Here is a 51,276-nt window from a genome sequence, read left to right on the forward strand (position 1 = left end):
CGCGGCCGCTCCGCGCCCCGCCGCTCCCGGCGGCGGCAGCCCCGGCGGGCGGCAGAGTCCCCCGCGCCCCCCGCCCGGCCCCGGCCCGGCCGCTGCCGCCGCTTACCTGGGCCCGGGCGGCCCGGCGGGGCCGGGGCAGCGCGGCCGGAGCGCGGCCAGCCCGGAGCCGCCCGCGCCGAGCGCCGCCGCCACCGCCCGCGCCCGCCCGCGACTGAGAGAGGCGGCGCCGCCGCGCAGGCGCGGGAAAAGGCCGCCCGGCCCCTCCCCCTCGCGCCCCGCCCTTCGCGCACCAGCTGGGCGAGGGGCTCCGCCCCGCCCCTTGGCCACGCCCCCGCCCATTGCCCCCGCCCCCGCCCATTGCCCCCGCCCTCACTTAGACCACGCCCACGCGGCCTTTCTCTTTCATTAGCATGTCACCGCCATGCTGATTGTTAGAATTAACAACTTCCTCATAGAAAAGTGATTCTGTGAGTTGCTTCGGCCAGGAACCAACCATCTTAGATAGTCACTCTGTCCTGGCCACGCCCCCTCCTTAGCATGTCACAACCGCAGTGTTGTTTCAGGTTATCAAAACCACAAGGTCTCAGCAGCTCCCTGCGCCCCTTGGGTGCCTCCCACGCTCCCCACGGCCTCTCTGCTCCCTCCAGGGTCCCAGAGGGAGTGATGCTAATGAGGGGTGGGGCTGACTGCGAGGGCGTGGCCAGCGCCGAGGGGGCGTGACCAAGTCGCGAGAGGAAGAGGGCTCAGGGGTTCGGGTGCCACAGCCAATACCCCGTTCTGCGGTGACGAGGGCTGGACAACATGCAGGAGGTGAAGGACAACCCTGATGTCGGACTGGGCGGGAGACTTAGACGCCCGAACTGTTAGCACTCGTTGAGCTGCATGAGCAATGAGATGCTAATGAGATGCTAAGAAGGTCCTCATTCTCCCCTTCTCTCTCTATGTTAGTTAAACTAGACAGAAAACTGGTGCTCTTGGGGGGGCGTGGCCAGGACCGCGGGGCGCGGTCAAAGTGAGGGGCGGGGCCAACGGACGGGGGCGTGGTCAATGGGCGTGGGCGGGGCCGATGTGCGTGGGCGTAGCCAAGGGGCGGGGCGGAGCCCCTCGCCCAGCTGGGCTCGAGGGGCGGGGCGCGAGGGGGCGGGGCCGGGCGGCCTTTTCCCGCGCCTGCGCGGCGGCGCCGCCTCCCTCAGTCGCGGGCGGGCGCGGGTGGTGGCGGCGGCGCTCGGCGCGGGGGGCTCCGGTCTGGCCGCGCTCCGGCCGCGCTGCCCCGGCCCCCGGGCCCAGGTAAGCGGCGGCAGCGGCCGGGCCGGGGCCGGGGGAGGGCGGGGGGCGCGGGGGACTCTGCCGCCCGCCGGGGCTGGCCGCCGCCGGGAGCGGCGGGGCGCGGAGCGGCCGCGCTCGGCCGGGCTCGGGGCTGCGGGGCGGCCGCTGCCGCCGCCGGGAAATAAAGGCCGAAGGGCCGGAGCGCAGCGGCCGCCCGCCCGCCCCGGGGCTGCCCCGCGCCGCGGGCTGGGCCCGGCCGGCCCGGAGGGACCCCGACCCAGGTCCCAAGCACAACCCGCCCCGACCCCCTTCCTGCCCCATCCCCCGCGCACACGGGGCTGGGGGGGCTGGGCCGGGGGGCTCTGAACGGGGGCGAAGGAGCCTGGGGGGCCGCAGCTCTGGGCTCCCCCGCGGGCTCTGGGGGCTGCTTTGGGGCTCAGGAAGGGAGGGGGACTCAGTCCCTGGGGTCCTGGTGCTTGGGGACAGGCTGAGGGGAAGGGCTGGGCCTGGGGTTGAGAAAGGGCAGCAAAATCCCGGGGTTTGGGGGCTCAGGCTCCTTTCTGGGCTCCCACCAGCTCCCTGGGCTGCTTTGGAGCTGCCTTTTGGGGCTCCAAAAGAGCCTTGGGGGGTGCCAGAGCTCAGAAAGGGAGGCTCAGCCTGTGTTTTGGGGCTCCACAACAGAGACTCAGTCCTGTGTTCTGGGGCTCTGAAACAGAGGGGGCAACTTCTGCTCTGGTTGAGCTAGAAAAGCCCTGAGGGGTTGGGGCTGCCTGGGGCCCAGCAAGGGCAGCTCCATCCTGCCCTTGGGAGCTCCAGGAGGCTCCAGGGCTGCCTCTCCTTCCCCAAGCAGCCCCTGAAGCTCTTCCTGAGGCCCCAGAGCTGCAGGATGGAGCCTGTTCCCCAGTGCTGCCTTGGGGCTCCCCAATACAGACTAAGTGCTGCGTTTTTGGGCCTCCAAAGCAGCTCTGGGGGCTGGTTGGAGGGCTCAGGAATGGAGGCCGAGTCCTGCGTTTCTGGGTTCACAATCAGCCTCCAGGAGCTGCTTGGAGGGCTCAAGAGCAGAGGCCAAGTCTGCATTTGGGGTGCCCCAAACCAGGCTCTGGGGCTACCCTGAGGCCTCTGCAGCAGAGACTAAGTGCTGCGTTTCTGGCTTCCCAGCCAGCTCCGGGGCTGCTTGCGGCTCAGAAACAGAGGCTAAGTGCTGCGTTTCTGCTGCTCGGAACCGGGTGCCTCGCGCTGGTTTCAGAGCTCAGAAACGAAGACTAAGTCGTGCGTTTTGGGGGCTCCAAAGCAGCTTCCCGGGTCTGGCTGGAGAGCTCGGAAAGGGAGACTAAGTCGTGCGTTTTGGAGCTCGGAAACGGAGACCAAGTCGTCTTTCCAGCCCCAAAACAGAGGCCTTGGGGCTGGGGGGGCTGCCCCCTTGGTGCGGGTGGGGGAGGGCAGGGGCAGGCGGGGGCTGGGCCGGGTGGGGGTGGTTGGGCGCGTGGACCCTCACCGGAGGTGGGGGTCCATTCGCGGGCGCCCCGGCGGCAGGGAAGCCCCCATGCACCAGGCCGAACCTTCGCGCACGACTTAGAATATGGGCGAGAGGCGCCTCGGGGGACCCCCTGGTCCAGTGTTTGTGCAACTCCCGGACTCATTAGTGATGAGGGAGGAGCTGCTAATGAGCCAATTATTCAATTAACTAATTAACTGTTCATGAGCTAATTACTCCATGTGGATGAACTATCCAGGGTGATGTCAGGAGGCAGGTTGTGACAGTGACTGAGTTACAACCTGGGCAGTTGGGCACATTGTGGGCACAACAGTGCAGTGGGGCAGAGACAAGTGCAGCAGACACCATTGAGGCAATCCAACATTTTATTCCAGGTCAGAGCAGTGAATCATTAGTCATCAGGGAGTCACACACATTCCATATCCATCAGTGTTCATAATGCACCATCAGGACAAGCTGTCAGCAGGGAGGTGACACAGGAAGGCAAGGAGCCTCCATCAGCCAATACTTCCAACCCCCCACCCCAAAGTTGTTGTTCTTTATGGGATAAAGAAGTTCAACAAGATAATGAGATTAAATCAGATCCATCAGAAAAACACAGGTGTAACCCATAAGCAAAATTAACAAGGTAATTACATAAGTTAGACCCATCAGCTAAACAAGGTGGTTTATCACAAACAAGTTAACAAGTTAATCAGTGCAATCAGCTGAACAAGTTTTGGTTATTTTACCTTACAGTTACACACAGGTTATGCTGCAGTTACACAGACGCTCGCAGTGCAGTCCTATGGACAGGGACGGTCCCTATGGATTCCATAGGCGCCAGGCTCGGTGCACACGAGCCCCGGGCACCCCCGCGCACCCCATCCCCTGCCCCGGGTCCCCCCGCTCGTTACTCACCGGCTCCAGCGCTCGGGAGGCTCCGCGGGGCCCGAGCGGGGACAGGGCCGGGCCGGGACCGCGCTCGGTGCCGCCGCCCGGAGCCGCGAGCGCTGCCCGGCCGGGCCCGACGCCCCCGGTCCGGTCCCAGCTCCGCCGCAGAACTCGCCGTCCCCGCGGGACCCCGGGGGCACCGGCTGCTCCCCGCTGCCGGGAAGGGGCCCCGCACCGGGGCGGTTCGGCCCGGAGCCTCCGCCCGGGCAGCGGCTCCGGTGCCCACGCGGCTCCCGCTGCCTCCGGCGCCGCTCGGCGGGTCCGTCTGTCCGTGCCGGTCCCGCGGGCTCCCGGTTCTCCGGCAGAACCGCAGCCCCGCGCACACCCGACACCGGCTCCTGCTCTCCCAGCCGCTGGGACTGCTCTGGTCCCGGCTCCCTTTGAGGCGCTGGTTCCGGTTCCGGTACCGCCCCTCGCCCGCCCACGTGCCGCCCCTCAGCGCCACTCCCGGTACCGCCCGGCCCATCCCGGGACCGGGACCGAGGGGACCCCCGTCCTGTCACCCCCGCGGTTGCTGCTGGCGCGGCCGGTGTCCCCGGGCCGAGCGGGGACAGCCCCGAGCCCAGGGCGAGTGTCACCCGCGAGAGACCCGTGCGGGTCACCTGGAGGGTTTGTGATCCCTTCCGAGGGGTTTAGCGCTCCCCGTGTCAGTACGAGGCTGTGGAAACAAAGCCTGGCTAAGCCTGGCTAAGGCTACCTCTAACTTGGCCTGTTTAAGTATCTCTAAGTCTAAGGCTGTCTAAGCCTGTCTAAATGTAAGTGTAAATGCCCATCTTTATATGTAAGACCAACTAATACTGTCTGTCTAAGGCCAAGACTGTGTAAGTGTGTCTAAGCCTAAGCCTGCCTAAGTCTCTCTAGGTCTGCCTAAATCTACGTCTAACTAAGGCTGTGTAAGCCAGTCTAAGGCTAAGCCCATGTAAGTCTGACGAAGGCTTATCCTGTCTAAGCCTGTCTAAATTTAAGTCTAACTAAGCCTATGCTTGTTTAAGGCTAAGCCTCTTTAAGCGTATCTAAGGCCAAGTCTGTCTAAATGTAAGTGTAAATGCCCCTGTCTAAATGTCAGTCTAACTGAGGCTGCCTAAGGCCAAGCCTGTCTAATTCCAGCCTGTCCAAGCCGGCCCTGTGGCCCCGTTCCCGAGGGAGCAGCCCTGTCCTGCGCCCACGTCCTCGGCCTGTCGCGACGCCCTCCCGAGCGGCCGCTCGTGGCCTGGGGCGCCGCAAAGGAGGGCGGCAGGACCCAGCGCCGCGGCCCAGCCCGGGAACAGCCCGAGGCGGCGGAAAAGCCGCCCCTGTGCCCTCCTCCCGGAGCCCTGGCTCTCCCGGGACCCGGAGCGTCCCAACGCGCGTCCCAGCCCCTGCTCCGCTCCCGTTATCCGTCCCCGCGCGCCGGCTCGCTCGGGAGCGGCACCCGGCCCTGCAGGGAGACGCGCTGGAGCCCGGCACGCGGCTCCCGCCCCGCTCTGGGTCCCAGGTACCTTCGCGCTGTGGACGGGGTCTCCAGCAGAGACTGGCTGGGATCCGCGTCCAGCCTCTCCCGCCGCTCCCGATAATCCCTGCGCTGCCAAGACGGGCTCTGCCGGGGTTTCCTCTCTCCCAATGCATTGCAGTGCTTCCCACGGTCGGAAAGCAAACACTGTCACAACCTGCCTCTCGGCATCACATTCCATGGTGCATCCACGGGAAATCAGCAGTTCCTCGTCCCTCCATCCGCAGCAAACAGAGCCCGAGAGCTGGACCCGCCGTGAGCCCAGGGCGCCTCAAAGGGGCCTCTGGCGGCAGGAACTGGGTCAGACTCCCCTCTGGGAGGGTCCTCGCGCCGCCCCCGGGGCCCAGAGCGGCCGGAGCGGCCGGGACGGAGCCCGCGGTCCCCCCGCGGCCCCGGGGACGGCGGCGCCCGCGCAGGCGCCAGGAAGGGCCCCGCCCCCCGGGACCCCGCCCCTCGCGGCACATCGCCCCGCCCCCTCGGTGTCCACGCCTCCTTTTCCCTCGACCACGCCCCCTTCCACCCACGACACTAATGTAGGGCTGGCCTCATTCCCGTATAATTAGCATAGCATTAACATATCATTAAAGTGCCATTACTCTGCAGCGGGAACATGAATGCGTCTGTGGTCCCCGGACAACAAAAGCAACAGCCCCAACCCCTACTGTTTGTTCCCGGCCCCTCTGTCCCTGGCCACGCCCCCGCAGTTGGCTCCACCCCCGCTCCCTCGAGCCCCGCCTCTTTACACGGACCAGTTTTGTCCCTCACGGCTTGGCCAGGTAGAAACCAGAGCTAAGAACGGCTCTTGTGGAGAGCCAGTTGCGGCCTCATTATCATAGAATTTGCATCTCATTAGCATCTCAGGAGTGTCTCGCATCTCCTGGGCTGCAACAGCAACACGCCTCTGACCTCTAAAAAGCTTTAGAACCTGCCCCCCCGCCCCCCCAAGCTGACCCTGGTGCTGTCTGAACAGCCAGTCGTGGCCTCATTACCATAAAATTTGCATCTCAATAGCATCTCATTAGCATGCCTAAGCAGGTACATTGATTCTGGGCCCTCTTCCCTGAGAACTCTCCTTTCCTTGGCATGGTGGGCAAAAGCTGAGGACAGCACCCACTCGTGACACATGTAGGGCCGGCGGGACTCCCGATGGGCTTTCGTGTGGCCTCCCGGGCCTCTGCGTTGGGGCGAGGAGTCCCTTGGGTTTTTGTGCGGCCTCCCCCTCCTCCCGGGACCTCCATGCGCACGAGTCCAGAGGGCTCTTAAAGGCCTTTATGTGGCCTCCCGGGTCCTCCATACGCAGAACATCGGGGGCGCCCTGCAACCCTCCACGTGTCTTCTGTGCACGCTGGGCCGTGGGGGCCCTACGGGCTTTGGTGAGGCCTCCCGGGGTGTCTGTTTGTCCTGGTCGGGGGGAACCTACGGGCTTTCGTGTCACCCCGATGCGCACGGACCCGGGCGGGTAGTATAGGCCTTCGTGCGGCCTCCCGGGGCCTCCCAGTGCAAAACACCAGGGGGAGCCCCACGGGCTTCTGTGCGGCCTTAAGGGATCTCCGTGGGGTTCGCCGGTCTTTCATGTGGCCTCCCGGTGCGTCTGTGCGCACGAGGCCGGGGAACTCCACGGGTTTCATGTGGCCTCGCGGTGCCTCCACACGCAGAACACCAGAGGGCACCCTGCAGCCATCCCTGCAGCCCGCGCGGGCCTCCACGCACGCTGCTCTGGGGGAGCACTGCAGGCCTCGGTGCGGCCTCCGTGCGATACGGGCTAGAGGGATCTCAATGGGCCTCTGTGCGGCCTCCTGGGGCCTCCGTGCACAGTGGCCCAGCAGGGCGCTAGAGGGTTTCGTGTGGCCTCCAAGGCCCTCTGAACGCAGAACACCAGGGGACACCCTACGCCTTCCGTGTGGCCTCCCCGGGCCTCAGTGCGCTAAACGCCATGGGGCGCTCTGTGGCCATCCGTGCAACCTGCGGGGGCCTCCGCACGTGCTGGGCAGGGGGACCCTATGGGCTTTCGTGCGGCCTCCAAGTGCCTCCGTGCACACTCGGTCAGGGGAGCCCTCCAGGCTTCCGTGCGCCCTCCTGAGGCCTCTGTGCGCACTGGTCCAGGGTCTGTACAGGCTTTTGTGCAGCCTCCAAGGGCCTCTGTGCACACTTGGCTGGGGGGTCCTACGGGCTTTCGTGCGGCCTCCTGGGGCCTCCATGGGCACCGGGCCAGGGGTCCCTTCGGGCTTTGGTGCCCCATCCTGCAGCCTCCACGCACACATTGTGTCTGTGACACGGGCTGTGTGTTTGGCAGGGTGTGAGCTGTTGAAGGTGTGCCGGGTACACGTGTAACAGGGCGCATGTGACAGGCTGCGTGGGTGCTCTGCAGGACAGGGGTTACAGTTCACGTGAGGTTGTATGGACATGGCCTGTGTCGCTGTGCAAGGGGCTGTGTGTGATGGGCGAGTGTGCGTCTGACAACCTAACCCTGTGCGTGACTGTGGGACACAGTACGTGACACTATGTGAGGCTGTGTCAGGTTGTATGTATGACTGACAACGTGTGAGGGGCTGCACACATACATCCATGAGCGACAGAGCCTGGGAGGGGTGTGTGACTGTGATAGTGATGGCAAAGTGTGTGAGCACCACCCGTGTGTGTGACAGTGCCACCAAGAGGTGTTGCCTGTTTGTCAAGCGTGTATCCATGGCTGTGCATTGGAGAGGCTGCGGTGGCAGCGTGCCAGCGCACGGGTGTGCGCTTGTGCATACCCCCAGCAGTGCGACTGTGCGTGCAGGCCCCCCCTTGGCTGCTCGCTGGTATAGGACAGGCTGTGCGCACACCTGTGCGCTTGTCACACGCACACCCTGCGCCGGGGGTTGCGGCTGCACCGTGGGAAGGGACAGGGAGGGCCCTTTGTGGAGGTGACAGTGCGGGGAGCCACCCTCGGCCCTTCCGCCGGGGACCCCGCTGCCCCCCGCAACAGGCGCAGGGTGCTTGGGGCACCCCCACGTGTCCCCCGGTCGCTCCTCCGAGCTGCGGAGCTTCCCTTTTGCTCAGCAACACCCGCACACGGCAGAGAGGAACAGCGGAACCACTAGTGCGACGGGGACAAACCGGGACAGGCCTCCCTCCCCCGAGAACCTGGGAACACCGGTCCCCTCGGATCCCAAGGCAGCCAAACCCAACAACCCGCCAACAGCCCCGCGGAGGCCGCACAGGCGGCCCCGGCGTCCCTCGCAGCCAAGGGCACCGGGGCAGGGACGAGGACGCCAGGCCGTGCTCTAAGGTGACAAGGTCTGTAGTTAAGGACGGAGGCGGGAGGCGAGCGGGACAGCGAGCGAGCGAGGCGCGAGCATGCGGCGGCCGCGGCGCCTCAGGCCAGGCCCTTGAAGGCGTCCAGGTTGAAGGCGGTGTCGAGGAGCCGCTGCAGCTCCGTCAAGTGCGTCTTCTTGTTGCCCGTGGCCGGGGCGGCGGCGGGTTCCCGCCCCGCGTACCTGCGGCGGAGACGGGAACGGGGTCATGGGGACAGAAACGGGATCACAGGGATGGGAACGGGGTCACAGGGACAGGAACAGGGTCACGGGGACAGAAATGGGATCACGGGGACAGAAATGGGATCACGGGACGGGAACAGGGTCACAGGGATGGGAATGCGGGGACGAGAACGCAGTCACGGGGACAGGAACGGAATCAGAGGGACGGGAACAGGGTCACAGGGACAGGAACAGGGTCACGGAAATGGGAACAGGATCATGGAGACGGGAATGGGATCACAGGGACAGGAACACGGTCATGCAGAGGGGAACGCGGTCATGGTGATGGGAACCGGTCATGGGGACGGGAACACGGTCACGGGGATGGGAACGTGGTCACCGGGACGGGAACGCGATTACGGGAACGGGATCACGGGGACGGGAATGGGATCACGGGGACGGGATCATGGAGATGGGAACAGGGTCAGTGAGACAGGAACGTGGTCACGGAGATGGGAACGCGATCACAGGGATGGGAATGGGATCACGGGGACGGGAACGGGATCACAGGGACGCAGAGGGGCGGAGGCGCCCGCCCCGCTCCCTTACCACACGGGCTTGGCGCGGTTGATGGTGGTGCGGAGCCGGGGCTTCACGTAGTCGTAGTAGCCCTGGTTCTTGTGCTCCTCCTGGCACCACACCAGCTCCGCGTTGGGGTACTTCTGCGCCTCCTTCTGCAGGAGGTCGAAGGGGAACGGAGACAACTGCCGGAGGGACAGGCGGAGAGGCGTCAGCCGCCGCAGCACACAGCACAGGCGGACGTGCGGGACGGCACAGCCCCGAGAGCGCCTGTGCGGCCACCCCACGACAAGGACGAGCGCGTGGAGCGAAGCCGCTCACCTGCTCCACGCGGGTGATGGCCACATCAGCCTCCATCTGCCGGGCCTTGCGCTCCCGTGTCAGGTCGTAGTACACCTTGCCGGTGCAGAACAGCACCCGCTTCACCTTGTCGGGGCTCTGCGCCGCAGGGCCGCTCTCGGGGATGACGCGGAGAAAGTTGGTGCCTGCCGGGAAACGAGACGTCACCGTCATGGCAGGGGACACCCAATCAACCAGCATCAGGACCGCGATGCGGTGCGAGTTGCTGTCACCCACAGGTGGCAACAACGAGACAGGCACAACGTGCCAGACCTGTGGAATCTTTTCCCACCCCAACCACTGCATGGAGAGACACAGTGGGACAGCACGGAAACACTGGGGCTGGCTGGCACCGCCTCGGCCCCGCGCGCTTCCGCGCGCTCCCCGTACCTGGCAGCATGTCGTCGAAGCTGGAGCGAGCTTCGGGGTGGCGCAGCAGCGACTTTGGAGTGAAGATGATGAGCTGCAGCGGGAGGAGAGGAGGCAACGAGGCCGTCAGCGGCACAAAGGGATTTTGCTCCTCACTCGGCTGCTCTGCTGCAACCCGTGTTGGTGCCCCTGCCAACCCCTCCTGCTCTGCCCGTCTGCGTTCCTCCCCGCAGGGAAGAGGCTGCTGGGTTATTTATCACTGCGTCCCGGCCCTGACATCCCTGACCTACCTAGGGCGCGCGGATTCGCCAGCCCGCGAGAAGGGGCAGCGGGATGTCACGGACACAGGCAACAAGGGGCCCTGGCTCCTCGCTGGTGCGGACCTGCGCCCAGCCCCGGGGCAGGGGATGATGTGCGAGGCCACAGGAGCAGCCGGCTGCTCCCTTTTCCCAAGGGCAGGGCTTTTTAAAGCCGCCACCGGGATCGAGCTCCTCAGTGCTGGGAGTGATCCCAGAGGGCAGCACCTTTTTGCTCCCGGGTCCATTTCCCTGCTCTGTGCCCGTTGGCTCACAGGACACAAGGACGGCCCTGCTCTAAATCCCATCCCTGGGCTCAGCCCAGATCCAGGGCATCCCGACACGGGCTAACGGGAGCAGAACGGCGGAGGCAGCGCGGCCGAGAACGGGGCCACTGGCACTGACCGGTTTGCGGAAGGGCAGGAGGATCTGGCGCCGCAGGACGTGGAAGAAGTTGGCTGGAGTGGAGCAGTTCACGACGATCCAGTTGCAGTCGTAGAGCTGGCGCACGTCGAAGTCGTCCAGTTTCTGCCTCGGCAAGCAGAGCGGAGGGGCGTTTTGGGAGGGCCACGCAGCTCCCCGGCCTCGTGGCCCTTCCTCCCCTCTCCAGCCAGTCCTGCTCCCCCTCGGAGCATCCCACGGCACTGGGAGAGGCTGCACAAGCGGCCACCACCATCCAGTACACAACACCCGCCCCAACCGCACCGTGCTACGATGGCAGCGTTATCGTCTCCCCGCTCCATCGCAAGGCCGGGATGGGCTCCCGGGCACAGTGAGCACCCAGGAGGGCCCAAGGAGGCCAGGCCGAGCTCAGCGCACGGGGGACACTTCCACTCACAGGGAAGACGTCGGGATCGTCGTTGCACATCTGCAGGAACCGCTCGGGGCGGGCGGACGAGTGCTCGGGACCCTGCGGGGCGAGAGCGCGAGCGCTGTGCGGGCCGGGCGCGACGCACCCAGACCCCACTCGCCCAGGCCGGCCTCGGCGCGAGCCTCGGCGTTTCGGCATCCTTACCATGCCCTCCATGCCGTGCGGGAGCAGCAGGACGATGCCGTTCTGCCGGACCCACTTGGCCTGGCCGGGACAGATGAACTGGTCGATGATGCACTGGGCGGTGTTGTGGAAGTCCCCAAACTGGGCCTCCCAGAGCACCAGGGCGTTGGGGCTGGCCATGGCGAAGCCCAGCTCGAACCCTGCGGGACGGCGGAGGACGAGGAGGAGGAGGAGGAAGGTTACGTCCCCGGAGCACGGCCGCAGTCGCTGCCGAGCGCAGACCTCCGCACTCACCGAGGACACCGTATTCCGAGAGGGAGCTGTTGCACACCGTGTAGGGAGCCTGGTTGGGCCACAGGTGGTTCATGGGGATGCAGGTCCTCTTGTCCACATTCTGGTCGTGCAGGACGTGGTGGCGGTGGCTGGAAGAGGGAAAAGCGTCTCAGCGGCTACTCTCATTCATGCTTCATCCCAGACCCTTTCCTGTTCCCGCCTCATGGCACCGGACTCCTCTTGCCAGCGGAAAACTGCAGCCCAGGGTGCCAAATAACCCAGGGCGGAGGCGGATGGGGCTTTACCTGAACGTGCCCCTCTCGACATCCTGGCCGCTCAGGCGGATGTGGATGCCCTCTTTGAGCAGGGAGCCGAACGCCATGTACTCCGCCAGCGCCCAGTCCACAGTCCTGTTCTTCACCATCTCCCCGCGGGTTTTCAGAATCCGACTCAAACCTGCCGGGCAGAAGACAGTTCCTCAAGCCCACGTGTCCGTCCCATGCGCTCGGCCTGCCCGTGGGCCTCGGGCCAGAGGATCCACCTCTGCTCAAGGGTGGAAGCAGGGACCAGGAACCAGCACTGCAGGGAGGATCAGCTCCAAAATAAGAGCTGTTCCTCCCTGCCTTCCCTTGGGGAGAACTGTAACAGGTCCCTGCTTGCCCAGCTGCCCTCTAGCCTTCTCTTGCATCTTCTCCTCTAAGCAACAGGCTCTTTGGGACAAGCCCACAGTCCGGATTAGCTTCAACGACCTCCTACCTCCGTGGATGGTGAAATCCTCCACCGGCACCGAGCTGGCCACTTGACCTATATGCGTCAAGTCTTCCTCGTTCAGGCCAGTGGAGGGGCAGGTCATGCTCCGGGGCTGGCCGTCCAGCGTGAAGAAACCTGCATGGGACAACAGCAGCGACTCGCAACGTCCCAAAGGCCACACTGGGCTCGACGCGAAGAGCTCCGGAACGCGCTCCGCTCCACCACGGCACTGGGAGTCCCGGCGGGCTCTGGAGAAGCCAGGCTGTCCCCTAGGTACCTCCGGAGAGGGGCTGGCAACTCACCGGGCCAGGGGGAGTCCAGCCAGTGCTTGATGTGCAGGATCTTTTCATCCTTGGATCTGGCGTGGGCCTCCTCGCAGATCTTGTCGTACTTGGCGATCTCCTCCTGTGGGGCAGGGCGAGGAGGTGGAAGGGCCGTTGCAGAGACCCCCTGGCTGCAGGAGCTCCCCTTTCCCCCAGGGACATCCCTGCTGCTGCTGTAGGAACCGCCTTCGGCTTCGCAGACCCAGCACACAGGGAGAGCGGCGCTAGGGGGGCCCCGCGGAGCCGCTGCGGCTCTTGACGCGCAGGAAGCAGCGGCCGGGACGTCCCAAGCGCTCAGGATGCTGCCCAAAGCGGCCCCCGCGCCGCACGGCCCGTGCCGGGCGACCCTTGGGCTCCGTGTTCCAAGCACCGGCCTCTGCTCCCGAGCCCGGCGCTGCCAGCGCTGCCGCAGGCTCCGGCGCTGGCCCTTTAGGTGACAGGCGCAAGCAGCAACGGGCCCCGGTGTCTTTGCAGCGGGGGCTGACCCAAACAAGGGGGCTTTAAGCATTTTCGGTGCCCCTGGCCTAGCACAGCAACAGCCCCTCTGCCTGTCCCCCTCTTTCGCCCTGTAGGAAGCTACAGCCTGAACCAAGAAACGTGTTTGCTGCAACCGCGCGGACCCCGCGTCACCCGGTGCCCTCCTTCCCCCTCGCTCGGCACCCGGTTCTCGGTGCAGTTTCTCCTCCCGAGTCCCAGGCGACGGTACCTCGTACTCGGGCTGATTTACCACCCCCTGCGAAATTAACAGCTCTGCGTATTTCTGCAGCACCGGCTTCTGCTTCCGGATCTGCTTGTACATCAGGGGCTGCGTGAACATGGGCTCGTCCATCTCGTTGTGACCGTTGCGCCTGTAACAAACCTACCGGGAAGGGAAGAGGCCTTGGAGGGCAGCAGCGGCTCAGGAAGGGGGCAGAGTTACCTGGGGGCCTCCATGCTATGAAGAAGGTCCAAATCAGCCCGGGAAGGACCCAATTCTGACCTCCTTCACATGGGAGGAGGATCCAGGAGAGTCAGAGACAGCTTTTCCTCTCCAAGTGTAGATATGTTCCTGTTACCTTCCTTTTATCTCATCTCCCTCCCCTCAAAAAAGCAGCTACAAAGGCTGCATAAGCCCTAAAAAGACCTTCCATCTTCCAGAAAACCCATCCTGGGAGGTATTTAGGGACTATCCCAGAAATCCACAGTGGAGCCATGATTTCATAACCAGGCCTCATGCCTCATCCCTTACCAAATCCACCACCACGTCCTTATGGAAGGTGCTGCGCCATTCCGCCGCCACGTTGCACACGTACACCACGGCCTCGGGGTCGTCCGCGTTGACGTGGAAAATGGGCGCGTTGACCACGCGGGCCACGTCCGTGGGGTACGGCGAGGAGCGGGCCATGCGCGGGTCCGTGGTGAAGCCGATCTGCAGCGGGCAAGCGGAGGACAGAGGCAGCGGAGCCGTGAGGATCCGCAAAGGATCCTTGATGTTTGCAGGGAAGGGCTGGCACGAGGCCGGCAGCGTTTCGGCGCCCCGGGGCCGGTCGCGGCGACGCGGCTCCGGTTTCCGCGGGGCCCAAGCGCCGCGCGCCGATTCGGTCCTACCTGGTTGTTCACCACGACGTGGACGGTGCCGTGGGTGGTGTAGGAGGGCAGGTCGCTCAGGTGGAACGTCTCGTACACGATGCCCTGGCCCGCGAACGCCGCGTCCCCGTGCAGGAGGATGGACATCACCTGCGGGGCAAAGACCCGGGTCAATACGAGCGCCGGGGTCTGCGTGGGGACAGGAGCCCTGGGCAGGGATGGCGGCCAGGAAAAGGCTCTGCAGAGCCACAAGCCCCATCTCCACGAGCCTTCGGCCTCCCACAAAGGCACTGAGCGGCTTGCGAAGGTGTCCGAGCGTTTCCCAAGGGATCAGGATGGCGCCACGGCTAGTCAGGGGGAAAAAGCCAGGCCAATGGTTATCCCACCTCAACGCCCCCGGAGCGGGGAGGACGGGGCACCAGGGCAGCCCCGCCGAGCAGTGGGATGCACCATTCCAGCAGCTGCTAGCTGGAGATCAGCAGGGAGCAGCTGGAATTCACAGGCGACTCCAGCCCCAAATACACACGCCTGAAAACAAGGTCGTCTTACAAGTGGGGAAGTCCAGAAAAATGCATCCTTCTCCCCAACTTCTCACCCAGGGAGACAGAGAACATTTTGGCAGGAGATTCTGCACTCCCGGGCAGGGCTGGCGCAGGGAGCGCGCTATGGCTCGAGCTCCATATTTTGCTCTTTCACCCAGGGGCTGGCTGAGGACGCTGCCTGTCAGCCGAGGACAGAGTTTGTCTATTCATTCGCAGCCCTCGGAGCGTGGGAGGAAGGGAAGGACGTTGGATCTCACTCTCCTGGAGTGCTGGAGACAGATTTGCACCGAGCCAGACAGCGACAGTGTTCGCAGATCAGCCCCCACAGCCTGTTCCCAGGCTGCTTTCACACCTATATAGACTATATAGTGCCCCATAGACAGCTATGCTCCCTGAAGGTGGGTTCTCCTCCCAGCGCTACCTTCTCCAACCTGGAGACTGGTTTTATTCCTGGTCGAGGTTGGATTCTTCAGCTCAAGGTTCCTACCTCTGAGGCCTCCGAGCTGGGATTCCCAGGCTGGCTTTCAGAAATGGGAAGACCCCTCATTTCCTGGCCTTCCAACTACAGGCTGGTGCTTCTGCTTCTCTCCTCATCACCTCAGGAGCACAAACTGCTCACCCAGAGACTGAGGAAGCAGGAGTGGGAGCCCAGGAGCGATCGAGCTCCTACCCAATGATCACCAAAGATGATGGGGAAAGCCAAGAAGAGCAAAGCCAAGGGGATAGGAGAGGTGACGGCAGGGAAAGGGGCACAGGGAGCAACCGAAGGGCCTTGGGTTTCTTTGTCTGGTTTTGCTCTCCAGAGTGATCCATCTGCCTGCATCCCACCGCCTCCATGCACTTTTGGCCACCTCACCGTGAAGGACAGGTGGTTTCGGCACCACTTACCTTCTTCCCTTCAGTGTCCCCGCAATAAAACTGTTCTGCTTTAGTCTTGCCCTGAACCACCGGGTCAGCCGCCTCCAAGTGAGAGGGATTTGCCACCAAGGAGAGAGTGATATTCCTGTCGGTGACGCGGTTAATCCTCCGGTGGTACATTCCCAAGTGGTACTTCACGTCACCGGAGCCCTGAGAGGGAGAGGACAGTCACCTCCAGTCACCAAAACCAGGAACTCGGGATGCTTTTGATGCAAGGAAGGAGATCCCGTTGCCTCCAGCAACATGGCAGGGACTGCGGGGACTGCAAAAAGGGGGAATCTTCCTGCCAGGGCAGCAGCTGGCAGGGACACTCGAGGGAGTGTCAGGCCAGCAACTCCGAGAAATCCGAAGCCCGGGCAGAAAGCAGCGCTCCAGGAGCTGCCCTGCTTCCCATCAATGCAAAAAGAGACTTTTTAGGTGCTAAGAAACCTCCGGATGGAGCCGAAGCCAAGAGCTCTCCTTGGCCTGTGCCAGCACTCGTTGCAGGAACCCGGAGGAAGCAAGTTCCCTAGGGAAGAGCCCCCCACGTGCAGCTCCTGGGTGGCTTCTCCTCCCCTTTCTATTTGTTCTGAGGCTGCTTTACACCCGCCACAGCTGCTCATTGCCCAGCCCTTACCATAGCAATCCTCAAGGAGAGGCCAGGTCCTAGGACGGGCAAGGACGGCCTTGCAGTCCCTGCCGGAGGTACCCATGCAGGTCCCTAACTGTGGGGATGGATGGAGAAACGCCGGCGATGCCAAGGTCACCCCGTGCCCGAAGGGCGCTGCACGCGGGGCTCTAATCCCGCTCCCGCTCCACGTCGTCCGCGTCCAGCGCCCGCCCGGAGGCGACGGCCGGTTGCCGCAAATCGCTACGGATGCGGAACGGAGGGAAGGACCCACCTCGTCCGCAGCCTCCAGCTTGGAGTCGAACTGGCAGAAGATCTGCTCCAGCTCCTTCCTGATCACGTTGGCGAGAACGTTCAGACGCCCCCTGTGAAAGCAGAGCCGCCGTCAGCAGCGGCCTCCAGCAGGGACCGGCCTCCCCCTCCTCGCACGGAGCCGGGGGGACGATCCCTCCTTTCCCAAACGGCTCAGGTGGGCTGGAGAGGACAAGCAGGAGAGGCTCGGGGCTCTGCAGCTCTGTACAAGAAGGTCTCTTGGCAAATCTGGAGACTTGAAACCCCTCAGCGTCAGGATGGACAGGCCACCCCGCATCCTGACAACTTTTGTGGGACAGTCGGAGCTCTTGGCTTCGGACTGCTGTGGAATCAAGTCAAAATGTCCACCCCGGAGCGACGGAGCCAGCCAGCAAAGCCAAGATTAACGGAGCTGCAGTTCTGGAGCTAAGTGGATGGACAACACTTAGCCACAAGACTAGGTAGGTGGTGGCAGAAGCCAGTTTTGCCCTGTGACGCTGGACCCTGCGAGTGTCCCCTCCTCTGCGACCCAAACACCGCCCTGAATTACCTGTGGGGCATCCCCATGATAACATAATCCACTCCCTTCTCACTCGACTTGTCAATGATGGTCTTCAGGGCTGGGATGAGCACCTCGCAGCCTTCCAGGCCAAAGCGCTTCTCCGAGGACCACTTCCGATGGAGGAACTCCTCAAACCTGCGAGGCCAAAGGTGCCGTCGTTCCCCGCGCGTCCCCCGGCCCACACTGGCAGCGCGCCGCGCTCCGGCCTGCCGAATATCCGCTTATCTATAGGTCTTATGTATCTAAAGATCTTATCTATAGACCTTTTGCACCAGGATCATCTGCGCGTTCGGGCTCGCTGCCAACGCGCTGGCAGCATCTGGGCGAGCGCCGGCGCCCCGAGTGCGTCACCCTGACGAAGGGCTCTGACCGAGACCGCCACCGATGACGTGACGATGCCACTCAGGTGGCGGCAAAAAAAAAACCCTCGCAGCAAAGCAGGGCGAAGCGGAAAACGGTGGGAAATGCAGCGGATTTGGCTCACGGCCGGGTACCTGGTAGAGCGGACGAGCCGGGCCAGCAGCGTGCGCTTCTCCTCGTTGGTGAACTGCATGATTCCCGGCGTCTCGAACTTCTGCCGGATCCACTGGCACTGCTCCAGGTCGTTGATGAACATGAACTCCACGCCGATGTGCTGGCAATAGGCCATCTGCTCCGGAAAAGAGGGAGGGAAGGGCCGGGAAAGCAGCGAGGGACGCGCGGCGCCTCCTCCGGGTGCGCGCGATGCCGACGGGGACGTAAATCCGCCCCGCGCCGCTGGGTTAGCGGGCGAGAGCAGCCCACGGAGCAGCAGCGTGGAGGCGTTTTGGGAACCCGCACGTCCTCGGAGCTGCTTTTCCTAGTGCTGCCGGGGGGCTGCAGGCGCAGGGGACCCTCCAGGCTGCCGTGGGGCACTCGGGATGGTCCCCGCGGCTCATGCGCGTGCTGGGAACAGGCCCTACTGTAACAAACCCAACTCATTCCCTTTCCTTAGGGGTTCCAGATGATCCTCGAGTCCCTTCCAGACAGGATTTTCACAGTGGTCACGGCTGTGCCCAGATTCCCAAAAGCCAGCAAGCGATTACGCTTGGACTCGCTGATCCTGAAGGCCTTTTCCACCCATATTGACATTACGATCCAGCATTTCCTCAATTTTTGACACAACCGCCCAATTCTGAGGTGATTTCTCCACGGTTTCCCTTCGCTCCTTACCTCCAGCCGCCGGATGATTTCCCGGAGCGGGAGAGCCGACTCGTTGCCTCCAATGAACGTGGTGGTGGGCAAGTGGAAGACCTTGTCGAGGTCGGATTCGTCCAGCCCGTAAAAGCCTGCGGGATTTTCACGGGTGGGACAAGTGAAAAGCAAGAGAGAGCAGGGAAGGACGGGGACGGGATGTTGGACATGGTCGCATGGGAGCCAGGTGCATTTGGGGAGGGAATGAAAGAAAAAAAGGAAGCAGCAAAAAAAAAAAAAAAAGGCAAAAATAATCATAAAGGAGGTTTGTATGGGTAAAAAAATAAATAAAATAAATAAGCAGCAATTAAGTGGCAGACTTTGAGCACAAGTGCAACGGGGTTATTGTGCAAAGTGACACGGGCAACACAAGAAGACGAAACACAAAGCAATATATAGGCATGTAAATTAGGAATTAAAATCCAGGGTCAGAATTGGGAAGTTTGTAGCCCCCACAGAACACAATTTAAAAAAAAAAAAAAAAAAAGAATAAATGTTTCAAGGAGAGAAAATGAAACAGCAGGATCGAGAGGCGCCATGGAGCAGGACGGAGGTTTTGCCGCGCGCCCGGAATTACAAACAGGGAAGTCAGAGCAGAGCACGGAGACGGTTACAACAGTCCAACCCAAAGGAAAAGAGGGAAAAAACAAGGGAAGCGAAACAGAGAGAAACGGCATCCGTTTCGGCGGCGGACTCTCCTGAATAGCTCAGCCCGGGGAGCTGGCGCCGCCGAAGGGGCTTCTTCCCACTCCCGAAACTCTTCCTTGCGGAGAGCTCCGCTCTTTGGGATTTTGCCTAGTTTTAGTCCGTTTTTCCCAGCTCGATCCAAGCACGCTGCCCGGATCGGCCTCGGGGCCCGGCTGGAGCGCGATCCCACCCGCAGAGGCTCAGCCCCGCGATGGGAGCCGCGTTCCCAAATCACATCCGAGCGGGATCGACTCTCTGCTATGAAAGCAGCTGCCTCCTCCTGCCCCAGGATTTCATTTTGGGAGCATGGTGATTCCACTTGGTGGGTTTTTTGTTTTAAAACCAATTAAATGCTCCAGCAAGCTCCGTTTTGCACCTACTTACAGCATCCTCGTGACCGAGAGGGATCCGACCTGTTTTCGGAGAGCACCAAGAACAGGGCAGCAGCCTCATCCCAAAACAACGGGGAGCAGCTGCCCGAGCTCCGGTTTGTCTGTAGGGAAACGGAGGCTCCGAAAGGGCAGGGAGAGGAATAAACTCCCTAAATTCCTGAAGCAAAGCCAAAGCAGAGCTGGAAAGGGGATATGGGGAGTTTTAGGGGGTCTCTGCTTCTGCTTTGCTGCAACCCACCGGTGTTTGGGCACTGCTGATTTTACAGGCAGCGAGGACAGCGATGCAGCCGGTGGCGGGGAGGGCTGCAAAATCATCCCCGGGGTAAAACAGGGCCTAGTCAAAAGTTTTAACAGGTGAATGTGGCTCAGCTAACCAAACAGAAGCAGAAAAACAGGTTTTAGACCCCTAAATGGAGTAACCTTTTGGTTCAGGGCCATTAGAAAAGGGGGCTTGAACCTAGGGCAGGGAGATTGAGGCTCCACCGCGGGCATCTCCACGGGGCAAAGGACTCGCCAAGCAGCAGCCCGAGACAAACCCAGCGCGGTCCCAAACCGGAGACGGGCAGGGGTGACACAGGAGGACGGGGTGGCTTTACCGGCTCGGTTCATGCCCAGAATAACCTATTCAAAGAGAGTCCTGCACTCCAGAGGGTTAAAGGCTCGTTATTTGCCTACCTCCTACTGTTAACACTCGCAGCCGCTCCTTGAACACTGCAAGATCTGGGGTGGGCAGGGACGGGGGGCAGAAGGAAGAAGATAGAGAGACGCAGTCAAAGTTAGTAAAAAAAAAAAAGAAGAAGAAAATAAATAAATAAATAAATAAAGCACCCTAGAACTGTGAAAACTAGTCATGGAAAGAACAAGTTTAAAAAATCACAGTTAAAAAAAAAAAAACAGTTGAAAACCCACCAGTGGCAAAAGGGGGTGGAATGGAGGGTGACTACAGGCTACATGGCAAAGGAAATCCTGGTGGGAAAGGCTCGGGAAGGAGGGAAGAGCCCCGGGAGGGAAGGGGAGGCATCAGACACTGGGGAGCAATTGGGCTGCATGGTTTGAGATCTCCTCTGCGGCGCGGGCCGGCACGATCCCGGCACGGCGCCGGATCCATCCGGGATGTCCCCGAGGGCGCGGGATGCAGGCGCTCTGCGCTGCCCCAAAGGGGTTGGCTTTCCCGGTTCCTTTCCAAGGCGACCCCGAAAAGAGGAGGAACGTCGTGCTCCGAAGGAAGGGGGACCACACAGCGGGACATTAGTGCTCTCCGCATGCGGGTTAAACTGGTTAATGAGGAAGAGGGATGGCGAGGCCGAAGGGCGGCCCGAGTGCCTCAATCTCGCCCGCGTTTTGGGGGAAAACCCCTCTGCTTTGGGTCAGCAGGGAGAGATGGAGCTGGAGCATCATGCAAGAAGGGGCGCGGACGGCTCCGGTAAATCCGTGCGGGCTCCCTCCTCTCCCGGGACTCGGGTGCACCCGGATACGGGGACACGATGCTGTGGTTGGGTCTGGGCCAAGAGGTTTTCGGCTACATGGAGACGGACAGACACAAGACACAAGCCAGGCAAAAACCTGGATTTTGGAAGGCCGAGGTAGGTGATCCCACAGCACCTCTTGTTTTACATCACTTACCAGGCTGGATCGGCAGAAGATGGGAAAAAAGATGGATGTGACTCTCCAGTTTGGTCAGCTGGGGACACGCGGCTTGTCCCCACCTTCCCCCAGGGAGCCTTTCTCACCCTTGCAGCTTTTTGCAAAGGTCACCTCCTCAATCCAAGCCAAAATGCTTGCAAAAGAGACAAAAGCGAGCGGCTAAACAAGAAGCAACTGAGCAGCAAGAGCCTGTTTTGGAGATGGGCCATGCAAGCCCGCAATGACCGGCTGCCGGGCCAGTTGGAGCTGCACCACAAGAGGTGACCTTTAAGTATCTCGCTGCACACAAATAGCAAACCTGATTGTTCCCAGGACAAGTTTCAAGAGTTATTAACTACCCTGCGAATTAGCCACAGCCCAAGTGTTAAGAAACACTCTTTCAAAGCCAAAAGCCAGCGGGACTTGCTTAGGAATTGTTTTTCTCTACAACTAGCCGGCCAGCACCGGCGGATCCTGGGTGGCACCTGGGACATTTGGACTCTTCCTGCCATCAGGAAGCCTGCAAAGGCGGAAAACTCTACCCACAGGGTTTGGTTTTTGGCTCTCAACTGATGGGTTGCAAAGCCTGGATGGACATGGCAGGCTACGGCCACCTGCTTTTTTTAAAGACCTATCAGAGGAGCTTTCCATCCGGGGCTGCTGATGCAAGAGGAAAACCCATTAAACAATCAATAACACCCACAGGAAGGCAAAAATAGGACTCTCCCTTCGCGGGATAGATCCAGTTGAACCTGGGGTCCCAGCAGCAGAAGGGCTATGACCCCAGGCCCAGCCCATACCAGGGCCAGAGCATCTTCTACTAATTTCCCACTTCCTGGAATTTCATGGATTCCTGGTAATTAAATCAACTAGAAATTGCAATGACAGATATCTTGATAAAAAAAAATACAGAAGACACAAAGAAATAGAAATTAAATTCAAGAGCAGGGTCTGTCCAGCTCGGGCACTACCTGAGCATCAGTGATGCTGGAGCGGGATGAGCGCTGCGGGCTGCACGTGAAGCCAGGAGGTCTTGGAGGCTACAAACCCTCTCAAACCCATCCTGGAGGAGCCTGCCAGCTCCCGAGACCCGGACCAGGGCTTCTGCCTCAAGAAAAGCAGGTCAAATAGCCCAAATTTGGGGATTGAGACGTTTCCCCCACTATCTAGCAAGCTGGGGCAGCAAAAAGTTATTATTCCTTCTCCATTGCTCCCTGCACAGGAAATCCAGATGCAACCCGAGTTCAAAACATCCTTTTGCTATAAAGGGACTGTCCCACCAGCAACAAAACTACATCCCCAGCCTCAGCAAGAGGGGTTTTGGGGACCAAAACGCTCTCTGGTTTCATTACCCGTTCCTGGGCCCACGGCAGCGCTGCTCTCCCAGGGAGCTCCTGCGCTCCGGCCAGGAGAACCGAGTTCTTTTGGGCTCAGGTCCCTTCCCATCCCCATCCAGCCCTGGAGGGTGCCCGGTGTCCCCGTGCCCCGCTCCATTTACATGCACCATATATCTGAGGGGCTGCTGCGGTCGTGCGCGGTTAGTAGTGAGGACGGTTGCTCTACGCTACGTTAGAAGCGTGCCCGAAGAGCGCCGGCGGGACAAGGGGGGACAACCCTCGGGAAGCGCCCGCGAGCGGACGGAGACTACGGACTACGGAGATGGAAACTCCAGCGTGTTTGGAGGCGCCCGGCTGAAGCGCTTCTGGATCCGGATGGTCCTCGGGCATCACGCACGCTTCTCCGTGCATCGCTCATCCTCACGAGCTGGGAATCCCCCCGCTCCGCTCGTGCCGGGAACGCATCCCCAAGCTTCCTTGGCATGATCACTTGGGGAACAAGGGAGCGGATCGGGAGATCCCGCGGCAGGCCGGGAGGAGAACGGCCGCGCCGAGCAGAAGAGCCGGCGCCGACATTCCAGCCCTGCACGACAAGGCAGGACCGGAGCAATGGGATTTGTGCCGCGATCCCCCTTCGCCGGCACAGCCAGAGGGGGGCAGAACTGCTCCGCGGCCGCCGGGCATGCGGGAGCCGGCGCTCCGGGCCCAAATTTGGAGTGATCATTCCGAAGGAAACTTAAGACCTTTCCCCCCGCAGGACTGAAGCGCTCTACCTACGAAGCCGTGAAAGAGAGAGGAGCTCAAGCAATGCAGCACTAACTGCTCTCGAAGCCCTCACCCAGTTTGTCTGTGGATGAGATAATATCGGCCGGAACGGACGAGTCCAGATCCGCATCCAAGATGCCCAGTGGGTCGAGTTGTGCTACATGATGCCCTCGAATCTATGAAATGGGCCGGGAATGGACAGGAAGTGCCGAAAAAATAAAAGGGGGGGGGGAGAAAAAGAAAAGAAGGGAGGGGTAAAAAATTAAATTACATTAGAATTAATTTGCAGAGTAATTCTCACCGACGTTTGGAGAAACAGTTACTGGCGCATCATCAAAATTTACACAACTAATGCCGAGAGGATCGAGTTTTGCAATGTGATGACCCCTGACCTGAAAGCAATAACACAGATTATTCATTAAAACACATTAATTAAGAGGTGTTCATAAAGAAAAAAAAAAAAACAAATAGCCGTGCACATTTTCCCTCTTTCTCAGCACTGGACAGATCTGGCCTCAGGGACTCCACACACTGCGGGTTGGTGCACACGAAGTCCCACCAGCACCAGCAGTAATTCCAGGATCCAGTAATTCCAGGAGATGGATGTTTTCTAGCTCCGCTCTTCGCCTTCCTCTCAACCATCCCTGCAACTTCTGAGTCAGTAACTTTGGCTTTCAACACCCAACACTACCCTCCAAGCGGGAATCTGTTTCTTACACTACGGAGCAGAAACCCCTTGGGTTTCTAGGTCGCCCCGTTGGGATGTGGGTGCGCAGGGGCATTCCCGAAGGGATGCAGGAATGTGGAAAAGGTCTTTTCCCAGGGGGAGCTGCGTTTCCCATGGAAGCAGATGCGGAACGTGCCGGGAGCCGGAGGGTGGCGCGACCGGCTGCGTTACGGCAGCACAAAGGCAGCTTGTGTTCCCCGACCCCAAACGAGTCGCTCTTTAAAAGGCCACCGAGAACCCGGCATGTGACAGTGCCTACAATGAAGCCACAAACTCTCGCTGGGGCCACCCGGCAGCGCTCGCCCGTAATTAGAGCTCAATCCAATTTAAGAAATTAATTGCCTGGTGTTTTAAATAGGCTGCGCATCCCAGGCAGGGCTTCTTACCTTCGTCTTCTTTCCCACCTCCGCGCTCTGTGCCGAGCTCCCCTGCCCGCATCCCACGGGCAGGGCATCCGCACGGTTATTCCGCTGTAGCTACAGCAACAGCAGGGAAGGATTTCCCGGCACAGCCAAGGGAGCAGCTCCTGACACCGCCGCTCCAGAAGCGACGGGAATGCAGATTCCGCATTGAAACGCAACAAGGAGCTGCTGCCTTTCCCAGGGCTGCCCTTACAGCATTAACCTCTTGCTAATGAAGGGATTTTTTCCCCAATGCCCGAGCAGGCTCCTGATCTGCAGTGGGGGCTTCTTTGGTGGAGGATGGCAGCACTAAGGCCCTTTCCCAGCCGGGAAAGCGCAAGGAAACATTTCCTGAGCTTTACTTTTAGGACATCAGAAGTTCTACCGAAAGCACATCTGAAAGACGGGAAACAGGATCCCTGTCCCCAGCAGCTGAGCCAGGCAGGAAGTGGGAAACGATAACCAGCTCCACGGGAGCTTAGCATGAGAGAGAGGCTCCTTTCCCAAGGCCAAACGATTTGGGCATGGGAAAAGCTCTCCAATCTCTGCAGTTCCAGCCAACTGGGCTGTGCTAATTGCTCCGTCAGGGTGACAATAGCTTTAATCTTCCTATTGTCCCGCCAGCATCAGCTGATGCATCCGCTCCCACAGGTCAGCAACTGCCCTTAAAATAAAGCGGAGCACCAAGCCAGGCGTGCTCAGCCCAGTTTCCAGGCCAAAGAGATGAACTGGATGCACTAAACGGAGGGTGTTTTTGGAGCTGTGCCGAGCAGGGCATCAGTATCCCCCTTGGGAAAGCTCCGGCCTTTCCGTACCTGATATGCCCTGATGAGAGATTGCACGGCGAGATGGTCCTCCACGAGCTTGTCCACGTTGGGCTGTGCTTGAACCAGGAACTGGGCTTGGGACAGTGCAGAGAGGCTGGTGCTCAGGGGAGGGGGGCTTTGGTACGCGGTGCCCGGCGCCGCTCCGGCATTGGCGTTGCGAAAGAAGATGTCCCATGACTAGGAGAGAAAGAGAGGCCGAGTTACACGCGGTGCAACAGCATCTCCTCGGCCCCGGGAACGGCTGGAGAGGACAGCTCCAACCCACGGGTTTCATCTGAAGGACAACCAACAAACCGAGACGGGAGGTGGGATCTGGACGTGAAGGGAGCGAAGCCCTTGCACCATTTTGGTGTCACTTTGGTGGAACACTTTGGTGTTCTTCCCTTCTCCATCCACCCTGACCATTTCTTTGGACAAGTGGGTAGGGGCAGAAGCCAGCAAGGAGCTGACCCTTCTCCTTGCCCAACCAAGCCCAACAAAACCAAACCCCATTTCTGGCCGAGTGCAGGGGTGGCTTCACTAGGTCACTTTATTTATAAATGGTTTTGGGACTGGGAGCTGGTTCTCATCTGTAGTTAGAGAACAACTCCATGTCCCTCCTTTCCATTGGCTTCACGGATCAGCCTGTTCTCCTCCTGCCAGGCTCAGGAGAGAACTTGTTTTGCAGGAGAAAAGCTGGGAGAGCAGGGCGCCAAAACCGCCCTCGCCTCCAAAACCAGGTCGGAGCCGGGCGCGGAGGCGACGGGAGAGGGATCCTCCCCGGAGCACATCCGGCGCCGCGGGCTGGGAAAGAGGATGTTGGAGGAGCGCTCGGCCCCCGTGATCAGAGGGAGGACAAAATAATTCTGCTGAGCGCAGGGTTTTGGGGGAGTTTCTTAATCACCACCACCAAAAACCCCCCGGAGCTTCCCGGCGTTCTTCTGCTTGCTGGTTTGAGCAGCTGGTGCCCATGCAAATAAATAAATAAATAAAATAAAAATATAAAAAGCTTAGAAAGGAAGTCCTGGATACGGAAAGAGCAGAACCAGCATTTGGAGCCTCCAGAGGGAGACGCTGGCAGCCAGGCAGCTGATCCCATCGCCCTTATTTTCCCTGCGGAGCGCAGGGCGAGGCACCATTTATTCCAGTCACGCTCCCGGCCTTTCCCCTGCTCTCTGCCTAGCAATTTCCTGCATGCCAACGAATAATATCGAGGATAAAAACGACCTGGAGCAACTCTGCCCCGGAGCCGCGTGTCTGCACAGCGCGGAGCCGCCAGCACAAGCGAAAAAAGGAAATTTTGTTTTGCTGCTGGAGGGATCCCCTGTCCCCAGCAGTCGGTAAATGGGCCAGGTTGGTCCGAGGGGCCTCATGTCGGTGGAGCGGAGCCTCTGCTGCTGCTTTTCCGGGCTCCGCGGTGTCCGATCCACGCTCCATCGTGTGGCTGTGCAGGGTGATTAAGTTCAGCAGCGGGTTGTAGGGAGGGAACACAGAAATCTGGGAAAGATGGAGCCACCAAAGCACTAAAAGCCTCTCCTGTACCTCAGGAAGACCCCCAAAGTGAGTGGGACCATCATCCCTACATAGGGGGGAAAGGGGCAGCAGAGGCCACGGCCGCTCCTTTACAGAAACGCCCACTTCATCCTGTTAATCCCATTAATCCTTCCTCTCCTCTCAACGCTGCTGGACCCAATATGGATCTTAACCAAAAAACAAACAAACAAACAAAAACACTAAAAATCACCCCAAACCCAGCATTGCTGATAATTTACAATTGTTTTTCCTTTTTTGGTTTAAATAGCAGGTACACCTCGAGCAGCAGCTCTATCCAGATGGGTAAGTCCAGGGTTTCCTCACTGCGAGCGCTCCCAGCACTAAGGCAATGGTTATTGGGGGAAAATCAGGGAATACTGGGACGCCAAGAGGAGGAGCATCCCATGTCCCCCGCTCGCTGCTGCTTTGCACCAGGGAGGCACAGATCACCCGTGACACCACGGATGCCGGTGCTGGATCCCAGTCCCAAAATTCGAAACCGTTTCCTCTCCGAGCGCTCCCGCTCCGAAAGGAAAAGCCCATCCCGGAGGTCGCCAAACAAGGAGCGGCAGCGGCTTGGGCAGCGCCAGGACTTTTGCTAAACGCTTTATTGCCCCGGGTAATTGCAGGGTGTTTCGGGCTGCTCCGCCGCAGGCTTCGCCAGCAACGCGGCGGTTTCGGATGCCGTTTCCAGCCCAGGGCGTTCAGCCCTGCAAGACTTGCAGCACGCGGGGTTTTATGCTGCAAGATGCAAACACGTCCTCTCCTCCGCCGGGCACGGGCTCCCTCGGGGTTTGCTCCAAAATGGCCCTTTAGGAGCCCACGTGCCGGTGAGGAATCACGGAGCAGCCCGGCGCCGTCCTCCTGTGCTACCAGGGCCAGGAGGACTTTGAATCCAGAGTTTGCTCCAGGTCACAGCCGGGATGAAGCCAACGGGGTTATTTCCCTCTGCCCTTCTCCGGGCTCGTCCCGCTCCCTGAGACGACAAGAAACTTCCCAACAACCCCGGCCACCCATCCCACAGCACTGGGGACTCGGGATGGGCATAAGCTCAGCCAAGGAATACAAAAAAACCCACAAGTTTTCTTTTTAAACCTTCTCAGAGCTAAACAAGCCCTTAAAAATATTTTGCAGCTTAAAAACAGCCATCTCTGCATGGAGTAAATCAATTTGTCTTGCTCAAAAGCCCGAAAGGACGCCAGGGGCTACTCTACTGGGGAAAATTCTTGAAAGTTTTGGCCACAGAATTGTAGGAAATCCCGGCAAAGCCAGGGGTTTATTGCAAACCCCGAGTCAGTGAAAAGCAGCCTGATCTCCCAGGGGCACAAGAAAGCTCATGGGCAGTTTCTGCTCCGTGCTGGGTAGAGATAAGCCTTGGCCAGGCCTGTGCGAGGCTCTTTGCAGCAGCTCCACCCCGGCAGAGCTATCGCCCACGGACACGCTGCCTGCGCGCCGCTTCTCCCCAAAACGAGCCCAAAACGGCATTTTGCAACCCCTGCTCAATGGGTTGCACCGCTGGGGAGCAAAGCCAGGGTCAGACACTGAAGAAAACCCCTTTCCCCCCCACGGCGGCTGCGCGAAACCACCCGGCAGGGAGAGTCCCGCGGGATCGTGACTCAGCGGGCGGACACCCCGGAACGCTGGAGTTTTGCCCAGGAAGCTCCGAGTCAGCGTAACCGGGACAGCCCAGGCGTTATCAGCTCCTTCCAAGCGGGTTTGGGACTAGTTCTACAGGTTCCCCTCCAAGATTTGCTCCCTACCTGACAGCACATTGGTCCTGCGACGCAAGAACCCCTGTCCACCACCGAGGTGTATTTTTTTAATTCCTATTATTTTTTAAAGCATACCACTTGGCCGGAGCAAAGCCAGAGGCTTGGAAAGGGAACCCAGCGGCAGCATTTAAAGGAAGCAGAACCAACTGGGATTCACCCTGGACAGAGATGAGCCCAAAAGCAGCCCGGGATCCACCTGCTTTTCCTACTACCAGTGTCATGTTTGCTTCCCAGCAGCAAAAAGACCCCATTTATTTCATGCCCAAGGGAGGCAGCAGGAGAAGAGACCGATTTCACCTGGAAACTACAAGTTCAGGCCCTGTTTGGTCTGGGGAGCTGCAAACGAGGCCTCCCGTGAGGAGGCCAAGCTCACGCCGCGCATCCAGGCGCGCTTCCCGCTCGGCTCCGCGTGCCGGAGCGCCTGCCAGGACCGTCTGCGCAAACAAACACGAACCCGCTCCAGAAAGGCCGAAGGCAGCAGCTATTTTTAACCCACCTCTGCTCTTTACGGCCAGCACTTCCCGCTTCTCTCTCGCTTTTGCAGCTACGGGTTTCAGTTACGGCAAGAGCTGGCGCCTGCGGCCGCCGCTTTTTCTGGCTGCTTCCGACAGGGCTGCGGGGACTCGTTCAAAACAGGTTTGAACAGACTCCTGCTCTTTCGGTTTATGGAGTATCAGTGAAAGGGCAACGCAGGTCACGGACGGGATGTTTTTTTCATGGAAGGAACCCTTAGCGGCTCTAAATACACAAAAATATCCCAAGGGACATTTGCTTCCCTATCTCTTCACGGCAAATGCTGAACGGGGGGTCTGGAAAGCCCGAAATCTCCCCTGAAAATGCTCAAAAAGCAACTGCACAAGGTCCTGAGCAACCTGGCCCAGCTGTGAGGCTTGGGGCTCGTCTGTTGGGTGAGATGTTCAGAGCTTCAAACAGGGCTTGCACGTGGGCAAACCTGCGGTTTAGTAAAGACACGACCGGACCCTCAAAAAAGGGCCAAACGCGGCCTAAACCTGCCTCATTTTTAAGTGTTTAGTCTGATGCCAAATGCTATATGCTGATCTAGCAGCCTTTAATTCAATACTCCCCCCCTAAAGGGCTGGATTATGTGGTAGGGCACAGAACGTGGCCCGGAGCTTTCAAGTCACTATGTGACAAGTGGCACAATGCAGAATAACCTGTTTTTGTGGGGTTTTTTAGAGGCTGCTTTGCTTTTCCCATCCATTCGTTTGCCTGGGAAGAAGCAGGAAGCCAACTCTGTCCATGACAACCTGCCTTTGATCCTACTTAACACCTTTACAGCAGCAAATGCCCCAAGGGCTGCGTATTTTGGATGCTCGGAATCAGAGCTGTGGAAAAGATGCCCAGTGCTGCTGCGTTTGAACGCGAGCTCATCTCTCACTTGCTCATCTAATATTTGCATCAATATTTGCAGGCAGTTCATGTGCCCCTGAACAGAGAAAATCCCGGCTCCACATCAGAACATGTAGAAAACTGCCCTAAAACCACCCCCGGTAATGCTGAAACTTGGTCATTATGGCAACATCTCCCACGGCCCCTCCTAGCAGGAGGAGCTGCGGTAACGCGGCTGCAGCCCGGCGCCGCAGACCTTAGCCCGCAGCTAAGTTGGTTTCCCAATTTTAGGTTACGGAGCAGCAGGTGGGAAGCTCTCTGGTTACCAGAGCAGGAGTCTGATATAGCTCCCCAGGCCTGGCTGCAGTGGCGGGTTGAAAAACACCCTCCCTTTCCTCCAGAGAGGAATTAAACCCTCCTAACGAGCTGCCGGAGCAGGGAAGAGATCAGCAATAAAAGCATCAGGAGCTCCTTGAAGGCGCATTCCCAGGAAAAGCCGTCCTTTGTATCCACGTGCGATCCCGGAGGCAGAGGACTCCACGCCGTGCGCGTCCCACGACATCCACTCGGGAACCGAGCAGCTCCTCTTCACCTTCCTCCCGCTCCGGGCCGTCGTTCCCTCCAGGAAAAACCAGCAGCGCTCCAGGACTCCCGGGCCCTCCTGGCCGAAATCCTCCTTGGGCCACGTGCACTTACCTGCATTTACTGCACACAGAGCCCTGCGGCAGCAGAGAAGCGAAGCCGGAGCCCTGGCGAGGTTGCTCCTTACCTTATGGACACTTTTGGGATTTTCCAGCCAAGCATAGTACATCTCCTCCACATAGTTTGAACTAGTCCCGCTCAGAAAGGGCTCGGCAGCCACGGGCGCGCTGTAGCACCTGATCTGGTGAAACGTCCTGGGTGCTGCCGGCCTGTGTTGGGGAATTGTCTTAACAGTCTGAGAGGCCGTCAACGGCCTCAGTTTTGCGGCACAAGTCCTTAAGTTAAACATTTTTGTCCTGCGGCCTCGCACGCGTTCCTGTTGGGAGAAAAGGGGAAGCGTTTTAGAAGTTATCCGAGACAACGGACCGTCTCCCACCCCCCTATGCGGCACTCGCGGACGGACGAGGGAGGGACGTCGCAGAGACGAGCGCTCCGTGCCTGCAAAAAGGGACAATTCTGGGGACACAACCGGCTCCGATCTGCCGAGTCCAGCCCAAAGCCACGAGCCCAGTGTCTCCCATCCAACCGTGCGGGAAGGATTTAACAGCAGAACAACCTCTCTTGGGGTCGAAAAGAGGATAAAGCCACCGGCTGCCACGTGAAACTAAAGCCCGAGAGGAAACAAGTTTTACAAGGGAACACGGCCCGGGCTGCCCATTCCCCCGAAGGATCGGGCTACCCCGGCGCCTTCCACCTCAGTTCTCGGAATTTGATTCTTCTTATTCCGTGTTTTGTGATTCTTCCTTGAACAGTCCTCCAGTTTTTCCAGGAAAAAACCTTCTCTGTTAGATTCCAAAAGGAAAAGGGCACATACGGCCCTTGCATTTCGTCTCTTTTCACTGAATTTGAAGTGTTTCGTGCAAATACTCGAGATCCCGTGAGAAAAGCTTGGTGCCTCGCAGGGACGAGGTGGAATTTGGGTGTAACGGCCAAAACTGAGGAGCACCCTGGGCGCAACAGGAACAGGTTTGGAACGACTCGGCGCCGGGAAGGCCGTGGCCGAGTGACCTTCCCCAGCTGGCAAAGCCAAAAAAGAAGCAATCCCAAAACAAAACAGGAAATAACTTGGGTTAAATAACTTTTGGGAAAAAGCCTTTGGAAAAGCCCATCGGCACAAGCCGGTCGGGAGCAGCTCCTACCTATGGCCCCGCTCCCAAGTGACAGCCCTTCCCAGGCGAGCGCTGGAAAAAACTGGTTAAGGGCCGGATTTTAATGCCGAACGTCACATTTTCCCTCCCGGCCTCCCACGGAGCCGAACGGTGTGAGCCCTCCCAGGTCTGCACGAGCAGCTTTGGTTACGTCGAGCCGGTTTGGAAGCGCTTCCCTCTCCTTTTTCGGAAGGCCTGGCCAAGAGCTGGACGGGAAGGGCTCTTCTCCAGGCGTTTTTCGCGGCATTGCCCGCTCAGGCAGTCCCTGCGCTCCGTCTAAGGGAGCCTAAGGCAGGACCGAGGTGGCACCATCAACTATCTCTTGTCGTGATCGCCCAGCTTGGCATCCATGACCATAAAGTCACCAGCAAAGGAGGGCTCCGCTGCTGGCATGGATCAGCTCTGGGCCAGTTTTCCGTCATCCATGAGCAAAGGACTTGGGATGGGGACTCTGGGACGGAGGGTTTCATCACTTTTGGCTCTGTCCAGAGAATCTGGACAAGGAATGGGGAGGAAAAGCAACCCAGGACCTGCTCTACGGGTCAACAGGGTTGACAAAACTACCTCTTAAAGACACCTGAGCCCAAAGGAAAGCGCTGGGAGGTCCCCCAGCACCGCGGAGACCCCAGCACCGCGGCTCTCCTTGCGCCTGGACTCCTGGGCCACCTCGTTGCTCCCAGAAGAGGCAGGATCCAAGGTCAGAGGTGCCCTCAGCTGGCCCGTCTCCACGTTCCCTCCGGGTTCACGAGGAGCCGCCGTCACGAACCCGAGAGATAAAGTGAAGTCTCAAAGTGCACGAGCCAAAGAGAAAGAGAAAATACGTTGTCATTACTAACGGTGCCTCAGCCAGGTTTCCAGGCCTGGGGTGTGGAATCTAGTTCTAGTTACCCAGCACTGCAGTGGCTAAACTTCCTCTCTCAAAACGGAGATTTTGGTCCAAAAAGCACTCAGGTTGATGCACCTTTAAATGCAGGAGCATTGCAACTTGCTGGAGGCAGCAACTGGCAGCTGCACCCCAATGGAAACCGCTGTTGAGGAGCAGGGAACTGCAGCAATCGGCACTTCTGGGCCCTCAGGAGCTGCAGACGTTAATTCGGGACAGAAGTTCAAACCAGCCCAAGGAAGGACTGGGACCGTCCTGCTGCTTCCAGGAGTTAACAACCTCCAACGTGTTTTCTCCAGTTGTGATTCACCCTCTTGCGCTTCAAGCAGCAAAATGCACAGCGATAATTCAGCGAGCGCCCCGAGTCACGTGCCCGGGCACACGCGCATGGAAAATTAAAAGAGCTGCAGGACTAAAGCTTCAAAGACGTCTCTAGCTTCGGTGTCCAATTTCAGTTCTGCCTAGCACCCGGTGTCTGCACAACAGAGGTGTCTACCCCTGGAATGCAACCCAAAATGAGCAGAATCAGCCCATTTGGGGAGTCTCCCGCAAAGGAATCACTGCCAGGATTTGGGAAGCTTCGGGCTGCGCCGGGGCAAACCAGGCCCGTGTTGGAGCAGGGCCGCTCCGATAAACCCAAGCGACGTCCGGGAGCAAAGAGCCAGGAAACCGAGATTACAGATAGGGGAACAATCAATTAATGAATACAAAGTGACTCTGCTTCAACCCCAGCGGTGTTAGAAGGAAAAAGAAAGATCCCGTGCTGGCCGGCCAGGCCCTTGGCGCTAGAGCTGGATTACGCTCAAATTCCTGCTCCTCGCTCTCGCGTTTTCGCTGAAAGGTCAAACAACAAGAATATTCGTAACAGATTAAGAGCTCCCACGTTCAACACCAGACCACGAAGCAAAGCAGATTAAGCTACTAAATTTGACCTCTGGCAGCCGGAATCAGTGAAACCCGCCACGGGAGACGGTTAATTGGGCATTGCTTTAAAAGCAGAGCTGCCAAGCGACGGATAAGGAAGAATTAAAGACTTGATCAGAGGGAAAGTCAAGCGGTTAATGGGGACTTAATGTATGGGAAGAAGAGGAGGAGAGGGGCAAACTTTGGCGTGACCAAGCTCGGCTGGTGCACGGGACGCATCGCTGATGCCACCCTCTACCTGGTGTTAAACACAAGGAGGATTCCTATAAATTCAGGGGCTTATAATGACACGAGGGTTTGGTTTATTACTATTAAATAAAGATAACACTGTTATATTGAGGGGGGGAATCCAGGCCAGAGGGTGGCGACGCTGCTAGGACATCCGCGGAAAGGTCCTGTTTTTAAGGCAAATCCATATGTTTGGCAGCACCTCGGGCGGAACCACGGGGCTCCCGGGACGCGTTTGGTGCGGTCACCATGACGATTGAGACGAGCAGCCGCCGGGCTGCCAAAACACGGCCGAGAGGGGGAAAAAACCCCACGCGTGGCCGCGCTGGAAGGGGCGGGCAGCCGCGACGGGCGGGCCCAAGCGGGACGCGGGGGCCCCGCGCGAGGCCGCCCCGCCCGGGGTGACCTTGGGCGCGCGCGCGCGGCCCGCGGGGCGCCCGGTGGCGGCGGCCGCGCGTGGACGGGGCCCGCGTGGGGCTGCGGAGGGGGGGGTCGGCCGAGGGGAGGAGAAGGGGCGCGCGCCCGCGTCCCCCCGCGCGCGCGCGCGGGCGCGCCGGGCCCGCCCCCCTTGGCCAATCAGCACCCGCCGCTGCCGCCAATGAGAGGGGCGGCAGGCAAAGCGCCGCCGCCCCATTGGCCGAGCGCGCTGCCCGTCTGAAGGCAAGCCCCGCCCCTCCCCCTCCCCGAGGCGCCCGGGCGGTGGCGCCAAGGACACCGGGGAGCGGCGCGTGGCCGTGGCCGCCGCTGCCGCCGGGCCCGGTCGTCGCGGCCGCCCGGCTGTCGCCCTCTCCTCGCCCCGGTTCGGCCGCCGCCGCCGCCACCCGTCCCCCGGTACCTACCGGCGCCTCCGCCCGCCCCGCTCGCCGCTCCGACTCTGACAGCGGCCGCCGACCGCCGCCGCCCCGCCCGCTACGTCACCGCGCCGCCCCGCCCCCGGGCACGCCCACCCCGGCCGCCGCGCGTGCGCGTGCGCTCGCCGGACGCCGGGGGCGGGGCTAACCCCCGCGCGGGGCGGGGCCGGGCGCTAAGGGCGGGGCTTGTGCTGGATAATGGGCGGGGCTTGCGGGGGGCGGGGCTGTCTCCATGGTTACCTCCCCGGGCTACATGGCGCTGCCCGCCAAACAACGCAGGGATCGTCCCCAGAGGAGGCGCCCGGCGGCAGCGTCCCGGAACGCTGTCCCCAAGGGCAGCGTCCCCAAGGGCAGCGTCCCCAAGGACGGTCCCCGATGGCCACGTTCCCCAAGGGCAATGCCTCAAAATATTGTCCCCGAGGACTGTGCCCAATGGCAGCATCCCAAAAGATTGTCCCCAAAGGCAGCATCTCCCAGGGTGGCATCCCCAAGGACAGTTTCCGGTGGCCACATTCCCAAGGGCAGTGTCCCTAAAGATTGTCCCTAAGGACACTGTCCCCAGGGGCAGCAGGTGACCACAAGCTTCCCTGCAGGGAAGATGGCGCAGCAGTTCCCAGCCTTGGTGGCAGCGGCCCCTCTCCTGCGTGGGACAGACGCGTGGCCGCCCGTCTCCGTGTCCCGGCACGGAAATGCCACTGCGGCTCCGGGGCCGGATTCGGGGAAAATTGCGCCAAAGGCAGCGCCGCCGCCTCCCGACGGGGCCGTCCCGCACAACCTCTTGCACATCCCGGCGGAAGCTTGGGCAAGAGCGAGCGGCCGCACACGGCCCGAAATGGCTCTCCCAGGGAAGAGGAAGCGGCCGGCACGGAGCCGGGTGGAGAAATCGCTGAGCGGCAGCGTTTCCCGAGCCCTGACGAGGGCCGGGGCGTCATCGCGGGCACCGCGGGGACAGTCACCGCTGCGTCAGCCCGGGCGCCGCGCGGCGACGGGGGCCACGCGGAGGCTTCACGGTCCCCGCGCGGCGCCTTCGCCGTCCCCATGCGGCGCCCGCAAGGAGCAGCCCCGGCGCTGCCGCTGCAGCCGTGCGGAACGCGAGGCGGGAAGGGCCCCGGCGCCGCTGCCCCGACGTGCCCGGACCGGCCCCGCGCGGGCGCTGGGAAGGAGCCGCGGACGGGAGGGGAACTGGGCAAACCCCGCGCGTTGCGAAAGGTGGAAATCCCGCCCCGGCGGCGCTTCCTCGCCGCGCCGCTTCAAAACGCGCCGCGCCGCCGCACGGTGCCAAACGGCGCCCGGCACGCGGCCACGGCAGCACCGGCCGGCACGGCTCGCGCAGGTACCGCGGCGCCGGGCGCCAGGACGGGCCGACGCGGCGCGCTCGGAGCGCTCGGCTCTAACCGGCTACGCGTTGTCCCCGCAGGTTCGGTGGAGATGGCGTTCGTCCCCGATCTGGACATGCTGGAGAGCGGCAGGTAAGCGGGGCCACGCGGCTGTGCCGGCGGGGACGGAGCTGCCCTGTGGTGGCCGTTGGATTCACACTCTCCCTTTGCTTTTCCAGCCTGAACGAGGAGACCTTTTACGGCCTCGACTCCCCGTGTCTGCAGAAGGTAACGCTGGGGACAGGGCAGCGCGTCCCACCGGAGCCCTGGCGGGGCCGCCGGAGCCGGTTTCTCACATCGCGCCCCCTTCTCCTTCCAGAAGCCCCGTCTGAGCCTGGAGCTGCAGCCCGTGGGCCCGAGCGCCTCCGACGTGGGCATCCAGGTGACACTCGCCGAGGGACCCCCGGCCAGGCGGTTCCGCCAAGCTGCCACCCTGGTGGTGGCGGCCACCAAGCTCTTGAAGAAGCTCTCGCCCCGCGACTTCGCCGACAGCGACCTCGGGAGCTTCCTGGATGCCGTTTTCGGTAGGAGCCGCGGCCGGGGGGGAAGTCACCGGGGGAAGAGGTGTCGGTGGGGGACGTCACCGCGCCGGCGCGTTCCTGCTGACGCCCTGCCGCCCCGCAGAGCCCGTCCCCTTCCAGCGGCTGGAGAGGAGCTACGCGGGGGCCCCCGTGTATCGCTACACCCGCTCGCAGTCCTTCGACATCCTCGACATCACGCACAAGTGCTTCGTGCTGGAGTCGCCCACCCAGCTGGTGGCCTTGCACCTGCAAGGCCCCTCCGCCACCCAGAAAGGTGAGGAGACCCCCCGGCTCGGTGCCGTCCCGCTCCCCTCGCCCCCAGAGCGGCCGCTGAGCCCGTTTCTCCTCTCCGCAGTGAGGCTCAACATCGCTCTGTACCGGCCCAAGAGCTCGCCGGGCGACCCCGGCGCCGTGAAGATGCCCGTGGCGCTGGGCATCAAGGGCTACAAGCTCTACATGTCGTGCGTGATGAGCGGCTCCGAGCCCACGCTGCAGCTGGAGGTGAGCGGAGCGCCCGGGTGCTGCCCGCACCCCGACGCGGCGCCGGGGGCTCCGGCCCTTTCCCTAACCCGGTTCTCGTCCCCGCCGCAGGAGGCCGACGTCACCCGGGACATCGACAGCACCGAGCTGACCCGCTTCATCTTCTACCGCCTGGACAGCCCGGCCGACCGCACCACGAGCTTCGAGTCGGTCGCCTTCCCCGGCTGGTACATCTGCACCTCGCAGCGCTCCAAGGAGCCCGTGGGCCTCACCAACGCGCTGGGCGAGGTGAACATCACCACGTACCGGCTCACGTAGGGCGCTGCCCCCGCACCAAACCGAACCAGCAGTCACTGGTTTTCAGGCCGTATGTACCAAGTACAAGCCAGTTTTCCCCGCGCGGCCGGGAGCTGCCGCCTTCCCTGCCCCATGGAAGATTTATTTCATGTGAAATAGCAGCTCTGGGCCCTGTGGGCCCGAGTCGCCCTTGATTTATATTTATTTATTGCCTCGGTCTATTGCTTTTAACTTAACATGGCTTTTTAAGGTAACTATTGTATTTTTATTATTTACCTGTCTCAGGAATGTATGTATTTATTAGTGACTGAAAACTATTGAAATAAAAACTTGCCTGTGATTGCATTTCTTGGCTTGTCGCTCTCTTGCGGGGAGGTCCAGGATGAAACGATCTGGAGCTGGGAGTGGGTCCTCCTGGCCCCAAACCAAGCTGGGCGTCAGCAGCAGGAAATTCCCGTGGGTTCAGCTGCTTCTGGGGACTTTTTGGTTCTGCGCTGGGTGTTTTTTGCTCTGTCCCAGCCTTCCTCCAGGGAGCTGGGTACAAACTCAGAGCCTGGGGCCACCGCAGCAAAGTCAAGGGACCATCCCAGAGCCCAGGGACCACCACAGGCCCCTGGGAATCACATAGAGCATGAAGAGCACCCGGAGCTCCAGGACCACCCCAGAGCTCCAGGACCACCCCAGAGCTCCAGAGACCACCCCAGAGCTCCAGGGACCACCCTAGAGCTCCGGGACCACCCCAGAGCTCCAGGACCACCCCAGAGCTTTGGGACCACCCCAGAGCTCTGGGACCACCCCAGAGCTCCATGGACCACCCCAGAGCTCCAGGAACCATCTCAGAGCTCCAGAGACCACCCCAGAGCTTTGGGACCACCCTAGAGCTCCATGGACCACCCCAGAGCTCCAGAGACCACTCCAGAGCTCCATGGACCACCCTAGAGCTCCATGGACCACCCCAGAGCTCCAAGGACCACCCCAGAGCTCCATGGACCACCCCAGAGCTCCATGGACCACCCCAGAGCTCCAGGGACCATCCTAGAGCTCCAGGACCACCCTAGAGCTTTTGGACCAACTCAGAACTCTGAGGACCACCCTGAGTCCACAGACAACTCTCAACCCTGTCTTGTGATGGCCTTAAAGCCAGCCTGGAAGCCACCACGTCCTCAAGGGCAAGTGGCCCTGGTTCCCGGCGGGTGGCTGCGCTCCAGAGCTCCCCAGCACTGACCCTACCCTGTCCCCAGCCCCTTGGGACAACCCGGTGCCTCTCCACGAGCCACCCGGGCAGCAGGATGGAGTCCCCCGAGGTTTGGGGAGGGTCAAACGCACCTGCAGGAGGCAGGAGCACCTCTGTGTCCCCGGGGGAACGTCCCCGAGGGCAGACGATGGCCAGAAGCAGGAGCCCGCGCGAGGGGGACGCGTCCCGGCACGGCCCCTCATCCAGCGGAGGGAGGCCGGGCCTTGCGGTCGGCCCCGCTCCCCGCTGCTGTCCCCAGGTGACACTTGGGGACAGCCGGTGACGTCCCCGCCGCTTCTCCGCCCGCAGGGATGAGCAGGGGAAGAGGAAGCGGGAGGCCCGGGGCTCCGGTTCCTCTCCACGCAGCGCCAGACCCAAAACTCCCACGTTTCGTCACGGCCGTGCGTCACTCCTGCCACTTCAGGCCAAAAAACCACAAATTTCATTGGGGACAAGTGCCAGAGGCCAGAAGGCTCCCGAAGGCTTCGATATGAGTCAAACGGAAATGGCTTTATTGTTCTCCAGGTACATTATTTATACCGAGCTTTTCTCGTTGCGGCTGCTGCGCATTGGCGAGGACTACAAAGGACAGTAGCCAGTAACAGAGTTACGACTGGACGACTCTCAGCTTGGCCAGTTTCTGCTCCACGGCCAAAACCTCCTTAAACTCGTCAATAACTTTCTGCTGTCTCCGTGCGAACTCCCCATCTCATAGATACGCTCTAGGCTTTTCAGGGACAGCGTTCTGCGCTAAGGGAACCAGGGATTCCACGGACCAGCTGCGATCCCTGTCAGACAAGCGGGTCCCCTCGGCCTCCCCTGGCCTCACCCTCAACCAGGCCCCGCGGGCACCATTTTGGCCCCCCGGGGCCATTTTGGGTTCCCACGTCTACCCCAGCACCGCCATCCCACTGCCCTGACCCAACAAGCTGCTGCATACACACGCAAGGCACTGGACACTAATTAGCAGGAATTAAGTAATTGGGTTTAATTTATTTGCCGAATCTATCGGCTCTGATCCCGCCTCCCCAGGAGCCCCCGCCCGCGCCTCGCGCTTCCCCTTTAAACGACTGGCCACGCCCCAGCCGGGCCACGCCCCCGGGCCACGCCCTTCTCATTTCCCCGCCCCCACTGGCCCTCGGCGTTGTCCCCGCCCCTCCGGCCACGCCTCAACCAATCGCAGCTCATTTCGCCCGCCCGCCCCACCCCCTCCGCGCTTTCCATTGGCCGGTTTGAAGAAGGCGGCGGCCAATGAGCGAGGCGCGGTCATTGCCGGTGGCGGTTAAGCGGGCTGAGGCGGAGGCCGCTATGGAGCGGACGGGGGATGTTGTGGCGCAGGGTGAGAGCGGGGACACGGGGGGAAAACGGGGCGGGGGCACCGCGGCTATGGGGGGATCCGGGTCTTGGAGGGGACCCCGGTTATTTGGGGCGGGATCTGCGGGTTCCGTGGGGGGAAGGCGCTGGGGAATGCTGGAAATGGGGGGGGCCCTTTAGCTGACAAGGGGGAGGTCTGCGGGGTGAGGGGAAATGGGGGGCTCTGCAGGAGATGGGGGTCATGCGGCAGCCCCGGGGGTGCGGGGCTGGGGGTGGCAGGAGCTGAAGATGGAGAGTTACGCGATAGAAACCGGAGGGGACTAAAGAGTGGCTGAGAGGTGACCCCGAGCACAGTGTCCCCGGGGGTGCCCTTTGCAAAGGAGGTCACTTTGTCCCTGGGTTGGACAAGCCCTACAAGAACCTCACATAGTAAAACCAGGTGACAAGTCTAAAAATAAATAAACCCAACAACACACCATGCACACGAGGGAGAGGAAGACAGGAACCTAAAAAGGAAGGATTTTGTGCTGCGTGCGTGGTGAGGAAGGCCTGGGGAACGCCCTTATTCCTTGCACGACCGAGCAGGAGCAGCAGCAGCAGCTCCCTTTTCCCCACCTTGGCCTCGTGCGGCCGCGGTTGAGCAGCATCGCGCCCCAGCACCGCAGTCCTCTGCTCTTTGCATTTGTAAACAGCTGGTGGGTGATATCACACACATGGGAATATTCTGGGAAAAAAGGATGTTGAGGGAGTGTTTCTGGGAGGAGCGTTGCCAGGCTCAGGCAGGGCGCTCGGGGGACTCGTGCAGCACTTCAGTGCTGTGAACGCAAGAAAAACCCGTTAATAACAACCTTGTGGCGCGGGCACTGCATTTACTTGTAATCTCTTTGCAGAAGAGCGAAGACAGCAGCTCCAGGAGTACCTGGCAGCGAAAGGAAAGCTAAAGTGCTCAAGTACAAAGTAAGTTTGGAGGATATATAGGTGATTCTGCCAGGGTCGCCAATATTTGCCTTTTCTCTGCACTGATTCATGAGTGAAGAGAGGATTCCCTCTTTGCCATGTTCCCCTGCCAGGACCAGGACCCCCAGGGACCAGAGAAAGCTGCAGCCCGCAGTGCCCAGGCTGTGCTCTGGGGTGTTGCTAGCAGCAAGAGCAAAGAAATGGTTGGAATATTGAGATTTCCTGCTGGCTGGTGTGGTCTCTTGTGGGCATTTTCTGAATTTCTGTGATTTTCTCATCTCAGCTTTTGGCTCTGTCAGAAATCATCACATTATCAAAAACCTCAGCTTCACAGAGCAAAGGCACAACTGAATCTCAGAGTGGTTCAGGTTTGACTGCTGCTGTTTTAGTGCCCTTTCTGGGGCATTAATATTGGAAAGGGGCATTTTCAGCTTATTTAAAAGCAAACAACAAGGGGAAGGAACCTGTTAAATAAGGCCCTTATCTTGCACGGTTCCTCTGGAGCCCTGCTGCGACCACAGCTGGCGTTTGCAGGCTGAGAGCAGGGAGACTTCTTTCCTCAAAGCTTTTAATTGAATCTGCTGCTTCATCTGGCAAATCTGAACACTTGAAATCACTCTGGGTTGCAGCAAGAATTTCTCCTGATATTACAGCACGAAGGAGACCATAACATTTGTCCATGGGCTAAATTGTCACGTGCAGGTGCTTGCCGGGGCTTATGCATCTCTTGCCGCAGCGCGGTTGGCAGCAGGGCATCCTCAACCATGATTCCAGTAGATTGGTGAATGAAATAGTGGAGCTGAAAGACTGTTTTTACACGATCCCATTGAATCCTAGTGACCCCGACAAACTTGCTCTTTCCGTACCAAGCGTAAGTGCAGCGGAGGGCACCAGCGGTATCAGTGGGCAGTGCTGCCACAGGGCATGAAGAACAGTCCCACTCTGCGTCGGTGGTTCATGGCAAAGGCGTTGAGCCCTGTGCGGCTACGGCACAAGGATGTGATTATTTATCACCATACGGTGACGTTTCGATCGCCTGCAGCGCGGCTACGGAGCTGGAGGCTGCCGTGAACACCCTGATGAAGGAGGCGACTCGAGCGGGCCTCGTGGCTGCTCCTGAAGAGGTTCAGGATGCAGCACCATGGCGATATCTGGGCTGGATGATTACCAAGTGAGAAGGCTGGCCTCGGGAATTGCACAAATTTCAAGAAATCAGAAATCTCAATGACTTGCAAGAGCAGCTTGGGGCCATCAATTGGGTCCGCCCTTGGATCTGCCTTCTGGCCCCAAACCTTAAGCCCCTGCTCCTTCGGGGCTCCCACAGAGCGTAACCTTGGTAAGAAAAGAAGGTTCAAAATCCTTCTCTACAGCCTGGTAGAGAACCTGTGCACAATAGAGGGTGACACCCTAATTCCAGGCTTTTCATTACAGGAAAATATCTGAGGAGAAATTCATTTTGGTTAATTTCTGTGCAGCCCCTTCTGCTGCAGAAACCATTTTCATTACTTTTGCTGTCAGCAGAACTTATGGCTGAGGTGACAACGCTGGATGTCAACCTTTTGTGCTGCTTTGCTGTCTCCACACAAAAGAAAAATAATTAATGTTACAACACACTTCCTTGACATCTTTCTGGTTTCAAAAAAGCTTCTTGTAAGCTCTGGCTGAAACAGCCTGAGGTGCTTTAGATAATTAATTTTTTCTGCTGTTAAATACCCTGATATTTTGTTTGACTTTCCGCAGACCCCACGTAAAGGGCCACCCAAATCCACTCCTGAAGCCACTCGCTAAACCGGGGCATGTAAGTAGCAAAGTCTTTTGAGTCTGGTTTCCATCTCGTGCTTGGGGCAAGTCCGTGCAGAACAGGGTAGACAAATGGCCGGCAGGTTGCTAAGGAGCTGTGCAAGAACACAGATTGTTTCACAGAGGACTGTGGCCTGGGGGACTTCCCTGCGCTGGTGAGCGCTGCTGGGGTGTTGTGGCATCGCTGTGTTGGCACTTGCTGTGTCACTCCTGGTCTGGGGCAGGGGGGAGCTGTCACGGGGCGGCCACGTCGGGGTCTCTTCCTCGTTTTGCTGCTTTCGTGGCTGGATTTGGCTCTGTCTGTCCAGGTGGCCAGGAGCAAGGAGGACGTCGTGGAGAGGGGCGCGCGTGCGGAGGAGCAGCCTGGTGTCCGAAGCGCCCGTCGCGCCGGCCTCGGCCCTCGGCAGGGCTCCTCCGAGCCGCCCCAGGGAGCAGCCGCTTCGGAGCGGCGCTGGAGGAGCACCCGGCTGCCCAGCACCAACCCCTCCGCGCGGCCCGGGGCGAAGCTGCCAACACATCCCCCTTCCCACCGAGGCGCAGGAAGGACGGAGGAAGCGGCCGCGGAGGCCGTCGCTGCTGCCTCTGTGCCCCAAGCACCTCACTCCCTGAGCAAGGGCCTGCACGAGAGGCTGCTCTGTGACAAAGAGAACCTCCCAGGACAGGTCCCTGGGAAGGCCGCGCTGAGCAGCAGGCTGGGCTCTGCTGGCGACGGTCACAGGAGAGCGCTGGCTGCCAGGCAAAGCTCTGCCACCGCATCCAGAGCCACCCGGGACCCAAAAGGCACTGTTAAGAGTGTGGAGCCCATTCAGCATGGACCGGGGAAATCACTGCCAGGCTCCAAGGACACATTGCAAACGCTGAGCAGCAGAACGCGGGTGCTGCAACGCCCTCCATTACAAAGTATCTCCAGGACCCAGCTTCATAACAAAGCAGGGGCAAAGCCCGAGAGCGCTAACCTGGCAAGGCTGCCCCTAGGGAAAGCAGCCAGCACGCTTCCCGCGGGGGATTTTAAACATCACAACAGAGCCCCTCAACTGAAGCGATCTCCCACCAAACCCCCAGCCCACGGCGGGCCCCGAGGGGCTGCGAAACCGGGGTGCCCACAGAGATGCAGCCCCAGGCCGGGCAGCTCCGGGCGGCAGCCTGCGGCGAGCGGGGAGACAGGCAGGAAGGATGCAAAGGGGGCGCCTCAGGGATGCGCCGCACCGGCCAAGGCCACCGGCCCCACGACCGCCACACACAGGGCCCCCAGATCCAAAACTCAGGCACTCGAGGCTGGGAAAGAAAGGCTTCAACAGGCAGCGCTGCCGACGGCCAGTGTGCAGGCGAAGCGCGTGCCCAAGACCCCGACACCTGAGGATCGTAAGTAAGTAGCACCTTTGGTCTAACCCATCGCTGCCTCCCTCCCCTTTCATAGAATCACAGAATCCTTAAGGTTGGAAGGGACCTCTCGAGGTCATCTAGTCCAAAGTCCTGCACACGCAGGGTCACCTAGAGCACGTGGCACAGGGCTGCGTTCAAGCGGGTTTGAAGATCTCCAGAGAAGGAGACTCCACAACCTCTCTGGGCAGCCTGTTCCAAGGCTCTGGCACCCTCACTGTGAAGAATTTTTTCTTTAAGCTCCTGTGCAACTTTTGGTGCTTCAGTTTGTGGCCATTCCCTCTGGTTCTGTCGGTGGCCACCACTGAAAAGAGACCAGCACCATCCTCCTCACTGCCTCCCTTGAGGTACTTCTAGACACTGCTCAGGTCCCTCTCAGCCTTCTCTTCTCCAGCTGAACAGGCCCAGCTCCCTCAGCCTCTCCTCACAGGGCAGATGTTCCAGGCCCCTGATCATCCTCGTAGCCCTGCGCTGGCCTCTCTCCAGCAGCTCCACATCCCTCTTGTCCTGTGGAGCCCACAACTGGCCCTCAGTACTCCACAACTGGCCCTCAGTACTCCACAACTGGCCCTCAGTACTCCACAACTGGCCCTCAGTACTCCACAACTGGCCCTCAGTACTCCACAACTGGCCTCACCAGGGCTGAGCAGAGGGGCAGGATCATCTCCCTCGACCTGCTGGAGACTCTTCTTAACGCACCCCAGGCTCCACAGGCTCCAGAGGGAGAGTAGCTCCTCTTGGGTGGTGGTGACCTTGATCCCTTCATCCTTTAACAGGAAGCAGTTGCAGGAGTGGCTGGCATCCAAAGGGAAGTCCTACAAGCGGCCTCCTATGATGCTGCCTCCAAAAAAGCCATCGAAAGAGAAGCTGCTCTCCAAGAGCCGTGTCCAGGGCGAAAAAGAGAAGAGCCCAGAGCAGTTGCTCTTGGACAAGATCAATAGTGTCTTTTCCAACTGCCTGGAGTACATTGAGAAGGTGGGAATGGGGAAGGAGCTGCTCTAGGAGGCTCCCAGTCCCTCAGAGAGGAGGGCTGGGACCCCCTCGGCACCGCAGGGCGGGAGCTTTAGCGCTTGCCCAGGGCCATGCGGGAGAGCAGCAAAACCCCAGCGCAAAGCTGGGCTGCCCAGCCCCGCTCCCTGCCCGAGGGCACGAGGACGGCGCTGACCCCGCGGCGCCCCCAACGCCCCGTCCGCTTGTTTTGCAGGGGGGCCCTTGCGAGGGGCTCCTGGAGATGCTGGCCCGCGTCCCCGGCGCCGAGCGGTTCGGCCAGTTCTGGGTCTGCAAAGCGAAGCTGCTGGCCCGTGCGGGCCCCTTCGACGCCACGGGGCTGTACAAAGACGCAGTGTGCGCCGGGGCCGTGGTGAGTACGGAGCCCTTCTCCTCGGCTGTTCCCCAGCAGCTTCCCAGGACATCCAGGGGCTTGGATTTGGGAAGCAGCAGCCCTGGCTGTTGGTGAAACCTCCCTCTTAAGCTGCAGCCATTTGCTCCCAGAAAAAAAGGCACCCTGGGCTTTAATCCCCAGGATAATGCTGGGCATTTGCTGCAGGAGGAAGGGGAAAATGAGTGGTTTTCTCCCAGCTGTAGCTTGGAAGCAGCCCCATCTGATGGAAAATTTGCAGCCATCCAGCGTTGTCCCCAACACGGGGGCAGCCCCAAAGCCGTCCCGCTCTCCCGTCCTGGAGCGCGGCCTTTGTTCCCAGCCTTGACCTGCCCTCGCTTTCCTCGCAGCCGCTGCAGGAGCTCCGGGAAGTGATCGTCGGCATTTTGAAGAGCAGGAAGAGGACGTGGGAGGGCGACGCGTGCCTGGCGGGGCTGGCCGGCCCGTGCAACGCGGGGGAGGCCACGTGCTCAGCGTGTCCCAGCACCCCGGCTGAGTGTGACAGGCCCCATCCTCCTCCAGGACATGGGGGTAAGATTCCTGCACGGCGCTGGGCCAGTGACACCTCCAGAACACGAAGCCGGTGCCGGAGCGCTGTGCTGGGGTGACCCCTCCAGAACTGCAGCTTTCCTCCTGCTCTCCAACCACGCTGCCCTTTTCCTCTCTCCTGTCAGGGGAACAGGCGGAGCCGCCTGTTCTTTGCGAGCCCGTGACACCGTGTCCGAGCGAGAGGCTCCACGCGCTGGAGACTCCCTGCCTGACGGGAAAGCGCCTGCCCGGCTCCTCAATCAAGTTCCAACTGCTCTCCATCTCCAGGTGAGGTCCCCACCTCGCTCCCCTGCCTGTCCCCGCTGCCACATCTCCTGCCCATCCCGTCCTCTTCCCGCAGTGAAGGCCGCGAGTGGAAGCTCCTGACGCCGGTGCGGCGCTCGCGGCGCGTGGAGTGGGCTGGGAGCCGCTACCCGCGGATGCTGAAGGACCACGACACCGTGGTGGCGTCTCTCAACGAAATCCTGGCCTGGGAAGAGGAGATCAAGCTCCTTTTTCGAAACAACAAGGCCTTGCCGGAGTTGGCAGAGCTGGAGATTTGGGATTTGTAGCCACTGTGTTGCTGGGCCTGGCAGCCTGTTGGCTCTCCTGTGATACTGCTTTTATGTTGCTTTTATTAACTACAAGTCTGAGCATCTTTTTACAAATAAAAAAGAGTTTAAAAACACAAGTGTGGCCAACCCCAGGATGGGGACAGGGATCTTGGAGCTGTCTCCAAGCCCTCCCGCTTGGTGTGACATCCATCTGTGACTACCTGGACACAGGTTCAGGGCCCAACATCAGCATGGGTGATAGGGGGGGGACACCGGGCATAGAGCCCCGCGGTGGCTTCAGGTTCCCGGTGCCACCTCCGCAGCAGGGACATCGGGACAGGCATCGCTGCAGGCGCCCCTGAGCGCGGTGACAGCGCGGGGGTCCGTCCCTACCAGCGCGGGGGCCGTGCGGAACAGGTAGCTGAAGGGGCAGCAGGGGAAGTTGAGCACGGAGGTGCCGCAGAGGTCAGCGCATGAGCTGGCTGGCGAAGAGCGTCTGGCGTGAGCTGCAGCGGAACAGGCTGCCCAGCTGCCCAGGGCTCAGGTCCAGCTCGTGGGCGACTCTCTGCGGGCCGGAGCGTCAGGGGCGCCCGGCGCAGGGGACGCGGGCGGCACCTGCATCTGGTGCTTGATGGAGCTGATGTCGGGGCGCTCGCTGCTGCTGCTGCCCCAGTCCCTGGATGGGGGGAGACCTCGTGAGGGCTCAGCCACGCAGGGAGCACCCACGGGTGCCTCCTGGCCACTCATGGTAGAGCTCGGCCAGCAGGAGGTCCAAGCGCCGCAGCTCCTCGAACAGCTCTGCAAGGGCGACCGGTTCAACGGGGACGTGGCCTGCAGGCGGCTTGGCCACCTCCAGCGGCGCCGGTGTCCCCAGCGCGGGCGCCCGGGCGCCACTCACTGCTCTTCTCCATCCACACGTGCAGCTCGCGGGCCAGCTCGGGCACCACGAGGAAGGGGCGCCAGCCCGCCCGCTGCTTGGACTTGAGGATGTCGCCAAAGATGTGGTCGCCCATGTAGAGGATGTCTTTGCCCTTGAGCCGCGTTGGCGTCACCCCCACGGATGTTGGCATCACCCCCGCCGTCCCCCTGCCAGGGGGGTGGCATCGCCAGGGACACTCACCGAGAGGTGGACGCGGTCCATGGCCTCGCGCACATCCTGGAAGAGGCTGCAGAAGGACATGAAGAGGTTCCCGTGCTTGTAGCCGGTGGCACAGCTGCAACAGCCAAGAGACGGGAGGGTGACGAGCCGGTGCCGAAAACACCCTTTCTCACCCCAAAACCTGAGGATTCCCCCCCATCACGCCAGCTCCCCTCTTACTTGATGTATCTGGAGCAGAGATTGGAGAAGTCCACGAGGCAGGTGTAGAGATAGAGCTCTGAGGGAGAAGGCGGGACGCTGGGGGGTGGCATGGACATGGGGGGGACAGCGGGTGCCGGGGGGACGGTCTGGGGGGCCGGTCTCACCCGTGAGGTTGAAGAGCCTGTTGAGGATAGGGAAGCGCTCGGTGTCATCCTGCTGGATGAACTTGTTGGGGTCATAGCAGAGGATTTTGGGGAGCGGGGGGGAGCTGCAAAGTGCTGTGGGGCGGGGGGCACCCGGCGGGGGCCTTTGTCCCTTGTGTCCCTGTTCATCCCTGCTCCATCAAAGATCAGCCTACAAGTTTGTTTTATATCAAACGGGAGCAGATCGTCCCCCCCGAAGATACCATCTATGAGGGTTGAGACCATGGCAGAATTAATCCCTTTATCTGCAATTGCTTTAACAATCGCTTGTACGTCCTTAGGTTTTATCAGCGAGTGGACCCTCTGTCCCGCCTCCGTCACCCGGACCGGGACCGCTAGCGCAGCCGATGGGGCCCAGTCGGCACACGCGATCTTTATTTCCTTCCAGTCCGTGAGGGGGGTTTCTTCCCTTCGCGGTTTTTCTTTATTTCGAATGGGAATATTTTGGCTCTTAGCTCTGTTGCGGGCGGGCTGTTCCCCCCGCCTTGGCTCGCCCCGCCTCCTACTCAGGGAGGCGCGTTTTTTCAAACGGCCGCTCTGATTGGTTCTCAGCGCCTCACTCGGGCTTCTCTGATTGGTTCTCGGCCCGTCACTCGGGCCTCCCTCACCTGTCCGGTCACGCCCACCACCTTCTCCTCCTTGTTCTCCTCCCCCTCTTGTTTATCTAACGGTTCCGGCTGTTCTTGTTCTTCTCCCCCTCTTGTTTATCTAATGGTTCCCGGCTGTTCTTGTTCTTCTCCCCCTCTTTCTTATCTAATGGTTCCCGGCTGTTCTTGTTCTTCTCCCCCTCTTGTTTATCTAACGGTTCCTGTCTGTGGGAGCATCCTCGCCCTGCCCTTCTCCTTGTGGCTCAGCGCCATTTTGGGGGGCACAGGGCGGTGGCCTGACCCAGGTGTCTCCAAGCTCTGACTTCTTTTCGATATTTCTGGCTTCCTCGGCTAGCTCGCCCCAAACAGATTTCGGCTGTTTCTGCTCCTCTGTAAGCGGGACGGGGTTCGGGGATGGAGGGGACGTATCGCCCCCTTGCAGATCTTTAGGCTCAGCAGAATCACCATCATCTGGGGGGTGCAGAGTCTGTGCGGCTGCCCCGACTCCTGTTTTCGGGGTGGCCAACAAACAGTCCTGTACCACCACCCAGGTCTCCTGCTCTCTCATAGCTTTCTGCAAAGCCTGTACAACTTTTCCCCAAGCCTTAAGGTTTTTCCCACAACCCGAAGACATCGTCTCCTCGGCTAACGCCTTGGTACATTTGTCCCACACTTCAGGGCGGAGAATATCCACCGGCTGGTCTATAACCTTAATTTTTAGAAGCCTCGCAACAGCGAGAGTAAAATCTTTTGGCTTACAATCAATCCCCCAATATTTATGTAACTGCGATACGACCTTCACAAGGGCTTCCATCCTCCTTGTTGGTTTGGGAGCGTCCTCCCCGCCGGGCTGGTCCAGCCGCTCCGGCCGCCGTTCACCCATCCAGGCGATGATCCCGGGTTTTGGCACCGCTTGTTGCCGTTCACACGGCGCCGCGACCTGGTTCAGGGACGGCACGGCGACCCCCCCCAGGCCGCTCGGGCCATCAGCTCGTTGACACCAATGCGGTGAACGGCAAATGGCGTTTATTGATGGGTAACAGCTGAGGTTTACAACGTCACATCCGTCTGCTTATACCATAAACTGACACCATTGGCTATTAGGGGCCCTATCTTTCCGTACAGCGCGATATCTTCCGGCCGACGGACCCGCACTACCTGCAATATTTCCCCCCTCCCTGGCGCCCTCACCCCTGAGGAAGCGGCGGCCGCGGGCGCAGAGCAGCAGGTTCCCGTGCGAGTCCCCCTGCAGCAGGTTGCCCAGGAGGGGGTCGCACACGAGGCCCCTGCGGCGCCGGGGGGGACGTGGCCCCGCTCGCCGCGTGGGGAAGGCCGGGTCGGAGCGGTAGCCCAGGGTGGCGCTGGGGTAGCCCGTGGACACCAGGCGCTGCAGCAGCAGCTCCAAGGCCAGCGCCTCGTACGAGGGTGACTTGGACACTGCGGGGTGGGGGGACAGTGTGGGGGGGGACAGGCCGGTGTCCCCGGGGTCCCCGCGCGGCGCCGTCCCTACCCGCCAGCGCGTGGTCCATGGCGAAGCCGGAGCACTTGATCTTCTCCAGCGCCAGGCTGCGGCTCACGAAAATCCTGCGGGGGTAGGAGGGGGTCATGGAGGGGGGGACATGGGGTGTCCCCGCTGCCACCCCCGGCCGCCGTGGGGACAGGGAGCTGCTGTCCCCGTCCCGTCCCGCCCCCTTTGGCTCCGGGCGCGGGCCGCAGGGGAAGTTATTGGAGGGGAAAAACGGGCTTTTCCCGGGAAAACCGGGCGGGGCGGGGGTGGCTTTGGCATCCTGCGGGTCGCTCCCCCCATCCCAACACGCCCCATCCCAGATCCCGCCTCCCCACGCCCAAATTCCACCCCCTCCAAGATCCGCCCCCCGCCCCATTCCAGCCTCCCCCTCCCCGCTCCCGCCCATCCCGCCGCCTCGGGCCGCCCGCGGGCGCCGCTTTAACGGGGCCGCCGCGACCGCCCCGCCCCAGGCCCCGACGGGGCGGCGGGGGGGGCTCAACCCTCCCCACCGGGCCCCCCTGTCCCCGGGGGGCGGCAGCCGCTGGTTAATCATTGAGCGGGGGCGGAGTCACATCCCCTTGTGCCCTGGATTGGGACAAGGACAGTGACACGGTGGGGGGGGTGACACCCCCGCGTGTCCCCAGGCCCACGTGGGGGCACCGCCCCACGGGCCACGTGTCTCCAAGGCGGGGGGGGACACGACAGGACACATCCCATTGCCACCTCGGGAGGGGGTGGCAGCTCCTGGGGGCAGTGTCCGGGGGGAGGGCACATCCCCCTGTCCCATGTCCCCAGGGCGGGCACAGCGCCGGGTGGCTCTTGCATCACCCGGTGCCACCGCAGGGTCGTGGGTCCCTAGAGCCTCTTCCCAAGGCAGGGGGGACAGGGAGCGCAGAGCTGGGGGCACCCCGGCCCCTTGGGGACAGCAGCCCGGCTGGGGACACAGGGACCTGCACCCCGCACACGGGTGACAGCCAAGTGACAGCAGTGACACGGAGGGGGCCGCACTGATAACCCACGTGGCTGGGGACACCGCATGACCCTGGCGCAGCACGTGCCCCCCTTATCGGTCCCTATGGGCCCCCACAGCCCCGTCCCGCGCGGGGCCCCCGGAGAGGCGGGCGCTGCCGTAAGAAGGAAGTTTTTATTATTACCGAGGTAGCAGCAGCGAGCGAGGGCTGTGACACAGGGGAGATCCCGGCCCCTCCACCCCAAAATGACACCCCGTGAGCGGGATGGCACCGAGGCGGCTCCGCTGGCGCCACACGGCGGCGATGGAGGCAAGAGCTGAAGCCGGGACAGCCCCGGGGACGGCCGGGACACGGAGAGGCCCGGGAAGCAGGAACCAGCGCCAGGCTGCGCTCGAGGAGGAATCGCGGCAGGAGCATCTTCATCATTAAGAGGAGTTTAAATTAGAAAGGAACAAGTGGCCTCCCCCCCTCTAATCTACAGCTCTGCAGCACCCGGGCGCA

The 51,276-nt window shown here is 60.9% G+C and overlaps 4 protein-coding genes and 1 long non-coding RNA gene across 8 annotated transcripts; 2 read left to right on the forward strand and 3 right to left on the reverse strand.

The window, feature by feature from the left end:
* Positions 1-8,447: 8,447 nt before the first annotated feature.
* On the reverse strand, positions 8,448-34,449 carry OGDH (oxoglutarate dehydrogenase). 4 transcript variants are annotated; one of them, XM_088521425.1, is made up of 24 exons: positions 34,377-34,449; positions 30,422-30,670; positions 25,007-25,195; positions 23,137-23,239; positions 20,014-20,058; positions 18,239-18,354; positions 17,542-17,696; positions 17,036-17,182; positions 16,469-16,559; positions 15,558-15,737; positions 14,149-14,277; positions 13,790-13,969; positions 13,268-13,420; positions 12,541-12,643; positions 12,245-12,373; positions 11,794-11,944; positions 11,510-11,637; positions 11,237-11,415; positions 11,060-11,131; positions 10,627-10,749; positions 9,947-10,019; positions 9,539-9,702; positions 9,248-9,402; positions 8,448-8,659 (listed from the first exon to the last, which is right to left on the reverse strand). In XM_088521425.1, the coding sequence occupies exons 2-24, from the start codon at positions 30,641-30,643 to the stop codon at positions 8,539-8,541; spliced, it is 3,108 nt and encodes a 1,035-aa protein (XP_088377551.1). In that variant the 5' UTR covers positions 30,644-30,670; positions 34,377-34,449; the 3' UTR covers positions 8,448-8,538. The 4 variants fall into 4 exon arrangements, with proteins under 4 accessions (XP_088377551.1, XP_088377552.1, XP_088377553.1 ...); XM_088521426.1 differs by lacking the exon at positions 23,137-23,239 and adding an exon at positions 23,365-23,455; XM_088521427.1 differs by lacking the exon at positions 20,014-20,058.
* Positions 34,450-35,575: 1,126 nt separating this feature from the next.
* On the forward strand, positions 35,576-37,323 carry IL1B (interleukin 1 beta). The gene is given in 7 exon segments (XM_088521405.1): positions 35,576-35,721; positions 35,806-35,857; positions 35,944-36,052; positions 36,054-36,288; positions 36,389-36,559; positions 36,641-36,786; positions 36,877-37,323. Coding segments are annotated over 6 exon segments (909 nt in total). The 5' UTR covers positions 35,576-35,721; positions 35,806-35,816; the 3' UTR covers positions 37,084-37,323.
* Positions 37,324-37,444: 121 nt separating this feature from the next.
* Positions 37,445-46,225, forward strand: CKAP2L (cytoskeleton associated protein 2L). The gene is made up of 9 exons (XM_088521499.1): positions 37,445-37,466; positions 40,501-40,567; positions 42,308-42,365; positions 42,676-43,733; positions 44,524-44,722; positions 44,952-45,107; positions 45,476-45,539; positions 45,800-45,941; positions 46,015-46,225. The coding sequence occupies exons 1-9, from the start codon at positions 37,445-37,447 to the stop codon at positions 46,223-46,225; spliced, it is 1,977 nt and encodes a 658-aa protein (XP_088377625.1).
* A 416-nt stretch (positions 46,226-46,641) lies between these two features.
* Positions 46,642-46,891, reverse strand: LOC148595297 (uncharacterized). Its single transcript, XR_015913192.1, has 2 exons — positions 46,823-46,891; positions 46,642-46,772 (listed from the first exon to the last, which is right to left on the reverse strand). It is a non-coding gene; the product is annotated as an uncharacterized LOC148595297 (long non-coding RNA).
* A 19-nt stretch (positions 46,892-46,910) lies between these two features.
* On the reverse strand, positions 46,911-49,904 carry LOC148595298 (cytosolic purine 5'-nucleotidase-like). Its single transcript, XM_088521500.1, has 7 exons — positions 49,808-49,904; positions 49,456-49,734; positions 47,672-47,785; positions 47,526-47,583; positions 47,328-47,421; positions 47,106-47,238; positions 46,911-47,005 (listed from the first exon to the last, which is right to left on the reverse strand). The coding sequence occupies exons 1-7, from the start codon at positions 49,902-49,904 to the stop codon at positions 46,911-46,913; spliced, it is 870 nt and encodes a 289-aa protein (XP_088377626.1).
* Between the last annotated feature and the right edge of the window lie 1,372 nt (positions 49,905-51,276).

The sequence above is a fragment of the Tinamus guttatus genome, unplaced genomic scaffold (assembly GCF_059628265.1).
Source record: "Tinamus guttatus ecotype Peru unplaced genomic scaffold, ASM5962826v1 Tinamus_guttatus_pri_ptg000123l, whole genome shotgun sequence".
Lineage (NCBI taxonomy): Eukaryota > Metazoa > Chordata > Aves > Tinamiformes > Tinamidae > Tinamus > Tinamus guttatus.

Bases quoted from the DNA above. Each gene is read 5' to 3' on its own strand.
- OGDH (XM_088521425.1), bottom strand. From the start codon at position 30,643: ATGTTTAACTTAAGGACTTGTGCCGCAAAACTGAGGCCGTTGACGGCC. The intron at 18,355-20,013 runs GTAGGCAAATAA...AAAATCCCGCAG, and splicing joins GCGAGTGTTAACAGTAGGAG to GCTTTTACGGGCTGGACGAA. The intron at 9,703-9,946 runs GTACGGGGAGCG...GTTTCCCGGCAG, and splicing joins CTTCGACGACATGCTGCCAG to GCACCAACTTTCTCCGCGTC.
- CKAP2L (XM_088521499.1), top strand. From the start codon at position 37,445: ATGAAACGATCTGGAGCTGGGA. The intron at 42,366-42,675 runs GTAAGTAGCAAA...CTGTCTGTCCAG, and splicing joins CACTCGCTAAACCGGGGCAT to GTGGCCAGGAGCAAGGAGGA. The intron at 45,540-45,799 runs GCGACGCGTGCC...CTCTCCTGTCAG, and splicing joins CAGGAAGAGGACGTGGGAGG to GGGAACAGGCGGAGCCGCCT.
- LOC148595298 (XM_088521500.1), bottom strand. From the start codon at position 49,904: ATGACCCCCTCCTACCCCCGCAGGATTTTCGTGAGCCGCAGCCTGGCG. The intron at 47,786-49,455 runs GTAGTGCGGGTC...CCCGCCCCACAG, and splicing joins GGAGGGGGGAAATATTGCAG to CACTTTGCAGCTCCCCCCCG. The intron at 47,006-47,105 runs GTGAGTGGCGCC...TCGCCCTTGCAG, and splicing joins CGTGTGGATGGAGAAGAGCA to AGCTGTTCGAGGAGCTGCGG.